At 44.9% G+C, this 60,948-nt stretch overlaps 4 protein-coding genes across 4 annotated transcripts; 3 read left to right on the plus strand and 1 right to left on the minus strand.

Moving 5' to 3' along the window:
- Nucleotides 1-10,325: 10,325 nt before the first annotated feature.
- Nucleotides 10,326-13,777, plus strand: LOC112882270 (sulfite exporter TauE/SafE family protein 3-like). The gene is made up of 12 exons (XM_025947283.1): nucleotides 10,326-10,667; nucleotides 10,781-10,940; nucleotides 11,325-11,525; nucleotides 11,616-11,680; nucleotides 11,804-11,831; nucleotides 11,916-11,992; nucleotides 12,082-12,168; nucleotides 12,350-12,400; nucleotides 12,501-12,725; nucleotides 12,869-12,962; nucleotides 13,069-13,209; nucleotides 13,355-13,777. The coding sequence occupies exons 1-12, from the start codon at nucleotides 10,476-10,478 to the stop codon at nucleotides 13,432-13,434; spliced, it is 1,401 nt and encodes a 466-aa protein (XP_025803068.1). The 5' UTR covers nucleotides 10,326-10,475; the 3' UTR covers nucleotides 13,435-13,777.
- A 17,483-nt stretch (nucleotides 13,778-31,260) lies between these two features.
- LOC112880244 (sulfite exporter TauE/SafE family protein 3-like) lies at nucleotides 31,261-35,377 on the plus strand. The gene is made up of 12 exons (XM_025944754.1): nucleotides 31,261-31,850; nucleotides 32,198-32,357; nucleotides 33,159-33,359; nucleotides 33,449-33,513; nucleotides 33,622-33,652; nucleotides 33,725-33,804; nucleotides 33,885-33,971; nucleotides 34,150-34,200; nucleotides 34,308-34,529; nucleotides 34,616-34,709; nucleotides 34,796-34,936; nucleotides 35,022-35,377. The coding sequence occupies exons 1-12, from the start codon at nucleotides 31,659-31,661 to the stop codon at nucleotides 35,105-35,107; spliced, it is 1,410 nt and encodes a 469-aa protein (XP_025800539.1). The 5' UTR covers nucleotides 31,261-31,658; the 3' UTR covers nucleotides 35,108-35,377.
- Nucleotides 35,378-35,917: 540 nt separating this feature from the next.
- On the plus strand, nucleotides 35,918-37,230 carry LOC112880245 (E3 ubiquitin-protein ligase RDUF1-like). The gene is made up of 3 exons (XM_025944757.1): nucleotides 35,918-36,127; nucleotides 36,270-36,328; nucleotides 36,547-37,230. Exons 1-3 carry the CDS (start codon nucleotides 35,993-35,995, stop codon nucleotides 37,079-37,081), a joined length of 729 nt encoding a protein of 242 aa, XP_025800542.1. The 5' UTR covers nucleotides 35,918-35,992; the 3' UTR covers nucleotides 37,082-37,230.
- Nucleotides 37,231-37,352: 122 nt separating this feature from the next.
- LOC112880246 (ubiquitin domain-containing protein 2-like) lies at nucleotides 37,353-40,190 on the minus strand. The gene is made up of 4 exons (XM_025944758.1): nucleotides 40,004-40,190; nucleotides 38,118-38,240; nucleotides 37,838-37,957; nucleotides 37,353-37,761 (listed from the first exon to the last, which is right to left on the minus strand). The coding sequence occupies exons 1-4, from the start codon at nucleotides 40,053-40,055 to the stop codon at nucleotides 37,697-37,699; spliced, it is 360 nt and encodes a 119-aa protein (XP_025800543.1). The 5' UTR covers nucleotides 40,056-40,190; the 3' UTR covers nucleotides 37,353-37,696.
- Nucleotides 40,191-60,948: the final 20,758 nt, after the last annotated feature.

Genomic DNA, 60,948 nt, shown 5'->3' on the forward strand with positions numbered 1-60,948 from the left:
GGATGTGGACGTGCCCATCAGAGCTTTGATCGCCCTTCATGATCCCGATGCGGCAGTCCTGGAGGGTCCTTCTGCATCGGCTGACGTCCCGACTGCTTCGCCAGGTACGCAGGAGCCAGTCATGATGGCATCCCTTGTTAGCCCCTCTCTGGTAGGACCGTCCACTGCCTCAGCCACTGCCGACCTCCCTGCGCGAGAGACACATCCAGCAGAGCCGACCGCTATCTCATCGGCGATTACTTCTTCTTCTGGAGGCGTGACTCCTCTAGCCTCTACCGTCGTCGTTCAACCTTCGGAAGGGACGCGCCCTCAGGAGCCGATCGTTCATTCATCGGCTATCACCACATCTCTTTCGGGACAGGTATGCCTTATTCTTTTTAATTACTCCGATCTTTTCCCTCTGTGCCTTGCTCACCCTCTTCTCCACCAGAATCTGGATCTTTCAGAGCTCCTCGCGTTCGATCCTGCCTCAATCGGGTCGGCCATACTGGAAGCCGATGACCCTCCCCTGAGCTTGGCCAGCACTGCCAATCAACTTCTTCGTATGAAGGATCTTTTATCGGGACCGATCGACGCCCTGATCCAGGATTCCAGCGCGGTGAAGCAGATCCTTGATGAGGTCAACTCCCAGCTCCCTGTGAGCCTTCAAGTCAAGCTTTTGCCGGCCGGGCACCTCCCCTCTTTCCGAGCAAAAGTGGCAGAGGCTCGCCATCGGATCGAGACTCGGCGTTCCCAATTACTCCTAAGGACTATCATCGCCGAGATGTGCCAATCAGTCAACAAGAAGAAAGCCACACACGACGCCAAGGTTGACACATCTGCCTCTGCCCAGCGGCTTCATCTCCTGGAGAGAGAACTAGAAGACCTTGAGGCTAAAGTCCGGGCCACCAAACAGCGCATTCAAGAGGAGAAGGATCTTATCGCGGGTTCCAAACAGGAGGCAGCAGTCATGACGGCCGAGCTGAAGGCAGACCTGGCCGAGCTGAGCAGCCTGAGCAAGCAAGTGGTGCCGGGGGCGGACGAAGAAGATGAAGCGGTGATTGCTGAAGTTGACCGCATCCGTCTTGACGCCATTGCTGCCATCTTGACGCCATTGCTGCCATCAATGATTTCCTCCAGAAGACCCGCTCAAGATGAACTCTGTATTTTCATATCGTGACCCTGAAGTCGATGGTTGTACATCGGCTATTTGATGACCTGTGGTGATTAACTGCTACAAAAAACTTCTAAAGTTGATGGTTTTACATCGGCTGTTCTGATGTCTTTTGTTAACGTATGGGCTGATCATACTCATCGGCCTCCTTTTTCATTTCTTGTCTTGCCAAAACGCCATCGACTCGGCCCGTGTTACCTTTCTTAGTTTGCTGGCCATATCGGTTTATTGCCTGATGGGTGCCATCGGCTTCACTGTTCGTCAGCCCACATACTTGGGAAGTATTTCTTAAGATGTTGGCCGTTGACTGCCACTGGAAACTTGACGCCATCCAATTCTTCAAGCATGTACGTATTTCCAGGTAGGACCTGGTCAATCATGTACGGCCCGTGCCAGTTTGGGGACCACTTGCCATATGCCGCATCCTTAGTTCCCAATGGTAATACTGCTTCCCAGACCAAGTCTCCTACTTGAAATTCCTTCGGTTTGACCTTTTTATTGTATGCACGGGCTACCTTAGCCTTATTCTCCTTAATCTTCTCTAGCGACCATAGCCTGAGTTCCGTGAGGTCCTCCACATTGTCACTCATCAGAGTAGCATATTCCTCAGCAGATAAGTTATTCTGGAATTCTACGCGCCTTGACCCGGCTGTAACTTCCCATGGTAACACGGCTTCGTGCCCGTAGACCAAGTGATAAGGGGAAGTTTTTGTCGCCCCATGACAGGATATACGGTATGCCCACAGTGCTTCTGACAAGACCTCATGCCAACATCTGGGGTATTCATCAATCTTCCTCTTGATCAGCTTGATAAGGCTCTGATTGGACGCTTCGGCCTGTCCATTTGCCTGAGCATAATATGGAGACGATCTAATCAGCTTGATACCCATATCAGCAGCAAACTTCTTGAATTCTTCTGAAATAAAAATCGAACCACCATCTGTTGTAATGGTCTGTGGGATCCCAAATCTGTGAATGACGTGTTCCTTGACGAACTGAATAGCATCCTTAGATGCCACTGATTTCATTGGGACCGCTTCCACCCATTTGGTGAAATAATCTAAGATAGCTAAAATGAACTGATGACCCTTGCTAGATGGAGGATTGATTTTGCCGATCATATCCATACCCCAGCCTCTGAACGACCATGGTTTAATGATGGGGTTCATCACGGACGCTGGCACCATCTGGATCTTTCCGAACCTCTGACATGCTTGACACCCTTTATAATACTTAAAACAATCTTCAAGCATGATGGGGCAGTAGTACCCTGATCGCCTAATTAGCCACTTCATCTTGTGAGCCGATTGATGAGTCCCACACGTTCCTTCATGAACTTCATGCAGGAGCCGATTGGATTCGACCGGCCCCAAACACTTAAGCAATAACCCTTCCAAGGTCCTGTAAAACATATCATCCCCTATCAGGACATACCTCATGGCTTTGTACCGTATCCTCTTGGGTGCCCCCCAAGCCGAATCCTTCAAGTAATTGAAGATATCGGCTCTCCAATCTCCCTGGTCCAGTAAGTACACCAGATGATTTGACCTATCGGTTTTGTACCCTGAAGCCAGTTGCGCTAGATCATTGGCCTCTGCATTCCGAGCCTTAGGTATCCAATAAAAATTTATATACCTGAACTGGGCCATTAGCTCCTGGCATTGAACCCACAACGGGAATAGCAGCTCACTTTCGCACCTGTATTCTTCTGTAAGTTGGTAAATTACCAATTTTGAATCCCCGAAGACCTCCACTGCTTCAGCTCCGGCCTCCAGAAGCAATTCCATGCCTTTATGCACCGCCTCATATTCTGCAAGGTTGTTGGTATAGGTAACAGGTAATCTGATCGAGAAAGAATACGTTGCCCCCCGAGATGATACCAGTAAGATGCCGATGCCACATCCGTCTCCACAAACTGATCCGTCGAAGTACATAGCCCAGGCTCGTACAGAAAGTGCTGCTATATTGGTATTGACCCTCTCAGCAATGAGATCCGCTAACGCCTGCCCTTTAACTGCTTTTGCGGGTTGATATCGGATATCAAACTCTGATAATGCAAACATCCATTTTCCCAATCGGCCTTTCAATACAGGAGTCGATAGCATGTGTTTTATAACATCCGATTTGTAAATGATGATTACCTCAGCCGATAGCAGGATATGGCGAAGCTTGGTGCACGTAAAAAAATAAACAAAGACAAAGTTTCTCCATATCGGGGTACCTTGTCTCTGCATCCAACATTCTCCTGCTGAGATAAAATACCACCCTCTCCTTGCCATCATATAATTGTACTACCACTGAAGCAATAGAGGTGTCGCCAACTGACAAATATATGTAAAATGGCCTATCCTGTTGTGGTGGCACCAACACAGGCGGTCTCGACAAATATTCTTTAATTTCTTCGAATGCCCGCTGCTGTTCTGCCCCCTAGCGGAACTCGTCATTGGTTTTGGTTTTCACTAACTCCATAAAGGGTTCAATTCGCCCAGATAGATTAGAAATAAACCTCCTGACGAAGTTAATCTTGCCAATAAGTTGCTGGAGCTCCTTCTTGGTGGTGGGTGGCACCATAGTGCGTACGGCTTCGTGACTTTTTAGGCCAATCTCTATTCCTCTTTCGTGAACCAGAAAGCCCAAGAACTGCCCGGCTGACACACCAAAAGCGCACTTCTTTGGATTCATCCTGAGCCCGAACTTTCTAGTTCGTTCCAGAACCTGCCGTAGATCATCCAGATGTCCCTCGACCGATGCTGACTTTACCACAACATCGTCGATGTAAATCTCCACCAGATTGCCGATCAAATCATGGAAAATATGGTTCATGGCATACTGATACGTAGCACCAACATTTTTCAAGCCGAAGGTCATAACCACATACTCGAACAGGCCCACCGCTACGGGCACTCTGAATGCAGTTTTGTGTATATCTTCAGGGGCCATGAAAATCTGATTGTAACCTGCATTACCATCCATGAAACTTAAAATCTTGTGGCCGGCAGCAGCATTGATCAATGTCTCTGCAATAGGCATTGGGTATTCATCCTTCGGAGTGGCTCTATTGAGATCCCTGAAATCCACGCACACCCGCCATCGGCCATCCTTCTTCTGTACGGGCACAACGCTGGAGATCCATTCAGCGTATCTGCAAGTCCTGATAAATCCAGCTTCTAACATCTTTTCTACTTCTTTCTTTACTTCAACCAGGACTTCGGCTTTCATCTGCCGTGCCCGCTGTTGGAAAGGTCAAAATTCGCTCTTAAGAGGGAGCCGATGCTCAACTATACTCCTATCCAGCCCAGGCATCTTTGTATAATCCCAGGCGAAGCAATCGGCATATCCCTTCAGCAAAGTTATCATCGGCTCTCGTAGAGATGGGTGCAACTTCCTACTTATAAACGTTGGTCGTGGCTTATCCCCAGGACCAATATCTATCTCCTCAAGTTCGTCAGCCGACGTGAAACCATATCCTAGCTTCCCCTCCTCCGTTAGATCAATGCTGCAGATGAAAAAGGAAGACAGTAAAAAGAATTCCGGCCGATCGTTATGATCGGCCGTTCCACGCATCCCATTATTTTCCAAGTTTTTACAAAAAGAATAAGGCCGGCTGCCAGCGCTGGCCATCCCATAACAACTATGTAAAACACTTGACCTCACAAATTCAATTTTTTGGGGCCGATTGCAGGAATCGGCCTCTATGGCTTCGCTGCAACGTCCTGCTCCTTGTGGCTCCTTTATTCTGTAAGGTCGGTGCCAATGATCACGGGCATCTTCGTGCTTCCTCAGGCGCTTTCCGGTGCGGCGCTCATATTCCTCTTCCTCAGATTCCCGCTGGAGGCACTGCTGGTACTGGTATTCATATTTCCTGAAAAGATCAGAGGAAGTTGGCCGTTGATTCCTTACATACCTTACTTGTCTTTCTGTGACGTACTCTTTCTTCTCTTTTTGGGGCCGATCGCTGGGATCAGCCTCTCTGTTCTTGCCCTGGCGGCGTGATGTCACCCCCGCCATGTTGATGCCAAGCGCAAAGTCCAGTTGTCGCCTTGCAGACCGGTCGTAATTTTCCACCATGTTGACACCAGGGAACGGCTGAGTGTCGACTTTCATGGCGGTCTGGCCTAGGATCAATCGGCTCTGCTCAATAGCCGATTGGATTTGCCGATGGAGCTCCTTACAATCACTGGTGTTGTGGGTAAAAGAATCATGCCATTTACAATATGATCTTCCTTTTAACTCCTGCGCCGTGGGAGGTTTGTATCCTTCTGGAAACTTGAACTGCTTTTCTTTTAATAACAAGTCAAAAATTTGTTCGACTTTACTCACATCAAAATCAAACCCCTTCGCCGGCCCAGTTTGCTTTACCCACTTGCATGGTACGGGATTTGCACCACGAGCCCATTCTGAAACTGATACTTCCATTTCTTCCCCGGAGTCATCGGCTTCTTCTGTATCAGCTAGCGCTACTTGGCGCTTAAATTTTTCTTGGTACAGCTCAAGGTGACGCTGCTCATGCGTCGTCAACTTTTGGACTAGATGCGCCAAGGAAGTGAACTCCAATTGAAAAGCCAGATCTCTGATCGGCTTCAGTAATCCCAATGACGCCAACTCGACGGCTTCCTTTTCTAAGATCCGTGTTGAATAACACCCGTTCTTCATCTCCCTGAAGCGTTGAACGAACTCTGCCACGGTTTCTCCACGCTTCTGTCGGAGCTGCGCCAGATCAGCAATTCCCGCCTCTGCAGCTTCTGAATGGTACTGAATATGGAATTGTTCTTCCAGCTGCTTCCAGGTTCGGATGGAGTCAGGACCTAATGACGTATACCACCCAAAGGCCGGTCCTGTGAGCGATTGCGAGAAGAACCTTACTCGCAACGGATCTGATACAGAGATCATACCCAACTGTGCCAAATATCGGCTCACATGTTCAATAGAACTAGAACCTTCTGCTCCACTGAACTTGGTAAACTCAGGGAGCCGATACTTGGGCGGCAATGGAATTAGATCGTAGTCACTTGGATACGGCTTAGTATAGCCGATCGCTCTCCTCTTTGGTAATATGCCAAACTGATCCCTCAGAATGACGCTGATTTGCTCCGCTGTTTGTAATCCAGGGGCCGAGTGCATACTGTCATGACTCGGTCCGGTAGCATAAGTTGCTAGCCACGCTTGCTTGTCTGCGTCGGCTCTAGAAACCCCTCCAACTACTTTTTGTGCGGAATGTACCGGGTTATTGTTGTCCGGTATGTATGCACACATGTAGCCATGTAGGATTTCCTTGGGTGGCTCGCTGAAGAACTGGTGATCCATGGGATCACCTCCCATTTTATAAACCACATAAGCTGGAGCGCCATGTGATTCTGCAGCTGTAAGTGCATAAGGCAATGGAGGTCTGGTCTGAAACGGCAATTCTCCCTTATGACTTCCCAAAGTAGGCCCAGTTGGAGAATGCTAATGCTTCATAATTTCTTGGACCACTCGCAAAGCTACACGCTCAAAAGCGTTGACCAAACTTTCAGAATGCCGGTGCAATGAATGAGCCACCGCATAATTTACCTCCTGCCGCAAAGCTCTGGTACGATCTTCAGAAGGGGTAGACAGATCTACTCCATCAAGAGCACCTTCAGGTGAAAACCCTCTCCACCTGACACCGTGGTTGCGAGTCCTTTCAAAAGAGCCGATGAGGTCGGCTTCAAATTGAGCCTTGATTTCGTCGTATCTTTGCTTATGCTCGGCAGAGAGCTCTTCATAAGTGATTAGATCGTCTCTTGCCATTCTGCCATCCGCGGTTGACGAAGTCAACGGTGATGATGAAGTCGATGAAGATGGTGATGACGAAGTCGATGAAGATTGTCCCACTGGGCGTGCTAGAATGTGTTGTCGGCCAAAACCCGCCGGCGGGTAGTGACTGGCAACACGAGGAGCCGGGAGGCTTCCGGGATGGCTGGTGGGCCCCGATCCCTCGGTCAACGGTCCAGCGATCCGGCGCACACTCTGACTTGAAGTCGCTAGGCGTGCCACCTGATCCTGCACCTGATCAGGAAGGTGTGACGTGTCAAACTCCTGCGTGCATAGACATATGTAAAGATTAGTCCGAGCCGTGATCGGCTCATCACCTCCTCCCTGGTATCGGCTATAGAGAGCCGATTGCATCAATACCGGATCGGATCTTTAGAACGGGCAACATACAAACATATATATATTTAAATGAGACTGGCTTCATAAATATCAATCTAATCCAACCCACGATAACTAAGCTCTCACTGCACGATCGGAATATCCTACACGTGATTGAGCCTAACAGATACACGAAAGCATCGGAACAAACAATCTAAACAGAGATTAAAGAAACAACCGAAAAGCCGATTTCTAGAGCAACCTCTATTCAAGCTACAAGCCGATACCAAAGCGTACTGCCGGAACATTCAACTCGTTTGCAAGGCCTAATCATGCACATATCGAACCAAGCCTCTAAATAAACAGAAACTAGCCATAACAGATCGGATCTACTGATAAAGACGAAACAAGGTACAACCATCGCATCCGTGATCGAACACGACGATTAAGCACACGAGAGCAACGAACAAAGCATGATTAAGATACAAAAAGAATAACATCACTCTATGCGTGCTAGGATAACTAATGCTACTCGCCATCTACAAGGTTTCAGAACGAGCAACATATGAACAAACGAGCAAGGGTAATGCTACCCCGATCACGCAGAGCATGATCGGGGCCGCATGGCACTTACCCGATGAAAACCCTAAAACAGGGTAGGCGATGCGCCGAGAGTTGTTGATGAATGATTCTGTCTTTCTTGTTTATTCATGGTACATATTTATAGTCCGTAGACTTATCCTCTTTAACTAATCCTAACCAAACACGACACGAATCTTAACTGCTTATACCTAAATTACACGGCCTTTCTGGCCTCAATCACCTGCACAGGGTCCGATTCGCAAGCTTATCGTGACTGTCTTCTAGGCCCATCTTGCTCCATAGCCCACTTCTGGCCCGATCAGATTATGGCGATAACAGGAACACAAACCAATATCTTCCCTGAGCTCAAGCACACTCCAAATGGCCGGGACATTGGGTATAAATAGCCCCAACCAAAGGAACTGCCATTGCAACTCACAGCTACAATTCTGCTTATGACCGACTGATTCGGTCATGCAGAGGTGCCACCGAATGAATCGGTGAAGCACACGTCGACTGGTCGTTGGGCCGCTGACTTGCGGGGCCCCTCTGCATATCACCGACTGATTCGGTGATTGCTTCTTTGGCCTGAGCAAATGATACTGTCAAACTAGAGCCGTCTGCCTTCATCCCAAACCCACCGACTGATTCGGTGAGGTCTTCATGGCCATGACCGAATGAATGTGATTTGACCGAAGTAATTGGTCAACCCAGTATCTAATGCTTCAACTGCTCTTGGCCACCGATTGATTCGGTGCTACTTTTTAATCTGTCAATTTCGTCGGTAAGGAATCTGTGCTTGTTTTGCTTCGTTTCTTCACAATCTTTTTTACTTGAACATTTGAATGGCTTCCATTACATCCTTGAAACCTAACAAACACATTCAAAGGTATATTTTGATAAATTATTAATCCCAATAACTATATTATTTATTCAATCACCAAAATTACAAAATAGTTAAGGGCCATTTTCCTCACACACGTTATACTCGCTGGTATAAGCCGACACAAGGTCGACGACGCAAACAGCTGCACTACTAAATACGAAATACGAGTACTTCACTCCTCTGTCAACACGAGGAGCATGCATGCGCTGCTAGATCAAAAGGAATCATATGTATACATAGATATATCTCACCCCTGCTAAAGCGGCATATTATTATATGCCCTCAGTCCGTCGTGTCAATTTCGTGCAGACGTGCAGTCAAAACTGTGTGATACACAATCTTTGGCATATACATATATTATTCATCTTAGGAGTACTATATTATCCGCTTATTAAGCGGTACTAGTTTTCTCTCTGATGATATATGGTTAATGTGGAGGGACCAATGCAAAAAAGAATTCGATCAACCAGAGCGGTGCCGCGCTGTGCTCGATGTGCGCCACGTTCTGCTGTCTCCTCTTTTGTCCCGGCTGGTGCTCTGCTGTGGAGTTAATTAAGAGATTTGCCCAGGATTTTATTGATATTCATTCAGCTAACTTGTGTTAGTAACAAGAAGAATAATCAAGCACCAACGAACGGGGTCACCTAGGCACCAATTGTTAATAAGAAGCACAAATTAAAATACATGTAATCATGCATCATATGTATTTAGCGCCAACAAGGACAAAGATAGCCAGAGTCCTTAATTGGAAGGCAGAATAGAAATTGTACCATTACCAAGGGGGTCCATGTCAACTGCAAATCCTGACAGATAAGAATGCATTTCGAGATGGAGAACAATTAAATAAAGTTTAGTGGGGTGGAGAAAAACCCTTGAAGATTATTATTGTGCTCAAGCAAGCCTGCTATATATAGTGCTATGGAATCCAACACGCTGACGCTCCGGGCCCACGAGTACGGTGTGGGGCAACGATACCATGCTGGTAGCCACCAATGAAATTAAACAGGATTCAGAGCACATGCTAGTTGCTACCGTACGTCCATGGGTGGCGATCGACGACCCGGAAGCAACGGCTGCTTCCTGCAGGTTGAGACAACACCTACTTAGGGAGCTGGAAAGAGAGACTGGCTTAGCTGAAGATGTGTAGGTGCAGGAAAGGCACAAACACACAGCTCCTGGCTTCCCGGAGACCACAAGCATCGATAGACTGAACCCGAGATTCCAAAGAGCGAGGGCATTACATGTACCAGCCTCATCCTGAACCACGTACGCCCTCACCAAGAAGGTGCCGGGAGTGCCGAAGCAAAGCTATTCGTAAACAAAAAAAAAGGACCTCCCGAGAACACCTGATCATCGATCGAGATCAACGGACCGTGCGTGCTGCCACGGCTCGAATTACAATTTATATAAGTAGTGTATATATAGTATAGTATAATAATAAAGCTAGTTCCCCGGCTCCACGCTGCACGCGGCTTGAGGGAGACGCCAGGAGAGATGTGTGACCCGGCCGGGTGGAGGCAGGCATCCCGCACTACTATAACTCGGGATCAAGTTTGGCCGGCCTGGTGCTCCACTCCCTACGTCGCGGCCACTTCTCGGGAGCCCTCCTTTGCTTTCCTGCGTCGCCCTTCCTGGCTACGCCTTCTCTCTTGTTCATTCTCCTGGGTTGTTGGTTCGTTCGTGGCAAGGCATTGCATTGCTAGCTAGTTTCCATCTCCGATTCTCGGTGCGGCCGGCAGGGAGATGGGGATCAGACGGCAGCAATGGCACGCCGTCGCCGCGCTCGCCGTCGCGTGGTGCTGCGCGGCGGCCGCCGCCGCCGTGGCAGCGGCCGACGGCCGGAACGCCTCGCTGGCCGGAGCGGCGGCGCCGGAGGAGACGGGCGTGGCGCGCCAGCAGCACGGTGATGGCAAGGCGTACCACCACGTTTGGCCGGTAACCAACGCATACTACACAGCAACTCCATTATTAATTCATTTGGACGTCCTGCTAGTGTATGCCATGGTGACTTTGTTTTCAATTTCGTCTGTATATGTATATACGTGCAGCCCATGGAACTTGGATGGCGAATTGTGCTGGGCTCGCTGATCGGCTTCTTCGGCGCGGCGTGCGGGAGCGTCGGCGGCGTCGGCGGCGGCGGAATCTTCGTGCCCATGCTGGCACTCATCATCGGCTTCGATCCCAAGTCGTCCACTGCGATATCCAAGTGTGAGTATTAATTTGTGCATGCTCTGAACTAGGAAGCACAAGTCTCATTGCTTATGCCCTTCTGCAATACGCCACGTACATCGATCATTTCGCCGTTGTTGCATTAGAGTAGGTATGAGGGGGATTATTCATCTGCAGTAGAGTCCAGACCCAGCAAAATCAGAATCTATAAAAATAAAGAAAAATTTGTTCCCAAAAAGTTAAAATCGAAATAAAAAATTTCAAATCTGAGATATGGGCAAATGGTGCAATAGGATCCAGCAATTTGGTTCTGAATATATGATAATGCAGACCTCCATGCATTTCATTCTTGTATATGTTGTAATTTGAGTCATACAGTACACAATTACCTGATATAATACCATGCTTTGCATTCTGGGGCAGGCATGATTATGGGAGGATCCGTTTCGACTGTCTACTACAACCTCAAGCTGAAGCACCCGACTTTGGACATGCCGCTCATCGACTACGACCTCGCCCTGCTCATGCAGCCCATGCTCATGCTTGGGGTCAGCATTGGTGTCATTTTCAATGTTATTTTCCCCAACTGGCTCATCACGGCGCTCCTCATAATACTTTTCCTAGGTGCTTTTCTCAATCCCCTTACACCGTCGAAAAAGGATTATCTAATCGCCAATTATTGACTTTGGTTGTATCTCCGTTTTCTAATAACAGGCACATCAACTAAGGCCTATCTGAAGGGCATTGAGACGTGGAAGAAAGAGACCATAAAGAAAAGGGTAATGATGTTTGGCACTTTTCAGTGTCATCTTTAATCTTAGTAGAACAGACATGTTTTTATCTTTCCATGTTTCTTTATGTCTCCTGTTGCACTAATGGAACTAGTACTTTGACTCTACCAGGAGGTTGCAAAAAAACAGGAGCAAATATGTAAGTGAGCAATTAAACAGTTAGTTAATCTCTCACAAAATGAAAAGGCTCTTTCTTATCACAATAGTTTCCCCAACATTTCAGGTCAGGAACCAGAGCACACGACAACAATCGTCCCTACGGAGCAAGCAGCTGAGGCAAAAGCCCCATCAGATAAAGCAGTAAGAATAGTCTGATAAACATCAAGCATGTACACATACACCTGCATCCTTTTTCAAGTGACATGGCAACCAACTAACCCACATTTCAGACATCAGTTCTGAAGAACGTCTACTGGAAGGAGTTCGGTCTTCTTGCATTCGTGTGGGTGGCATTCCTTGGGCTCCAAATCACAAAGGTTAGCATAATTCCAGACACAGATAAAATGACACATCGTCAAATGGTACATAACGTCAATATTAGCAAGCTCATTACTCTGGGGTTCATTGCTACAAAAGATTAAAAAAATACTGTAATTCACAAATTGATTAGGTGCATATGGCTCCCAATCTTGGGTTTTTTTTTTGTCACAATTGCAGAACTACGTCGCTTCTTGCTCGGTATGGTATTGGGTCTTGAATTCTCTCCAGGTACTTGCTGAGATTTAAATCGCAATCTCCCTGCACACGTAAAACCCATTGTCTAAGCAGTATGATCGATTCATCCTGGTGGCTGCATCCATGACTGCAGATCCCGGTGGCCATAGGAGTGACCCTGTACGAGGCGCACGGGCTGATGGCCGGGAAAAGGGTGCTCTCCTCAAAGGGAAGCCAGCAGCAGAGCGCGCTACGCGTTCGCCAGCTCCTGGTGTACTGCCTGTTCGGCATCCTGGCGGGGCTCATCGGCGGCCTGCTAGGCATGGGGGGCGGCTTCATCATGGGGCCGCTCTTCCTGGAGCTCGGCATTCCTCCACAGGTACACGCAAATTAACCACCCGTCTCGATCACGATCAGAGTCTGCTTGTTTGGACTTTGGAAGAATATAATGCAGGATTAGTTAGTTTCCGCAGGAGATTTGCGAGCATCTAGTGACAAGATTATTTACGGTGTTTAATTTAGGTTTCAAGTGCTACAGCCACGTTCACGATGATGTTCTCGTCGTCGATGTCGGTCGTCGAGTACTACCTCCTGCACCGGTTCCCGGTGCCCTATGGTCAGATTTCTTCCAACTTTTGGATACTCTCTTGCAAGAACATGATGCACGCGGACAGCATTTTTGTTTAGTTTATATATGGACTCAAGTTTGATAATCTCTTCAGCTGCCTACTTCACCGCGGTGGCGTTCGTGGCGGCCATCGTCGGGCAGCACTGCGTGAGGAAGCTGATCGCGTGGCTGGGGCGGGCGTCGCTCATCATCTTCATCCTGGCCTCCATGATCTTCGTCAGCGCGCTCACTCTCGGTATTGCTATAGTGCTCTTCTTCACTGACTGCGAACTGACCAAAAACTCACAGCGAGCGCCGCGCCGGCTGAACAACTCGGCACTATTTCTTTTTCTCTTTTTACTGAAAATCATGCGCTGTCTTTGCATTGTGATCTGCCGCAGGTGGGGTCGGCATCTCGAACATAGCGCACAGGATGCAGCGGCATCAGTACATGGGGTTCGAAAGCCTTTGCAGGGTGTAGGGAGCAAATGCGAGCAGAGCAGGGATGCATGGAGTACAGGAGAAGCAGCGGCGACGGATGCCTATAATTCACGAAAAGCTTGGCACGCGCATGTGGCTGCTAGGTGACACACGTACGAGTCAATCAACACACGTATACCAGTAGCATCACATGACATTGTCCTAGGCAGCGTGCGTTGCTGAATTTTGAATTTGTGTGACAACTGACGAGCACATACGTGATACATGTACGGGATTAGCTGCGTTCAACCGTTCCTGTCCTTTTTGTGAGGTCTCCGGCCATCCATGCATGGTCGATCTATCTGACAGTGTATTTAAATTGATGAGATGATAGTACTTTTGAATCGCTGGAGTTTTTGAGAAAATTCACAAAATGCTGGACCTCTCTCTCTCTCTCTCTCTGACAGTTCTCTCAAATATGAAAATCGGGACCATTGAGAGTTCGATCAGGTTTCCAGCCCACCACACACAGCCCAATAAACTCTTGAGCCCGGCAGTGGCACACGTGCACGGCCCACGCCGCCGTTCGGTAGCCCATCAGTAGCTGCTGCAGCCAGCAAAGGCGCCCTCTCATCTGTTCCTCTTGGTTCCTAGCCCATGTGTCATTTTCCTGGCCCATGTAGCCTCTGTGCCCGTGCGCACGCCTTGGTTTTTCCAGCCGGATTGTGCTAGCCATGACCTGGGTTCCGTTTCTATTTTCTTTTGTTTCTTTTATTTTTTTCTTTTTCCACTAGGATGAACGGGTGCATACAAGCGACATGCATGCCTTGGATGCTGTGCAAAACAAATTCAAACAAGAAAAAATTACTTTGCAAATTAATTATTTAAATTAAATCCAATCGTACTATTGCGGTTTCTTATGCCCGGGTCTTCAAAACTAATCACACTTAGCCATATGTGTATGCTATTTTTAAAATATTTTTATTTGTTCTTTAGCTATGTTATTGTCCATCTGGAACAATTGTCCATCCGGAACAATTTATCTATCAACGTGGAACAGTTTGACTATGAAGGCAGGACAATTTGTCTCTAAAGGTAGAACAACCTAACTCTGAATGTAGAACAATTTCATTGTGAAGGCTGAAACAACGGTTCTAGCTTCACAAATAAATTGTTCTAGTTTTAAAAGAAGTTATAAAGAAAATTACATTTAAATATAGCTAAGCGTTGTATAATATTGAAGACATCGATGTAAAAACAAAATGGTAAACATATCTTTTTGAATAATATGATAATTTTTTTTGCTTCAACTAAGCAATTTGGGCTGATTTATTGGGCCACGTACGAATGCAAACGGAGAACAAGACATGATCAGCCATGATCTGCTCAATTTGGACTGATTTCTTCAGGAGGCCTCGTACAGGTGCAAGTTGAGAACAGGCCGTGGTCTTCTGCGACGTGACTGCGCTCAGTCACGCGCTACCCCGAGCAGCACCCCCTCCCCCCTCAAAAAAAGAAGCTACTGCAGATTTTGGTTAAGGAACGGCTTGTGCTCTTGCAGCTGTAAAGTAGCACGAGCGCCCATCGAATTGCATGGGCGCACCGACCAATGATGGATTACGTCATCTCAGGTGATGATGGAGCTCCTTGCTTATCTGCAGGCACAAGAGTACAAGATGCTGCTGCTTGCCCAGTTGCCCTCTTTGTTGTCAGAGAAGCGACAAAGATGCAGGCGCTGCCGCGCTGGTGCACTGGTCAGAGAGCCTCTCTGATTGAGGGCATGGCCTGCACGGGCGCTACAGAAACGAGGCCCGCCTAGCCAGCCCTAGGCAGCATATGGGCCAGCCCAGAATCTCTCCACGGTGTCACTGAGCCAACAAGTGTTTGCGAGCCCAGCAGGTCTTCTTCAGGGTACTCGGATGCACTACGGCCCGTCCTTGATTCTAACTGGTCGTCAGTGCATGTAGCAAATATCATTGCATAACACACTGGACTATGCAGTCTCTCCCTATGGCAGCTCTTGTTATTATATGCTGCATGTTAAAGAGATTTCTTTTGTACCAGCAAACCAAGTATTAGACCGATTACTCGTATCTATCCGTAATATTAAAAAATAATTATTTTGGTGAAGAAAGTGCTTCGGCGGATTACCAACTCCACCACCAGTATCAAAAATAAAAAGGAAAATCAGTGATCACCAAAAACAAGCCTCCAATCACCTACTCCGAATATTTTTTGGTGGGACCCGCATCCGCTTGTCCCGCCTCCATGCCGCTGCCGCCCCTACTCCCGCCGCCGCCGCCGCCGCCGCCTACTCCCGCCGCATCCTTTTTTCCCCCCATATCGGCCACAGAAAAAAAAACGTGATTGGTAGTACAAGATTACCTTTCAGCTCTCCTGGCAAGTCTGGATGACGTTCTGGAGACAGAGACATAGAGTTTATTGCATTGCAACTTCTCAAGATCCTGGAATCGTACTGCGCAAGTTGCAACCATCATATCATTGAAGCGGGACCGCGCATGAAATGTTGTCTTGTGCAGCGACTGCAAACGGGACGATAGCTCTGACGGTTCTGTTGCTACGTTCAGGGTCTGCTCCCGGCCACAAGCCGCTCCTTTTCCTTTGTGGTGCGAGAGGGTGTGTTCTTCATGTCAACCTCTCTCCAGGGCACACCGCCATCCAGTTGCAGCCAACCATGGTGTGGTGGAGGTGGTTCTTGGCTCCTTGCGCCTTGCCCGGCCGGCCACCAGGAACCTGATAACCTGATAGACATCTATCAGTGATAGGCAGCTAGCCATCCATGGACCATGGTGATTGTCTAACAACAACCAAATGAAAAGACAGTGGTGCAGAAGTTCGGCACGCATGTGTGTTGGAGTTTCTTCCTTCCTTGTAGTGTTGCTGTTGCTTGTGCCTCCAGGTTTTGACCACCGATTCTATTCTCCCTACTAGCTACTGACAAAACACTCGGGCACTGCCGTGCGATAGCAGCATGACGCTGACGCCGGCGATAAACTAACAACGGCTCCCTGAATGTGATTCTGCATCCTGAGAATACTTTTTCTTTAAAGAAGAAAGAAAAAAGATGTGATGATTGAATATTATGTCTGTGTAAAGTTTAACCTAATGGGATTGGTTTAATAAGGGCATGTACAGCCTTGAGACTCCTTGTACAGTTTTCAAGACACAAGAGACACTAAGAGACACTTAAGTACAGCGTAAGGTCTCTACAAGCTATCTCTTAATAAATGATTAAGAGTAGAGACTCCCAAAGAGACAAGCATTTATAGGGTTGTACATACTAGAAACTGGGTATTGTCTCTTACTCTTAAAAAGATGTGCAAGAGACCGTCTCTTAACGAAGAGCCTGTCTCTTGAAATTTTATTCATTTACCCTCTTAAAATCCCTCAAGAGACGACTATAACAATAGATAGACTGTACATGCCACATGCTGTAATGTTGCTAAAGGAGAATGCTGGGAGATTGGATCTCGCTAGCACACCTGCCTGTCTGGTCATGCTCATCATTAACTCATGCCGGCCGGGCCGGAGTCAGCAGATCGATCTGGGTCCTCTCGTGCCAGGTCAGGTGATGCCCATGTGTGAATTGTAAATGCATATGCTAGCTACTACGTACCGTCTAGTGGACGCATGGGATGTCTCGTGTATGTAATCATATAGGTCTGCATGATGGATCGGAAGCTCAGATCCGCAGCCAGTGCCCGGTCTTTCAGTTATTTTTTTTTGTTGTGTGTGTGGCATCGTACCAGTTTATATATGCCTTCTTTTTCTTCTTAGAACAAAAAAAAATGTAAGTGTCACTTTCATAAAAGAAAAACAGAGATAGGAATCAACAAAGGGGTGCTGGTGGACAGAAAGAAAATGTCATCCTCACGTACGTCTCTTCAAATTCAGTAACTCGGATGAGACAGAGCTGAGATCTGATATCTGATGCGCATTTTCTTTTTCTTTTGTTTGTCTGATGATCTGTCGAATCTCATCTGGTTTGCACTGTTATACAGTGCTTTGCAGTATGGTCCTCGCTCACTCTCCTGTCCTGCTAGGCATGGGCATATGATCTTTCTCTCTTCTTGATAGCAGTTGTATACTTTTTCCCAACGTGTCTCCAAAAGACTGAGCTAACAGATCTTCTTCGAGATTGATGAAGTCATCATGTATGCATTGTTGTCGACGTCGCATACCGCTGAAAAAATAGTGCCGGTTAAATTATAAAATTAATCTAGGCGAGCATATGTACCGAGTCAAGAATTCCAACCTGCCATTAATGCCATTATCTTTCCTTTTTTTCAGCATATGTACCGAGTCAAGAACTCCCCTCCATTATCTTTCTATCCTGCCATTAATGCATACCATACAGTACAATAGTGTACAAATAGTACTATTTGCACGCTGCATGCTGATCTCTGGTAGCGATTTGTCCAAACCCATGTGGAAAGACAACAACCTAAAAGGAGGAAGACGTACGTAATTCGTTAGGCCCGTATTCCTAGCAGAAAAATTAAAGGAAACCTCTTTGTCGATAAAAAAAATGTAAAACGATTGGTCAAAATGTGTATGAACCATCGCATCGTAATCATGAATGGATGGACCCCGGGCGGGGTTGAATAGGCCGGTGTGGAGCAGCTGTCAGTATAGTTACAATGTGAGAGCAGCTCCAGCGTTGGTATTTTGAGGGTGCTAAGAAGAAGATTCCCTCTTGCTATACGCTGCAGATATGAGTGCTCCGAAGCACCATCTTATCTGTGGTGCTTGATTTTGCACCCGGTGCTCCAAATAGAATAATTGGAAGGGGAAGGAGAAGAGCCATGGTACCCCGCGGGAAGGAAACGTAGTGGCGAGGAAAGTTAGCCAGAAGGAATATAGTTTTTTTCGAGGTAGGGCTTGATCTGCTTTAGCTACACGCTGGAGAGTTTTGTTCTAGCTAGCATCCGGATGACGCGTCCAACCTTAGCACTATCTTATGATTTATACGCTGGTGCTGCTCTGATGGGTGCAGAGCGAACGAGATACCTACTACTGTCGATATCCATAGCTGCAATACCTTGATTTAGAGTGGCTTCTGCCTTTGTCTTCTCCCATGACGTTACTGTCAGAGACTTATAACATTATTTTTTCTATACAAGATTATCATCTCAGTATTACTGATTGGAAACTTCTTTTGAGGCCTTCACGTGAAGCCACCTAGAATCCTAGATGGACAGTTAAAAAATAAAAAATTCTAGAAATTCTCATAAAAAATAGAAACATCCAGCAATCAATCCGACAACTGTAACCATAATAACCATTGTATCTGTTATTTTTTCTAATAAATTACTCACCTCTGTCATTATTAAAAAGATGGTTCAATCAGGTACATATCAGATACATATGGAGGTGTTACATAAAGTGAAAAATATTGTACTAACTAAATATATTACAACTAGATAATAATGAGAGTATTGTACATTGGAATATTTAATAGATAAAAGAGAGCATGGGATAGGTAATTATAATTACTATCTATAAGTCTTACTAGCCACTGTTGTGTGCATGTATAATTTTATATATAAATATTACACCTGCTGCTACTGCTAGTGGTTACAGGTGGGGCTGCAAATCGGTTAACCCACCTCTAACCTAACCCAACCTACATAAAATTAGTTTATTTCTAAACCAACCACACCCCATAATTATATATCTAGACTCAATCACATCTAACTAAAAAATTGGTAGAACCGGTGGATTGCTGCAAGAACCCATAGATTTAATAAATATCATGTAAAATCTCGTAATAAAAGTTAGATACTGTATTTGCACATACAATAAAACAAAATATCATAACCCATTTTGAACTCACTCCAACCCGTCCTACCCCGCATTTGGAGCAAACCTAACCCACGCAAAAGGGCAGGTTTCAAGCCATTAGCAGGACTATTAGCTAGATACAGGAGTATTTCAGTCACCGTCTTGTTAGAAAATAAATTATCTAAGCATTGTGCCAAGTAGAGGAAAAAAGAATTTTATTTCTTTCATTTTATTCAGAATATAAACAAACACTACCTGCATCCCGCCACTTTTGCTGCAAAAGATTACTAGCATCCCATATTTAGTCGTCTCTACATAGTAAACTCTATGATATACCATTAAAAATTTAACTCATCCCTTCTATGTCATCGAAATTTAAATCATCCCTTCAGTACCATTGAAAATTTAACCCCGTCCCTTTTGTGCTGTTGCTATTACAACACAATTATATGGCTGTTAAGTGAAGGTGAAAAGAACAATGTTACCCTGTAAAGAAGAGATAAAATATTTTTCTTATTATCCCTTCGCAATCAACAATAATACTTTATATATACACAGAACAAACAACACGCACCACATATGCATAGATCATACATGTTCATTGGTTCAGTGATGCACAGACCAAATGAGAACACATATTCGCAACACATATGCATGGAACAAGCATCCGTGCACAGGACAAACACATAGAGCTGAATTTTTCTCATCAGTTAATTTCTTTTTTCCTACCAAAATTCTCTACCCATGTACAGGTTTCTCTTCCTTCCCGAGAACCAATTTCTTCTCTCCTCTATCAACTTCCACCCAACCAAGAGATGCGAGTCGGAAAAAAAGAAGAAAAAAATAGAGGAATTCCCCTGATTGGCTGTTCCATCCGTCCACGCACACCCATGCATCATCGGCTTCGTATGGTCACCGGTTAGAACGGCATGATGTGGCTGGTCATGGAGTCATACCCGTCGACGAGCAGCTCTTAACGTACACCTCGAAGATCTTGAGTAGTTCAACGCCATCTGTCGTGCCGCCGCCAAGCAGCCGCCCTGCATCAGCAGCCGCGTTGCGCCAGCCCGCCCTCGCACCCCGCCGCCGCCCTCTGCATCAGTTGGGGATGAAAGCAGTCAATTTTGAGATAAGGATGAGATGTGGTTGGAGATAGTGGACAAGGGGATGGGTAAAATCGCTAAACATATTGATTGGAGAGGTGAAATTGTTGTTTTGGAATCTCACTTAATTGAATCTCCTACTTCAGGTATAATTTCTACGACGTTCTCTATACGATCCCCTTTAAACAGAGCTTATTGCTATCGATTCAATGATCCTCATAGGGCGCGGCCAGTGAGAGTTAATTACCGGGATAGACGGACCAGCAAAACAACAGTAGCAACAGACAGACTGGCGAAAGAAGACGGACCGATTTTAACGTCATCTGGTACCTTTTTGACAAAAAGTAACAGCAATGGCAAGATGAAAAATTACAGCTGATAGCGCTAAAAGGATGGTCTAGATTTTAATGGTAGAAGGAATGAGTTAAATTTCTAATGACAAACAAGGATTTTTCTCTTAATTATTCCTCATATTGCTGTCTTGATGTACTCATTTACTACTAGTAGCAGCAGTAGCAAACCAGCTTTCCAGCACCATCTCGCTGCAGGTGCAGGGCTGTAGCAGTATACACATGTTCACATAAGTGATGTTGTCTGCATGCGTGAGCGAGATGATGCGCATGGAGATGGGAGTGGAGGCTGGCCACACTGCTCTTGGCACCAGACATGTCCCCGGCAACTAATAATGTTTTGCTGAATTCTCTTCTCTGGCCTGCATATGAGCAAGACACTGATGAACGACGATGCCCCATTGGGTCCTCCAATTTTTCTGCACTTTGTTATCTGATCCGGTGGAACAGCGGCACCGGTGGCGCCCTGAAGGCGGTACGCGTTCAAGTATCTGTCTACCATTGTATGACAAGTGGGGCTTGCATGCCAGTGTGTGCTAGATGTTATAAGCAAACTCTGTAACCCGATGGGGGAATAACATTTATCATTCTAAAGAAACATTCCTGAACAACGGATCGCTACTAGAAAATTGAGCTTTTGCAGTGAGTAATATAATTGTGGCAATAGGGGCTAAATTATAGCAATATTTTCAATTGCCACGATATGATGGTTGCTGGCAGCCGTGGCAAGTACTTGCATGGTTTAAACTTTGGTCCACGTTTTTTTCAGTAGCTATGGTATTTACCACGTAACGAAGCATTGCATTAAATAGTAGTTGCAATGACCGATATCGTAGCAATAGTATGTTAATATTGCAACAACAAGTGGTAATAATTACAGAAAATATGATCGTGGTAATAAAAGTGCTATAACCACTATATATATTTATAAATGGTGGCAATAAAGTATTCTTACAATGATATATTTTTCTAGAAAAAATTAATTAGAAGTAAAAAAATCTAAAAGTTACAACTAGTTGGCTTTGAACTTTGGACCTAAAGGATTACAAACCTTTACCACTACAGCAACTTTTGTTGTATAGTTTGCTAATAGCCTAATCTTATCCTCTCTATTCACCATGAGAATGAATAAAAAAAATATTTCAATAGTTAGAAAATATGGCAATAATATTCATTATTGCAATGCTACTTCACTCGTGGCAATAATAACTTTTTTGGTGCAACTATTTTTTGAAATATTACCACACTAGTTTAGTGTGGTAAAATAATCACCTTAATTTAACAACATAAGCTAATGTTGCAATAGATGTTAACCTATTGTAACGAAAGTTGAACATATGATAATGCAATAAAATTCATGGCAATACAATTGCCACCAAATTTTAAATTGTGGCAATATCACCTTTCATGATACTCCATTGGGAGGGCATTCTGGTATTCAGGGTACCTATGCTAAAGTGAAGAAGCTGTTCGCTTGGAGGGGTCTTAAGAGCCAAGTCACAGATTATGTGAAGCAATGTGCTGTTTGTCAACAAGCTAAGCATAAGTTGGTCAAACCTGCAGGGCTATTGCAACCATTACCAATACAAGCAGGGGCATGGCAGGACATCACTATGGATTTTATTGAGGGCCTCCCAAAATATGACGGGTTCAACTACATTTTGGTTATCGTGGACAGGTTCACCAAATATGCACATTTCCTCCCCTTGAAGCATCCATTCATAGCACCTCAAGTGGCTCGAGTGACTTTTGATGGAGTCGTCAAGTTACATGGTATGTCACGCACCATATTATCTGACCGAGACAAAATATTCACTAGCCATTTTTGGACACAACTATTCACTCTGGCTGGAACAAAGTTGCTCCATAGCACAACTTATCACCCTTAGACAGATGGGCAATCTGAGCAAGTGAACCAGTGCTTAGAAATGTACCTAAGACGCTCAGTTTATGAACGAAGCACCGCAGAAATGGAAGTCCTTGTTGGCAATGGCTGAATTCTGGTACAATTCGTATCACCACTCATCTCTGGGTTGCTGTCATTTCAAAGCACTCTATGGTTATGAGCCATCCATGCATATTCTCCCCAACCCAGCAGACATTGCTCAGCCATCAGTTGCTGAGTTGCTCAGCCACCAGGCTGATCGCCATCGCACTGACAGGCAGTTCCAGGTGGGGGAAAAAGTCTTACTGAAGCTGCAGCCCTATGTGCAGAGCTCGGTTGTCAACCGTCCATTTCCAAAGCTATCATTCAAGTACTTCGGCCCCTATACAATTCTTGAGAAGGTGGGAGCAAACAACATACAAATTGGAGCTGCCGTCCAACTCTCAGGTACATCCGGTCTTCGATGTTTCACAGCTCAAGCTTTTTACCCCTAACTACACTCCTATGTACCATGAGCTTCCACGGGTGATCGACCTCTCCAAAGATCACGTGGAGCCGGTGGAGATCCTGCAACGTCGTCTGGTGAAGAAAGGTGGTGCAGCTGTTCTGCAGGTGCTGGTTCGCTTGTCCAATCTGCTGCCACCCTGATGCGACCACCTGGGAAGACTACAGTGTGCTGCGCAAGGCGTTTCCGGCATCACTTGCTTGGGGACAAGCAAGTTTATTAGGAGGTGTAGATGTAACAGCTGCACCGGCGGCGCCCTGAAGGCGGGAAGTCTCATTACGCGTTCAAGTATCTGTCTATCATTTGTATGACAAGTGGAGCCTGCGTGCCAGTGTGTGCTAGATGTTATAAGCAAACTCTGTAACCTGATGGGGGATAACATTTATCATTCTGAAGAAACATTCCTGAAGAACGGAGCTGACCTCCTTCTTCCACCACATCGAGACGATCCCTCTCGTTCTCGTAGTCTGCTCACGTTCCGGCTTGATGTGTCGCCGGCGCCACGGGCGATTACATCTGGTGTCGTGGAATCATAATCTGAAGCATGACCCCTTGTTGTTCCTGTGCTCAAGGGCTAAATCGGTTAATTTCTCTGGGCTGCCACTGGCCGGTGGCCCCCCTTACTATGTGTCATCGTGCAATAGTGGACCGGGCGGGTCCTCAAGGAACAGGCCGGTGTGGAGGAGCTTTCGCAGTAATAACGATGGCTTGAAAGGGATTCCGTGGCCATTATTCGTAGAAAGAACGTGTCGGGTTTGCTTGCCGTTGCCGGTGACCAATGGAGTGGCCCTTCGGCCTGACGGCCTTGCTAGAGCACAAAGATGACCGGGCTTTTTTGCCTGTTCTATAGATAACCATCATTGACCGCTGATGGGTCAGCAGAAAAACCCTCTTCTTTGCGGGTAAACAGAAATCTCTGCCCGCTTTTGTTCTTCGTATTGCTTGGCGTTTCATCAGAATGCATGTGTGGGAACTCACATGGTTTGATTTGTCTGATATCTGGATGCAGCTTGTTTTTCTTTTCTCTGATATGGACCTCCTGATTTTCAGTAGCTCTTTTATTGTACCGCATGTTTTAGTAGTACTATCATATCAGCTTTCCAGCATGGTGCTGAACTCCTTCCTTGTCCTCCTGCTGTATGTGAGCTTCTCTGGCGCATGATCTGCTCCGGCGCATGCACCGTGGCTTGTTCAGTTCTTTGTATGTGAGCTTCTCTGCACGAGGCACTACGTTGGTTACATCTTACTACATTGCTCCCTGCTGTTTTCGAAATTAACGAGCACTGCAAGAACATATCCTGTCGCCTGAAAGATGCTCCGCTGTGGTTGATGCCAAATCTAGATTACCCATGTGTGTTCTTGTGCTTTCTTACACTAGCAAATGATGGCATTACATGCATTCCAAAATCTATTTGCTTCATACCGGCGATCAGTGAGTTTGCTTCGGTTCATTTTGAACAAGTATCGGAATTGCATTTAAATCTTTTGTCATTGTGAATCATCCTTTTTTTTTTGCTTTGCTACATGTATCCCTGCCGGCTCACGCTACTGGGCAGGGATACAGTGCTATCCGTACCTAATTCTAACATATGTTACAGAGAGTAGTGATTCATCGGTTATCCAAACCGCCTCTTATTTACAACCTATTTAGGACGTGTTTGGGAGAGCTCCACTCCAACTTTTCTTACTCCGCTCCACGAATTTCCTGCCAAACACGTCTAGCTCCAAAAACTCCAGATTCGGAAACTTCAGAAAAAACCTAGAGTTGGGGGCCAACTCTATATTTTTATGGAGCTCCTCAAGGAGCACTCCAAAAACACCGGTTTCACACCTCCTCGTGGAGTTGGGGGTTGTTTACCCACCATTGCCACTGGGTACACAACTTACCCATTCATTTCTATTTTTCCTAGTCCCCCACCCCAACCCCCTCTTCTTCCTCGTGTCGCCCCTGCCTCCCGTGCGTCATGCCCACGCCAGCACGCCGCCCCTGCCCCCTCAGGTTTGCGCGCGCCCGGCCCCCTACAGCGCTGCGTCGCTACAGGCCCTTGTGATGGCGCTAGTCCGCGCCCGCCCCTACCCCCTCGGGGCCGCGCCACGGCATGGTAGGGCGGCTGGAGGTGGCGAGGGAGCAGGGCCCGCGGCCGTCCGTGGTGGAAGTTCAGAGCGGAGCATGCGAGCTGGGGCGGTGCATGGTGGCGACCGTAGCGCTTGCTGGCCGGTCCGGGAGAGCTGCAGGCGAAGAAGGGGAGGATGGGAAGGTGCGACTTGTGCCGCGGCGGTGGGGACTGGGTGGCTGTGCAGCGCCGGCGAGAGGTGGGGTCCGGGCGCCCTGGTGGCCGAGCGGTGCCGGTGGGCAGTGGGGCCGAGTGCCCAGGTGGTCATGCGGCGCCGATGGGGGTGGAGGCCGGGCAAGCGGCTATGCGGCGTCGCCGCGGGCCCGTGCGGCGCTATCGGGGGCACGGTCGTACGGGCAGGCGGCACTGTCGGGAGCGAGTGGCTGTGTGGCTTGCGGCCCGTGCGGCTCTCGGGGGAGTTGGGGGTGGCGGCGCTAGAGTAGAGAGAAAGGAAGAGGAGAGGAGAAAAGAAAGTGACATGTGGGTCCATTTACAAATGCTAAAATAGACTATTTATAATAAGTCATCATCTTTCTGAAGTTGGAGTACTGCAATCAACTAAATATGTACGACAACTCCATATTTTTTGTGGAGGTGTTGGAGTGGAGCTGGAAAAAATGAAGTAAGTGGAGTGGATCTGTTTTTTAAGTTGGAGTGCTCCTAAACAGACCTTTAGATAACTCTATTTTCTTCCGGTTACCCTACTGGCCGGGATACCCACCCCTACCCATGTTATTTTGTTTCATACCCGTTAGAAAATGGGCACGGGTGGTAAAATGTTTGTCTAATAGTCATATGCTATCCTTGTAAAATTTACGGGTTCTAAATATGTTCTTAGACTATAGATATATGCCAGACTTGTTTTTTATTTTTATTTTTTTGATAAGAACTCTTATTGATTAGTGATGGCTGGAAATAAAGGAGATCTCAGTTGTCATGATAATTTAGATTGGTTATTTTGCTCAGGCTTTCGTTCTTTCATTGTCACACACGTGGTGCCGTACCTCCCTAATTAAACTACGAGATCGACATCGAAAGGTCTGTTGGCACCACTCCAGCTAGCTAAACATTCATAAACAGAGGGCCCGGTTTTGCTGTGCTTTGTTAAGACGATGAAAGGGCCGGGGTTGCTGACCAATGCAATAAGTAAAAAAGAATTATATTTGATCTGGATCCTAGCTAACCAGAGGAAAACAAGAACTCGATCTGGATCCTAGTCAGAAAATCATCATCTGACGATATATATGATACTCCAACCAAATAAATATAAAATTAAAACCCCGTGCATTAGTTGGTTGTGGTCATCCGTCCTCCGGTGGGTCAGCGAATGCATGCGCTCGATTTGGACCGTGTCTATCCAGCACATTATCCGGGTGCGCGATTAGCAGGAGACTACAATGGCATGGACCGGCAGCGGTCTGGGCTGGCCTCCGTGGCCCTCCTTCCTGCCCTGGCACTTATCAGCACCCTGCTTGTAATGGTGCTGCTGCGTATGATCATAGGGATCCTTCCTGGGTGCCTTTCAGACAGCAGGTGTGCGCTGCCGGAGCTGAACCTGAACCTGAACCATAACTGTTCTTTTCAGAAACCAAACTCTAGAGGAGGAGAAAAAGAAAACCTGAGCCATGGATAACTTTTGCGACCTACTACTTAAAGGAATGAGGACTTCTCGAGAGAAACACAAAACAAATCTCAATACCTTTTGTTTTGTTTTTTTTTTGAAACGAGCATGCTTTTTAAGTATATTATTCGTGGCAAAAAGTTAATGGAATTTGACCGTGAGTGAGTGCATCAAGTGTTGACGACAAGTGCAGTTTTTTAAGAGGTCCACGGCATTTATCTGAAAAGTTTCTCAAAGTGTGACGAGACGTACTGATTGTTCTCCCTCCCCCGTGCTGTGCATATCACCCTCCAAGAAAGCAAAGACGGTGGAGCTTTTGCTCCTTCCGGTTCCGGAGATAAGCATCGAAGGATGCCAGGACAGCAGGAAGAAAAAACACGAGTTCCTTTCTCATGCTTATCTGAAAATCGCAGAGTTCAAATTAGGTGGGCCTCTGATTGCTTATCTGATCTGCGCGCTCGTTTTTCTGGATCTGACCTCGGGAACTTCAGATTGCCCTTTCAAGTTTTAATAGGCTTGCAGCGTACTGAAGCTTTTCTTCTTCTTTTGGTGGAGGACCAAGTGCACAGCAGCAGCAGCTGGGAGTAGCACTAGCACAGCAGCATGGTCCTGACTCGTTCTCTGTGTTCCTTGTGCTGCAGGGGCACCACGAGAGGCGTGGCCTTTCTTCCTCGGCGTGATGCTCGTGGACTCCGTCCATGGTGGCATTCCTGCTAGTTGGCAGATTTATCTATCTGCTGTGCTCTTCTCCTTGCTCTGCTTGAATTTCTGAATCATCCCCTCTCACAGACAGACTCGTCACTTGAGCACCAGAACCCACCAAAGTTTAAGTAGCCAAACAATAATTGGCGCGGAGTGGCTGTCAATTCTCAAGACCAAATCAGCGAAGTCAGACTTATCCTTCCCTTTGCTGCTTGTCATCCTCACTTCTCATTGTCAGTCAGAAGAAGAAAAAGCCTGTGACGCCGCGTGGTACACGACTGCTATTCCGCCGATCCATTCACGATCCTTGGCGCTATCGAGTGTGTTGTTACGCCTCCCCTCCTCCTCTCCTAGCACGTTGCGTGAGTGTACGAAAAATTGATAGGCAAACACGCTGCAGTGGCTGCTGCAGTGGCTGCTACAGTGCTAAGTTTAAGAAGGAGCACTCGCTGCCAACTTTTGCAGCTCAGAGGCTGTTTGCTGTTTGGATCCACACTAATTTTTAATTTTTAGTTCCTGATTACATCGAAAGTTTGGATGCTAACTAAATATTAAATATAAGCTAACTATAAAACTAATTATATAAATCAAGACTAATTTACAGGATGAATCTATTACGTCTAATTAATCCATCATTAGTACATGTTTACTATATAACAACATTGTCAAATCATGGACTCATCAGGTTTAATAGATTCATCTCGCGAATTAATCTCCATTTATGCAATTTATTTTATAATTAATCTATATTTAACACTTTTATTTGGTGTTCAAATATCTGAGGTGATGGAACTAAAAATTAGTCCGGGAAGCCCCTTGATTTGCTTGAATGTACCAAATGGCAGAGGAATGGTGGGTCCAGAGAGTAACAGAGAGCTTTTTGTTAAAAGAAAAAGGAAAATCAGAGATCTTTTTGCATGTGTGTCTTTTCCCTGCTCCGACATCATCCCTGCTAGTGCTAGCCTAGGACGAGCTAGGCTGCTGCCATGCCAAAGGAGCTGGCACTTGGCGATGATGGCCGGAAAAAGGAGCTTCGGGTTACCATCATCACGGCATGCGTCCCCTGGCTGTCGTGCACGTTGCGCCGCATGTGAAAACCGGAGGTAGTGCGGGGATCCTACCTAACCCAATCACCAGGAGCAGCAGCATTACCTACCCGGTCGTGAGTCCTGATGCTTCTCGGTGCTCCTGATGCAAGGTTATTTTCCTTCCCAATTTGCCTGTCACTTCTTGCCCTCAAAAAGAGGCGGCGGGGAAAATGCTTGTCACTTTCTACATCCAAACGGGGACAAATTGGGATCAAACAAAAAAAAAAGAATTTGGACCACCGCCCCTCTCAACCTTCCTGTGCCGTCGGCACCCAACCATTCATCCATCCTACATTGTCACCCTGTCTCCGACGATCCCTCTACGTAGAGAACTTGCATCGGGCCGCCGGTGAGGTCGGGTGATCGGGACCGTCCAGGCACCGGATCGGACGGCTCACGCGCCGGCCAGTCTTTCCCGTCCCGTGCCGTGCAGTGGTGTGTGGGCGTGATGGCGCGCAAGAGGAAGCTCAGTAGCTCACATGGGGCTAGCGATCTTGTCTCGCGCGCGTGCCATTCGACAGCCGTCACCTACGGCTTTGCTCTTCCAGGTCTTGCCTCACATTTCTTTAAAAGAACAAAAAGAAAAACAGATCTTGTCCTCTGTCAGATGCTAGCAGTATCTTCTTGCTTAGCTTCCCGGAGATGGTGATAGGATCAGAACACATCGTACAAATTTTAATCCTACAGAGTTACCGTCGTTGTTCTTTCTTTTTCTTGCACTACTTTTTCCTCGAACCCTAGGAGATCTCAGTTGCTGCGCTTACTTAAGACTTGGATAAAATACCTCTCCAGGCCTCAAAAAATTACTACCTCGCTGTCAATGTCAATTGAACTACTCTCTCCGTTCCAAATTATATATCATTTTAAATTTTTTAAATACATAATTTTAATTACATATCTAGATATAGTGTATACCTAAAAAGCTGCACATGCTAAGAGAGAAGATACTAATAATTTAAAAAATTATATTTTGAAATGGAGGAAGTAGATCCGATTGTAAGTTTCCCCAACCCAAAAATGAAACCTTGGTGTGTCTAAACCAACTTAGTTGATCTTTCAAAAAAAAATCAACTTTGGCTGAAAAAGGTTTGGCCACACACATACGTGAAAAAAGGGGAAAAATGAGAAAAAAAAAGAGAGAAGGAAGAGACTGAGCTTGCCACCAAATGATGCTTATCCAGTATTTTTGCGTGACATGAACTGCCTGCCTACCGTGAGGTACTAGGGACGAGCATGTCAATGCGGTAAACTGGCTGTAGGATAAAAGCTTTCCCTGTCCTCATGAAGAATACCTGCCAAAATAAGCTCTTGTTTTTTTCCTTCTCGTCTAAATGAAAAGCATTGGTTTCTTTTACGGAACGCCCCAAAAGTAGCACCACTGCTAGATTCTCTACTACATGTGTAGCTGAAAGGATGTCTCGGAAAAAGGAAAGCTTTTGTTCCTTTACAAACCAAAAAACGACATTTTCCCTTCAAAGTGACATTTTTGTTTTAAAATGACATGTTTTTCATCTTTAAATGGCAATATTCACAATGTTAATTTCATTATTTCTGTATAATTCTTCTGAGAATGCGCTACATAATCTTCCCATGCATATCTAAGAAGGCAGCTGGCCAAATAGTGCAGGATTTTCGTTAACATTCTACGTTGCACCTCCTGTACTTTGGTTCAGCTACATGGACGTGCAGGAGACAAGCTTTTTTAACTGAATAATCGAATGCAAATCGCAACACAGCATGCCAGTGTTGTTCGTGGAAATTTGAGTGGGACGATTTTATTAAACTACTGTGATCTGAAAGTTTGGACCCCTGAAATATTAATGCTGCTTGAAGTTTGAGTACAATAGCTGTGATCTGAATGTTGGTTAAAAGAGTACATACATACACATTTGTGAGGGCTTGACATGGTCGAATTTTTCAAATCAAAGCCATACCATTCTTTGATCTGGAAAGTCATCCATTTGGACATTTTTGGCCCCCGACATATGTACGTGCACCAAGTTGCAACATTCAATCCAGTTCAATCTATGCCGCCCGAAAGGGAGTAATAGCTAATAACCTACACACTGTGGGTGCATTAACTTCAGTGTTGCATTAGGGGCCTTCCACACGTCGCACAACTGCACAAGTTATTGAGAGCTTCTACGAGGGGTTAGATATAAGTGTCACTCAAAAGGTTAGGTGGAGTACTCTTCTATCAAGTGTTGCCGTCTCTGCATGGGAAAAACACCCGAACAAGAAAAAGAAAACCTCACCCCACGTAATAAACTGAAACAAAAAAACAAAGCCACGAGCTGGTCGTTAACACAAAGAGCAAGAGCAACCAGCCCATCTGCTCCCATGAGGAAGGAATACCTTATAGGGCAAGTCAGAGGTATCATAATATGCTCGAGGTCCAATGCCGGCAGATTTAGAACTCTAGCATGGGATCACTAGGCCAGATGTTGTCTTCCCTTTTATGTGTAAAACAACACAGAGACACAAGCCAATTCCGTAATGAGATTCTCCTGGTGTGCAGTTTTCCAACAGAAATGTGGTTCAGAATTTTTGTAGGAAAAAAAAGAATTATGGACCATGCATCGGGAGCATTTATAGTTTTAGCAATAATTTCTCTTGCAATTTCAGCGTCCAGTTCTGAAAAAGTGAGATTGTACCGTGGCCAAAATGGAAAAGGCCCCCGCCTCTAAATTTGGCACCGAGTTCGTCGGCTTCCCGTCTCCTCAGTACACACGTTCCCTGCCGCTCGCTCTCTCTATCATCCTCCCTCCCTCTCTACACCGCCGCACACATCTTAATTTCTCCCCCATTGCCATTGCGTTCGTCCCACTTGCTGCGGGTTCTTCCTCCCTGAACAACCGCCGCCGCCATTCCTGCAGTTTTCCTCGCCCTGCCCACTCAATCTTCCAAGAAAACCAACCCGGGATCCCAGAAAAGCTGCGACCTTTTGCACGGTTCCCAGCCCGGAACCCGCAACCGCAAGAGCGCCTTTAATCCCGTGATTTCCGAGGCTCCTGTACCAAAGAGAAAAGCCTAGCCTCGAATCTTTCCTTGGATTCAATTCGGTTCTTGGGAACAGCACGCAGCTGCCTTCAGTTGGTGGTGCCGGGAAGCAATGGGGAGGAAGTGGCACGCCGTGGCCGCGCTCGGCGTCGCGTTCGCGGCGACGGCCGCCGCCGTGGCCGCCGATCGGGGCCTGTCCCTGGTCGGCGCCGCGGTGGCGCCGGAGGAGGAGATGGGCCTCCTGAAGAAGGTCGCCAATCTGTTGTGGAAGAGCGGTGCCAACACGTACCAACACGTTTGGCCGGTAAAGCATTGATTACAGACTGCTTTATATTTTCCAGCATTTGTTCGTTTTCATTTGACAGAAATTCAGAGGTTACTTGCTAGTTTAGCAATTTGCTTTTGGATAAAGTTTGCTAATTTAGAAGATTGGATATGTTTGGTAGGCTCACAGTGTCAGAGCTCTTCTGCTCTGCATGTAGCATGGAATTCAGTCTGGGTCGTGCAGATAGAACTGAGCTATCTTATTTAATTTGCCATGACTTATTGCACTGCTGCGACCCCAGTTGTACTTTTCAGTAGTTCTTTTTCACCACTGTTTTTAAGGCATGAGGTTTTGATTTGGTGAATCTTGTTGGTTGCTTTCTACAGCCTATGCAATTCAGTTGGCAAATTGTGCTGGGAACACTGATCGGATTCTTCGGTGCGGCATTTGGGAGTGTTGGCGGCGTTGGTGGCGGTGGGATCTTTGTGCCGATGCTGACACTCATCATTGGATTTGATCCTAAGTCATCGACTGCGATATCAAAGTGTGAGGATCTACCTGCTTCCTCGTGATGCTTCCTCTCGTGTGCATACTCTGAAAGCAACAGCTTACCGTCCACAATTGCTTTATCAAGCTTATTTAGTATTCTGTGCTTTCGTGAATGATCATGTGTGCGTGGTATGCATCTTCGTCTGGTATCTTTTCTGTCCCGTTGCTGTTGTAGTACTTCTGGAAAGCGTGCCTTTGGCTAATTAACGTCCTTTTATATCCTAAAAGCTGTAGTTGCTCCTATTCTTTTCAGTAGTTCTCTATGCAAAGCAGGTTCTTGTGGTGACTGATAATTATAAATTCATGTGTAGACAGATTACATCTTTTTACCTTTGTTGGAAGTAGTACTTATTTTTTGAGAAACGTTGATATCCTCCTGTGTAGAGAAATGGAAGCTATAAAGAGCAAAAGCTGTACACAAGTAATAGAGAATCTAAAATATGAATGAAAGGTTTGGATCTTGTGTTAGGTTCTAAAGTACTTCATCATACATGTAGTGTGTTGCCCATATCCGTAGTAGTGCAGTTTTCTTGTTGGATGTCTTTAACATGCAAACTAACTAATGTTCTGATATCCTTCTCTATTTGTCAGGCATGGTTTTACATTTTTTTCTAGTATCTGTTAAAATCTAGTTATCTATCTTTTCTGTGTAGGGATGATTTACATTATTTTCAGCACAATTCAAAGAAAAGTATTCTTTGGATCCATACAAGATATAAATAAATTACATAATAAAAACTTTATTGTAGGATATCTTTTTTTTATTACGTTTATTGAGATATTGTACTCTTTGCACAGGTATGATTATGGGAGCGTCTGTTTCAACTGTTTACTATAATCTCAAACTGAAACATCCAACTTTGGACATGCCGGTGATCGATTATGATCTAGCTGTCCTCATCCAGCCTATGCTAATGCTTGGCATCAGCATTGGTGTTATTTTCAATGTTATATTCCCTGACTGGCTGGTCACAGTTCTCCTGATAATCCTTTTCCTAGGTAATCCTGTACCAATTTACAAAACTGAGAAAAATAACTCATCTATTGCTCATGGGTGGCCTTACTTACACCTTGAAACTGAATAACAGGCACATCTACTAAAGCCTTCCTGAAGGGCATTGAAACATGGAAGAAAGAGACAATAATCCAAAGGGTATTCTCTTGTAATTTCTTTGCCTTATTTATGAACAATGAGGCCTTTTTTTCCTTATTTTCATGGATCTCATGTTTAGTCTAATGAGGTTATTTTCTTTTCTTTCAGGAGGCTGCAAAACGATTGGAGCAAACTGCAGGTAAGAGCACAAGAAAAAAAACTGCTCATCTGTCATAAATATAAAAGCTCATCACCTTTTTCAACCTTTCAGGTGAGGAAGTAGAGTATGCACCACTTCCTACTGGACCAAGTGCAGCAGGTGGAACAAAAGCCCCCCCATCAGATGAGGCGGTAAATCATATACATACAATGCTGCATTCTTTTGTAACCACTCATAAGGATTTTAAGCTAAAAAATTGGCAATATTTCAGGCATCAATCATGCAGAACATCCAGTGGAAGGAGTTCGGTCTTCTTTCATTTGTGTGGGTGGCATTCCTTGTTCTTCAGGTCACAAAGGTGAGAATTTCAGCTCAAAGTTACGATTTAAAATTGTGGACTATCAACATCAGCCTTATCTAAGACTCAGTGGATCTTGTGTAAATTCGTGTGATTTATTCCCAACTTTTTCCAGTTTCTTGGGCCTTTTCAACAGTAATATTTTAACATATATGTTGGTTTCCTTTTATGTTTTCAGAATTACACTGCTACTTGCTCCCCATGGTACTGGGTCTTGAACCTTCTCCAGGTACTACATTATAGAATATAAAAGATGGATGGTGTATGGTTACAATATTGGCCACACACCATATAGCAAGCACAACATGATTAAATCTTTCTGCTGATTGGACATAGGTCCCAGTGTCAGTAGGAGTGACAATGTATGAAGGGCTTGGGCTGATGAGTGGGAAGAGGGTCCTATCATCAAAGGGAAGTGAACAAAGTACCCTGAAACTTCATCAGATATTCATATACGGTTTCTTCGGTATCGCTGCTGGACTTGTTGGTGGTCTGCTAGGTCTTGGAGGTGGCTTCATTATGGGGCCACTGTTCTTGGAGCTCGGCATCCCTCCCCAGGTACACTCTTCCACAATCCTTCCTTTCATGCCCTGCTCATGTTATGGATTGACACTGAAACGCCTCTGTAACTGAATCTCTGCTAGGTTTCAAGTGCTACAGCCACCTTTGCGATGATGTTCTCATCTTCCATGTCAGTTGTTGAATACTATCTCTTGAACCGGTTTCCGGTGCCTTATGGTATGAGTTGTTTCTTTCACATATTCCTTTTCCCTTCTTAAAATAATGGACATATACTGACTTGACTTCTTTGCCTCTCTCTTCAGCTGTTTATTTCGTTATTGTGGCATTCATTGCTGCCATCATCGGCCAGCATGTGGTGAGGAGGTTGATTAACTGGTTAGGGCGGGCATCGCTTATCATCTTCATATTGGCTTTCATGATCTTCGTCAGCGCAATCTCTCTTGGTACAGTCTTCTAGACCTGATTGTAGCTGACCGAATCCCACTCTTTGAACTATGTTACCTATACAATCCTCTTCTCGACCTGCAGGTGGGGTCGGCATCTCAAACATGGTTTACAAGATTGCGCAACATGAGTACATGGGCTTCCAGGACCTTTGCAAGTACGATGCATAGGAAGCGAAAATGGATTTGATTCAAGAACCAAAGGGTTGGATGATTCGATTTTCAGGGCAGGTGACTGAAGAGATTCTAGTTGTGCCACAGCTCCAAAGGGTGGCAAGCTCAATAGATTGTAATCAGATGAATTTTGGAGCATGTTTGTAGTGGTTTCTGATTTCCAGTTTATGTCAACTCAGTGTGTATCATTCTTACTTTGTAAGAATTTTCCTATCTACTGTGGAGCTGCCTTTCTGCCAGCATATAATGTCGTCAGTTCATCACTCATGGCAGCTCTTCACATAACATACCATAGTATCCTGCAAGATCATTCAGAAAGCTGTATCGTTATGTTCTCTCTGCGTGCAAGAAAATTCCTAATTTGATTCCAACTGATGAGCCAAAATAATCGTAAATCTGAAGATCCAGTTCCTCATTGTTTTAATTGAAAAAAAAACAGATGCGCTCTTTTAGTATTCAGATTCATTGCCTTTAATATCGAGTTCAAACGAGCTGTATGAAGCTCTATTGCATTAGCAGAGCTGGTTTTTTTCCTTTATATACAAGTGGTCTGAAACTTCCAACATAGCATGATAACATTGCCCCCATTTCTCTAAGCTGCAAAATATCATCCAGCCAAGTTCTGTCTCTGTTATTTTTCTCGCGCCTTTGTGATGAAAAAAATCATGCGAGAACAATGCCTGATCCGATGAGATTTGGAGGAGAATCCAATGCTCACTTTCTGTAAGCAGCACTAGCAAAAGCACAAGATTCTTATTCCACCTGGTGAGCCAACAAGGATTGTTGGTTATCTATATCAGCACGCCCAAAGAACCATCAGTCATCAGCCTGCAAATCCACACCACTGAAAACCCGGGCGGCTCTCCGGTGGTCGGCAGCGAGATGACGGACCGCCGGCGGCCAGATGGGAGCTACGGGCCGGAGTACGGCCCTTTGCCCCCTGAGCATGAATACGCCATGTACCGTCACTTGTCGTCCAGGAGGAGGGCCCCTTGGCCTCTGCAGCATGGGGATGAGGTAGCGACCCTGCAGCTCTCTTCTTTGCAAATTTCAGAGAGATAGGGATTACGTTTCTTATGATGAAATACTTTGGTCCAATTTATGGGCACATTGTTTTCATATTTGAATGCATGCTTTTGAATTTGAATTTTCGGTCCAGGATTACCCTGGGAGGATATTGGAGCAGAGATTGAGAAGGGAACCTTTTGGACTTTCCAGGTACAGTTCACATGACTCTTCTTTCCACTTCTCCGTTTCAACTTCAATTCGTTTGGCTATATACACTCACGCACGAGTGCGAAGGACGGAATGTTTTTCCTTTATCTAAAAAAAAAAGCTTCAATTCCTTCAAATTTTGGAAGAAGGAAACACATGAACCCATGGTGATTGGCATTCTTACCACCAGTAGCATACGAATAACTTAATACTGTGCTCAGGCACCCTCTGCAACCATATGCACCATTCCGAATCCACCATGCCAATGGCGGTGGCAGCAGCGGTGTGACCGCAAACCCAAGACACAGGCGAGAGGACCCTGGACTAACTGATGAGGAGTTCAGGGAGGCCATGGATCAGCTCAGGAAGCAGGAATACAGGCCCTCAAACCCTCAGAAGAAGAGACATTATCGAACCAGGAGTGCAAGAGCTGAGGCGCCACCAGCAGTCACAGAAGAGGAGAAGGCCTGCACCATATGCCTGGAGACATTCCTGGCTGGAGAGCAGGTTGTGGTCACGCCCTGCAACCACATGTTCCACCAGGGGTGCATCACCCCCTGGGTGAAGGGGCACGGCACCTGCCCCGTGTGCCGGTCTGCACTCTGCGAGAGGAGGAATGCCGTCGCAGGGAACATCAACAGCAGCAACGACGGCGAAGATGGTGCGCTGGATCTGGACCTGCTGGCGATGATGAGGGCCATGGAGGAGGCCTTCAGCCGGGTCAGGCTCTCTGATTTCATGTCATACAACCACTAGGCGAATCGGCATCAGGACATGAACATGTAACATTCCAGATCTACCAGCACCAGCACATTATAATCCGGTTTCGTGAGATTCCGGCGCCATCAGACATCTGGCAATAATGTAATCTGGCATAAGATACTTCCATCGTGATTTGCTGCTTATCATGCACTGACTTTGCAATGTCAGACAAGCTCATGACTGCTAACACTGCAAGACCAACTTAAATCTGTCATTTGCAATATAATTCACTGAAAGAGATATAACATGCTGCTGCTCAAATGTATAGCTTACTCCAACTTGTATCATGATAACCAATGAGAATGATTTAGAGCAGCATTCTAACTCGTTGCAAATATTTCTAAGCAGACTCATGTTTACAGTAGGACCAACACCGACAGAGCGGAGGGAGGGGAGGGTACGGAAAACTTTATCTGAACGCCAGAAGAAGTGGCAGAGGACACTGTATGCTACTAACAATAGAAATGCCTTTTTCTGAAAGTTACCAAAGCAAGCTTGAAATCTGCATCAAGCGAGCTCCAGTTACCAGGACACTCAAACAGGGAATTGATTTAGCATCTGAAGTCATTTACAGTTTTTTACATCAGTAGGTCTTCCTACGGCTGCCCTTCAGCTGTCTCGGATAAGGTTGGTTGGTTCACTCAAAACATACTTGGGCAGTTCATACTTGGCACCTGACATGTCAAAGAGGCCTGTTAACAAATGAATTGTGGAGTAAAAGAAGGCAGATAAATAAGGATAAAGTCGCACCCCTTTCATCATAGCAGAGAGTCAGATCAGCATTAGAAACGATTATGCCTGCACTTTCCACAATAGCCTGGGCATGGGATACCTCAGATTCTGATGCTACTCGAAGGGCATCCCAAATTTCTGTTCAAGACTCGAAATGTTTAGTGCAAGGACGATAGACAAGGGCAACTAGAAATCTAAACAATAATGCATCCAAGAAGGAAAAAATGATGAATTAGCTCAAGTACGATGCAGACAAGATGGGAAGACACATGAAGAAAGCAAAAATATGAAAAATTACCTTTTTGACCACCATAGTGAGGAGCTGTGTCCCAAAACTCGTCGCGCATCTGCCTGAGCTGGGCCACCGTTATCGGTTGGGAATGCTTCCAGAGCTTGGGCTTCCTGACTTTCTTAGTACCATCTGCATATTATAGTATAAACCTCAACAAATAAGATGACCAGTGAAGCATGCAAAATCTCCAAAGGTGATCGCTATCGCATTAAAATTTGTATATTTGAATAGCTGAAACAGTAAAATGCAAAAAAAAAATGAACACACAACAAAATCGTGAAATGTACATACAATGAAGTAAACAATTCAGTTCTGTCCTTGCATATGGTTTGATAAAATACTATCTTTAGACTTATTCTTCCTAGTTCCTACCATTAATCTTTGTGTTAGTTAGCTACTTTGTTGCTTGCTATGTAGTTAACACACATATATATCCTTCCTGCAATTGTGTTTTTGGTATCAATTAGCTACTTTAGTGATTGTGCAATGTAATCAGCTACTTATCCAGGAACCAGGAGTGTAACTGGTATATGACAGAGAATAAGCTGTAAATGCAATACTTGAACAGTATTCATCAATAAAACCAGAAAATAAGCTACTGCACTTAGCTGAATCCATAACAGTGCAACTCTATGCAATGTACATAAATAAGAAATGCAATGTACATAAATAAGAAAAATTGCATGCATGTGCTATCTTCCGTGTAATATAGAAATATACCATCCACATAATAACACACACTTAAAAGTTATTTTGCAATATGCTACATAAGGCATAAAAAATCAGAACTATGAGCCACCATTAAGATTTGAGTAGCTGTGCACATGCCTCAGATAAAGGAACAGGCAGATCAAGCACAAAAGACTATACACATGGATTACACTTGAAGATAAACATATTTGTTATCCATGCTTAATATGAACTAGTTGTTCTTACAATGCAATGGCACACCTATAGTGTTTTCACTTAACAATATATTAGGAACCCAGATATAAATACAATGCCAAGTTGCCCACATATCTCACAGAGCAGGAGGCCCTTCAAGCCTTCACCTCAGATAACAGTAATCACAACAAACCCAACTAATCAGGACATTCTAATGGCTCTTCATGGACACCTGCATGGATCATGGTCTTCCTATCTTTGATAAGAGCATGCATTAGACAAGCAGAAAATGGCAACCACCACCATCCACGCACTAATAAGAAAAGATAGGTGCAAAAACAAACAGCTGCCAAGTCCACTCTTTTGTCGCCACTCCATAGCATTGTGCAAGTGTATAGTTCATCAAGAACAAACTGGCAGTGGCACTGCAATTACAGAAGCTGCCCAACCTCATCCTCGCCCCATCTCAAGAAACCCATCATCGGAAACTCACCATTCTAGAGAGAAATCCCACAACACCAGGAATTCCATTCATGCCCCAGTTTCAAGAAGGGCCATTCCTTCGGCTACCAATCAAGAAACCAAGACATCAATTGAATGGGATAATTCAGCAGCCCACTTGATCCTTACCAATCTAATTCCATTAATAACGAGGTCCCCTAAGACAGCAACACTCGTATCCCTCACAAGACTTCACAAAAAAGGAAAAAAAAACTAGGACCTTAAATTGATAATCTAGTCCAACTGGGACCAAGAAGCTCAACTCTCGCCGAGCACAGCACGACCCGGCGCAAATCCCTTCAGACCACACGATCGGGCGCAGCTCACTGCATCCCAACCAGTACCGCATTGCGCCGCCCAAACCCCTCCCAAGATCGTGCCTCGCCGAGGGACCGATAAATCTCGAGGCCCAAGAACCCAAAATTTCCCCAAGAAAACCCCGATTCTGCCCGCACGGATCGCTCGGCAAAGCGAAGAACTTGGGGATCGGGATCGTGGGCTCTTACCGCTACTTCCTCCGGTTTCCTTGGTGGCCGGTGTGGATCCTGCGCAGCCCATGGGACGGGAGAAAGTCCGCCGCGTCTCGGCGGCGGCGAGGCAGTGGGGGGCTGTGGGGGCGGCGGCGCTGGCTCTGGCTCGGCTTGCCTTCCAACGAAAGAAACGAACGGAAAGCGACAGTGTTTGTTTCTTTAGCCTTTCTTTTTTTTCCCTTCACGGGACGCTACTTGTGCGGTTAAGCCTAACTCCTAGTACCAGTGATTGGCTGACATGGCAGGATAATGACAGGATGCTAGAATTACTAATCAGCGTGATGTGTGAGGTGAGTTGGCATCCAGGGTTGATAATCGCTGAGGTGATGCAGCTCAATTTCAGAAAATAAACTTCAATGTTTGTTTGAAATACAAATGGGTATTTAAGAAAAAGTTGCGTAATCTATATTCATTTTTTTGAAACAGGAGAAGTATTCCCCTGTATACTTAAAATACACCTAGTTCAGATTTAAATAAGCAACACTTCTCTCGTCCTTTTAATAGGAAGAGGAAGATGATATAGGCTTAGATGCAAAGCTTAGTCACATGTGTGATCTAGTAGAGGATTTCCGATGAAGAAGGCCTGGATCACTTAGGGCCTGTTTGGATTCAAGGGCAAATGGTAAAAGGGTAAATAGTAAAATTTTTGCTCTTGTCACATCAGATGTTTGGACGCTAATTAGAAGTATTAAATATAGTTTAATTAAAAAACTAATTACATAGATGAGGACTAAATGACGAGACGAATCTATTAAGCCTAATTAATCCATAATTAGCAAAATTACGGTAGCATTTGCCCTTTTGCACTTTGGGGTGTTTGGATCCAAAAGTGCAAAAAAGTGCAAAAGAGCAAAAGTTTTGCACTTTCTCTTTCTCTTTCCATTGGATCCAAACAGGCCCTTATGTTACGACCTAAATGCAGTTTGGATCCAAACAGGCCCTTATGTTACGACCTAAATGCAGTTCCACGAAAGAAAAAAAAAACTCTCCTAAAAAGAAGGGCACAGTTACTCGCCTGCCAAAGAAACTTAATGCACCATCCAAAGTGCATTCACAATGAAAGGCATTTTTTTAGAATAGCAGAGGTCTAGGAGACTTGGCTAAACACAACTTCCTTCCAGACATAGTTAAAGAACAACACCTTGATTTTCTTGCCATCATGGAAACAGATAGAAGTGATTTTCCTGCTTCAACTCTTAGGCATTTATGCAGCGGTGTGGGGCAGGTCGGGTGGTATGATCTTAGGGGTCAATGCAGCAGTTTTTGATATTGGCTCTATCATAGAAGGGGATTTTACTGTAAATTCTTAGTAAAGAACAAGGAGGATGGGTTCACTTGGGCATTTTACTGTAAATTCTTAGTACAGAACAAGGAGGATGAGTTCAAACAAGTTCTTTTAACTGAAATGGCTCATGTTTGTAGCATGGAAGCCAGCCATGGTAATCGGGGGAGATTTTAATATCATGAGACGTCCGGAGGAAAAGAATACCGATAACTCTTAACTTACGTGAAATAGAAATGATTGGTCGCCGGCATACATGGCAAATGATCTAGACTCTCCAACATATGAAAAACTAGATCGGGTTCTCATGAGCACAGAATGGGAGGCGAAATTTCCAAAAGTGACGGTCGAGGCACTTGATAGGGGCCGATCAGACCACACCCCACTCTTGCTAAATACAGGAGCCGCCTTTAAATATGGGAAACAACCTTTGTTCAGATTTGAATTAGGTTGGTTGATCCGGGATGGTTTTGTGGACATGGTCACTGATATTTGGCAAAAGGAACAGGGAGGGAATAATTCCATGGAAAAGTGGCAGCATAAGATAAGGGCCATACGTCAATATCTAAGAGGATGGGCTAAACATACCTCTGGCATAGTTAAAAAAGAAAAGAAGTAAAATTCATGAGCTTGATAAAAAAGCTGAAATTAACCCTTTGACGCCTAATGTGGTGGCAATGAAGCACTACCTTAATGAGAGGCTAGCTCATTTGCTTCGGGAGGAAGAGCTCAAGTGGTACCAAAAAGCAAAAGTCAAAGACCTGTTAGAAGAAGATAATAATACAAAATATTTCCAACTAGTAGCTAACGGTAAATATAGAAAACAACGGATCCACAAGCTACAAAATGAGAGCGGCACCTTGATACGGGAGACCAAGCTCAAGAGATACATAACTAAATACTACAAAGGCTTATTCGGCAAACCCGAGCAAAATAATTTTGCAATGGATAAGTCCATAAGCCATGATATACCTAAAGTCAGCGAAAAAGAGAATGAGATATCTATTGCTCCCTTTGAAGAAGAGGAGGTAAGGAAAGCAATATTCCAAATGGAGCATAATAAAGCTCCAAGCCCAAATAGTTTCCCAGCAGAATTTTATCAGGTATTCTGGGAAGTATTCAAAGGCGATCTCATAGCTTTTTTTAATGATTTTCATCAAGGTCAATTATCGATATACAACCTAAACTTTGGAGTCATTACCCTTGTTCCTAAGAAAGGTAATGCTATGAAAATATAAGAGTATCGTCCAATATGCTTATTGAATGTCAGCTTTAAAATTTTTACTAGAATTGCAACTAATAGGATCAGCAATGTAGCTAAGAAGGTGATTAGACCAACTCAGACAGCTTCATGCCTGGCCACAATATAATGGAAGGAGTAATAATTCTCCATGAGACCATTCATGAAATACATAGAAAGAAGTTGAATGGGGTAATACTAAAGATTGATTTTGAAAAAGCGTACAACAAAGTAAAATGGTCATTTCTCCAACAAGCATTGCGAATGAAAGGATTCTCATCACAATGGTGTGATTGGATCCCTAGCTTTGTATCTGGGGGGCATGTTGGAATTAAGGTTAACGATGGCCTTATTTTCAAACAAATAAAGGACTTAGACAAGATGATCACCTTTCACCCATTCTGTTCAATATGGTAGCAGATATGTTGGCAATATTAATATGGAGGGCTAACAATAATGGGCAGATTAGTGGAGTTGTACCGCATTGGTGGATGATAGCTTGTCAATTTTACGATATGCAGATGACACTATTATCTTTATGGACCACAGTATAGAGCAAGCAACAAATATGAAGCTCCTGCTATGTATGTTCCAGCAACTCTCTAGGCTACAAAAGTGAACTCTTCTGTTATGAGGATGCTACCGAATATGGGGACCAATATGTACAATTATTTGGTTGCAACATTGGTGCTACGCCGTTCAAATACCTCGGTATCCCCAGGATGCATAGAAGGCTCAGAAATAGTGATTGGAAGGGGGTGGAAGACAGATTTGAGAAGAAATTGAGTACTTGTTGGAAGGGAACACTAATGTCTGCTGGGTCGACTAGTGCTCATTAATCTTTTCACCTTTAGAGCCGGTGCATTCCGACACTCATTGATACACGTAGATAATTTTCTATCAGCCGTCAGACTAGTATCTAACTTTCCATTAGCCGTTAGATCCTATGCTAGCGGATGCCTGCGTACTAGCAGAGAAACCAAGAAAGAATCTAGAATGCTCCAGCAGATAAAAAAAACTTAGCCTAGACATCAGTAAGTATTTTTTTTTTCAATTAGCGGTCAGATCCTATGTGTTAGCAAATAACTGCGGACCAGTATAGAGAGAATCTAGAATATTCTAGCATAGGGAAAAAAATCTCATACTAGATCACATTAACAAAAATACTTAAAAGTACAAAAAAGGAGAGAGCGAGTCAAAGAAATATTTTAAAATGCAGTTAAGCCTTGCATTTAATCTTCAAGCAACCAATCTACTTTTACAGTACATGCACCGACGGATAAAGTATTGTTGCTTCAAACAAATCTATTAATTTGATAATTAAATTTCAGTGGATATTGGGCTATGTCCAGTTTAGAATAACAGTAAAGTGTCAAACACAGCACCATGCCATCCACAGAGGCAGCAAGAAGTGCTCTAAACTCTGTCATGCTAGCAAGTAGTCCCCTTGGCTCGCAGAACCACCTGGCCAGCCCCAGGTCACAGCAGAACAGCAGCGCTCATCTGCACATCACACAAAACGCGGCCTCGCTGCTGTATCTTGCCCACACGGCATCCGCCCTCCCAGCTTGCCTTGCCTAATTGCCTGGCAGCTCACAGCAGGGGCGTCTATTCATCGCAGCAGCACCCCCGCCCCGCTCTCCAGCCACCATCCTAGCGGTGTTGCTGGCTCCAGTCCACCTCCGCCACCCACCCCCGTGCTAACCCGATGGTGTCGAGCTCCCCCGCCCTAAATCCGGCCCACCGGTTACCCTCCGACCGCCGGTGGCATCCCCGCCCCCTCGCTGCACCGCGCCACCCTCGCAACCCGCCTCGGCCACCAGGCTTCTCTACCTTCCCCCCTCTTGTAAGGTCGGCGGTGGCACCGGACCCCAGCAACCCTCAACACCGAACTCCATCTGCTGCTGCCCTCAACAAGGAAGATGAATAAGAGCTGTGGCGACCATTTGCGACATCGTGCATCCCACCCGCGCGCGCGATGAAGAGTCTCCACCCTCACAGCCACTGGCTTGTGCCTCCGCCTACAACTGTACAACCGTTACTAGCCCCCGGCGCCCAGATCAGGCCGCTACTATGGACTATGGTTAGCCGTGGGGCACCCGCGCATGCCGCTCCACTCCATGCAAATACGTCTCCGCTTTAATCGGCTGGAGTTTTCAACGGTTTGATCTTGCGTAGCTTGCTGGTTAGCGGATCCCCAGCTGCCATCATATTTTTCCCTTCTAATTCAATCAGCTCACGGGCCCTATGGGCGCGCCAAAGGTGCGCCAAATTTCTAGTTCAGTCTTAAGTTTCCTCCCAATTTTTACGATGTCCTTCTTTGAGATACCGCAAGGTGTTCTTAAAAAATTAGATCATTTTCGCTAGGTTTTTTTTTTGGCAAGGGGACAATCATGTGAAGAAGTATAGACTCACCAAATGGAATATAGTCTGCCAACCAAAGGATCAAGGCGGACTAGGTATTACCAATCTTGCAGTTAAGAATATATGTCTTCTTAGCAAATGGTTTTATAGGCTACTTAATGAGGATGGGGTTTGGCAACAACTTCAAAACAAATATTTTGGTGGTAAATCATTGACACAAGTACAAGGCAAACCAGGAGATTCTCACTTCAGGTCTGATCTTATTAAAGTCAAGAATGATCTTTTTAAATGGGGGTCATTTCGGTTAAAGGATGGCTGTCAAATTAGATTTTGGAAAGACACTTGGCTTAATAATATACCATTATGTGAATAATATTGTGACAGTTCAAGTACTTGTAGAATAGGCAAATTATTTGTTAGTATGAAGCATGTGCTTGTTAGTGTAAAGCTTGTGTGTGTTTATGTGATGCTTTTAAAAATTTAACTGCAAGTAAAAAGGGTATTTTTATAATTATGGAAAAACTAGGGTTGTTTTTGCAAATGTAATTGGATAGGAGGTAAATTCAAAATAAGTGAAGGGTGGTTTTTCAAACACGTTTTTCTTACTTTATCCCCTGTAATATATATATATATATGTATTTATCCAAAAAGTTTCATTTGAAATGTATGTGTTGAATCGTGTGAAATTTGAGTAAAGTTGTGAAAATAAGGGTATTTATGTAATTTTACAAAAGTACAAGTCCTTTTATGCAAGTAGTTGAATTATAAAAGTAACTTTCAAAGTTACTAAGGGTTAAAGTGTAAAAAGGTGCAACTCATCATGACATGTCATAAATACTTGAGTCATCATGACATATCATAAATACTTGAGTCATCCTGTCATAAACGCTTGAGTCATCGTGTCATAAATGCTTGAGTCAGCATGACATATCATAAATGCTTGCAATTAGATCAATTCATCATGACATGTCATAAATACTTACAATTAGGTCCTAAGTTATAAGAAATTTACCTTAGTAAGGACAAAATCTATTCAAATACCACTTTTGTTCAAAATTTAAAATGTAAAGCTGTATACTTTGGGTTTTTGAAATTAAACTCTAAAGCAATGTTGTAGGATTTGAAAAACTCTCCAACTTCTATTTTGGGAATTTCCTCATTAGGATTTTAGATTAATAAGAAATTTGCTTTACCGAGAGGTCCCTGTATTTTCTGAATTTGTGCACAGGTCCTTGGGCAAATTCCCTTTCTTCTTCCTCTCTGTTTTCTCTCTGCTTTGTCGCAGCCGCCGCCTGCCGTACTGTGCCCTTGCTTCCTCATCCTTCTATTTAAGCCAGTGGGCAAGTTGTCAACGTATTCTCCTTTCTCTTCCACACTCGGCTTCTCTTCTCCTTTCTACTTCAAACAGGGCTGTCAGCCGCCGGAGTGCCCTTTGCCGTGATGCTCGGACCTCCTTGTCGAGCCCTAATCTCCGGCCATCCTCCGCCGTCCCGCTGTGATTCTTTGCGTTCCAGGCTGCCTCGCCTCGCCCCGCACCTGCTCCGCTTTTCCTTGAGCCAGGCCGAGCTCTTGCCCGCGCGCCAAAGGCGCCACCGCATGCCATGGCCGCCGCCGGCCCCTGCTCACCGTGGAGCACCTCTCCCCGACCTTCCTCGGCTCTCCTCGACCCCCTGCCGAGCTTCTCCACTCCCTACCAGTTCTCCCCGACCCCACCCTGGCGCAAACCCCTCACCAGACCGTCCCACGGACGCTCACCGTCGACTTTCCTCCGCCGCCGCTTCGGCCTCCCCGTCGACCCGGCCGTCCAGCGGCTCCCACCCCTTGCCGATCACTCTAGCAGGACCACATCACCTCAAGGAAGCCCCTGGACCACCTCACCGAGCCTCTTCGATCCCCAGCATGCCAGAACATCACCGTCGTGACCAAGCCCGACCGCTGCCGGCCCTCCTACGGCCACCCCGGCTTCAACCGAGCCCATCCAAAGGTAGCTCTCGTGTCCCTCATGCTCCCCCACCTCTCCCTCACCGCCGGAAAGCACCCCATCGCTGGAATCGAGCTCCCTGAGCTTTCTCTGTTCCAAAAATCGCGACCAGGGACTCCACACAACAATAGGAAGAATTTCAAGGGCCTATCTGCACAACCCATGACTCATATGAATAGTGTCGCGCTGGACCTTCTTGAAATTTCTGGCTGAAAATTTGGAAAATCATAGTAAATCATAGCAAAATCAGAAAAATACCAAACCAGTTTTGTTAGAATCCTTAAGTTATAATCGACTACTTTTATATAGCAAGTTTAAGCTGTATGTGTGTAGTTTTTGATGTAAAATAAATATTAGGAAATGAGTGTTTTAATTGTATCTCATGTTATATGCTTGTGTTGTGGCTGAATTTTGGAACCTAGGTTGTATGTTCTATGGTAGCTTTGTGTAAAAATTTGGAGTTCTTTACTGCTCATTTAATTAGAAATTCGAGGACCTTTGTTGTATGTTGATAGAAATCTCATAATTTAATTCTAGATGCATTCCTTCAGGTTTAAAGCTGAAAATTTTACCTTAGTTTTGCTTCAACATGTTTAGTTCATGATACAATTTTGAGTGTCAGAAACCTAGTGTAACTGAAGTTATGAATATAGGCTTAAATTCAAAGGAAATTCATGAACAATAGTTCTGGTTCATGAATAATTATGATAATATGCAGGAATATTACTCTTGTACAGTAGAACATGTCCATAAATTTTGAACTCCAGATCTAGTATAGAACTATAGTTATAAATGTATCCTAATCATTTAATGTGTATTTTTGTTTAATTTTTTGGCATAGTTCCTGTTTAAATAAAATCCTGATAAATTTACAGTAAATGTAATTAGACTAAAGCAATGTTTAATAATTTTTATAGCCTTATTTGTAAAGTGCATTGCTCTATAAAATTCATTTAATTTTACACGTTGTTTATTTAAATCATTTATTTTGATTAATATGTTGCATAAAGATGTTAAGTGTAATTAGTTTGTTTGCTTAAGATAACCACGTATACTACCTAATGTATTTAGTTTAGATGTTTAGGGTAATCAACCCTATTACCTAATGTAACTAAACAATTTAGATAATACCCGATAAATGAATGCCCAATAAAAGAGTGAATAACATATTTGATAAATAGAATGTCTCTTGTGTTGCATTGTTGATAAGTTTGGTAGTGCTAGCTCATAGTTTTGTGATAGAGATGTGTGATGTTTAGTCAATCCTTTCACACGAGTGCTCATGTCTCTGCCATCAAGACATTGTCCTTGTCTTGATTGCAGTCTCCTTAAGGTCCTTTTCGTATAAGCATCCTTGTTAGTTCATGTGTATTTGCTGCTTAGCTAATACATCTCTGTAGCTATGCTTCAGCATCAGCTATTAACTCAGCCGCTAAGCATCCGTTTCAATTGAATCTATGATGTTTCATTGTAACGGTTGTCAGCCGATGCAATTCATTTGATATGCTTCTACCATCGGCTGGTTAGCCGATACGGTTGTTATCTTTCTAATATCGGCTACTGCCGATATAATTCTTTTGTTCTATTCTACATCGGCTACACATAGTCGATATATCGGAGATGCACACACGATCTTAGGGTTCTTGCTATCAGCTGATCCAAGCCAATTCTGGTCATTTTCTATAACGGCCAGATATAACCAATCCATTTTAGTTATCCTTCTCTGTCAGCACACTTATACCAGCTGATTTATCGACTGAGATATAGGCCACACACCCCTTTAGCTATATACCCATAGAACACACACCTATCGACCATATGCCTTTTGGCTACGCATCTGTACGACACCCATCAGCTGTATGCCCATCAACCTCACGCCCTCTTTAGCTACCCATCTATCGACACCAGCCCATCAGCCACATTCTCTTTAGTCTAGTTCCATGTTTGTAGTCTCATCAGCTTAAGTCCGATGTTAATGTCCTGTTCCATCTGGTTCTTGTAACGGATCCAGTTTAAATGGCCCCATCGGCTAGATGTCAATCGATTGTTTTACCGACGTAATCAAGCCGATACAACCACACTTAGTTACCTAAAATAACACTTAAGCACATCTTAGTTAGGCACAATTATTACAGAGTAGGACAATCAGCTACACGGCTGATATGACCCAGTAAATATAGGAGAACATTAAGGGTGAAAACCAGCTACACAGCCGACTTACCAATTGGCTAAATACGCTAAGACACAGACCATACGGATGCATAGTTTGACTAGTCTACCAATACACCATCGGCTAGTTACTCGCACTAATCGACTAGCATGCCGATTCATAGATCGACTAGAACACATACACAAATCGGCTCAACCGATGTTCACACTCTCGACTAGTTTACCAATGCGCAATTGAATAGTTACATACCCTGATCGGCTAACGTGCTGATGTTCACAGATCGACTAGTTTGCTAAAAACACAAATCGGCTATGCCGATACACGCAGTGATCAGCTAGACATCCGATTTAGATGGCATATCGGCTGCACCTGCCGAGCCACACCACCACAGATCGGCAAGTTAGCATAGTAAGAGTCTCTGTTAGGCATGGCCGATACAGTTTTGGCCAATCGGCTAGCACCAGTAGACATCCAATCAGCTAGACCTGATGCACATGAATCGGCTAAGGCCAAGGCCAATGCACCAACCAATCGCATAGACCAAAAACATTTCTGATAATCCAATCGGCAAGATCCTTTCTTTTTCTATCCTTGGAGTACTGTACCTTCAACGTTCCTCTCTATATCAGCCGATTTGACCTCAGGTGAACCCAAATCGGCTAATCCCCTCTGATCATACACAAAGACCGCTCCTGCCGATTTCTTTTCCAAACAGCAATCAGCAGATTTTCTAAAACTGTGTAGATAGCTCCCTCCTTTACCGATTCTATCAGCTGAACCCCTGTTGTTTCCAATCGGCTCTGTTGTAATCTTCAACACATAGCCGACTTTAATTAATTGTCCACCTAAAGCTCTATCCAAGTTTAGTTTCAGGTCTTTTTGGTTGTTATATAAGTAATATATTAAATGAGTGTTGGATTGCAACTTTATCATGAAGTAAAATAGGTTTATGTGCACACTTTGAATGTAATGTTGCATCGCATGTAGATATGACTACTTCCGTAGACGGTACCTACGAGATCTCCCAGGAGTCTGCAGAGGATGCTTCTAAAGACCAAGTGAACATCACCAAGGGATTATCTGAAGCCCCAAATTCAAGTTCGGAAGATAATAATACTAACATCCCTGACTCCAGCCTCACCAGTAAAGGCAAGCCCCGGTGCACAACCTAGTATTTCAATTTGCTACAATTTTATAATTATATATTATATCTTGCATTAAGTCTAGGAGTTGAAATGGAACCCTAGATGCATTGATACTAGAAATCTATGTATTGTGCCTGAGTCCTTATCGAATAGATGCTTTGCTAATAGGACCGGTAGAAGTCGAGTGATTTCCTGTCACTCGCGCGATATAGGAGTTGAATGTTTACTATTCTGTAGTCACTATAAGGATCATGGACAGGTCATGCGTAGTAACATGACTTGGAAGTTTACCCCGTCTGTGTTGATAAAAGTTGATAAGGTCGCAGTGTGTGGTAGTGGTGGCTAAGCGTTTGAAAGTACTAACCACATGCCGTGAAATATGGTAAAGCGGTAAGCCTAGTAACCAATCGGCCCGGCAAGTGGACATACCTCCCACCACTCGTAATTTGGTTTTTCTCACGCACCGACGTGCGGGAATACGTTCTGCGCAGCGGACAGGAGTACGGTCATGTAGGCGCGCTACAGACGTATGTCCTGCACAATTGGTGTGCGTACGGTCCTACAGTCGCTTGTGGTGGCCCTGTTCCACAACCCGGAATGAAAGGGAAACGGTTGCTTCGGAACGACCTTTTGGTGTTCCAAGCGTGTGAGTTAGGTTTATCCTTGCAAGGTTGGAAATTCGATTCAGAATCATCCGTTTCTCGCGGAGATTGAGACTGCTTGATCCCTTTGTCACACAGAGTAACAAGAGCAACTATATGATGAGTAATGCTGATGTTTGTTATAATAAATTCTACCATGCTTGAATAGCTATAGTTGCTTACCTAGAATGAATAATCAACTAGAACCTGAAAGCTAAAAGTTGAAATTAAGGAGCTACTCTTTGTCGCTTTTCAGCTGAAACTAAATCCAGAACCATTATAAGCCTTCATAAGTCTAGTTACATGGCTAAGTATACCGTGAGACGGGTAAGCCTTGCTGAGTATTAGTATACTCAGCCTTGCTAGCTATATGTTTTTCAGGTAATATCTTTGAAGACCCTACTCTTCCCCTGCCTTGGCCCTGTGCTCTTCCAGATGGTTGGTCCGTGGAATGGGATCCGTCCCCGGCCAACACTGATGATACCGAGTGATGTCGTGCCTGGGCTTAGCATGACATCTGTCTTGACAACGTGTTGTAAATCGTCGCGTTTGTTTTCTGCTGCCAAGAACCTTAACTTTAACGGTTTGTAATAATTTTACTAAATGTGGAACATAGAACTACTTTTGGAAACTCTTGTAATGTAATTCCCTGTAATGTAAAATATGATGGTGACTGTATCTCTGGACTCATCTTCGTGCGAGGTAACCTTATTCGATCCCGGAAGTTAGGTGGTTTCATCGGGACTCTACCCGACAGGCCAAGGGGTTACACCGTTTGAAGTACGTTGGAGCCCTTGAGAAAGGACTTGCGTATTTGAGCCGGTGTAATTCAGGTTGGTTCTGCCATAAATATTCTTTATTATATAATATTGTTAGAAGGAAACGAGATATAATAGCTGAAGTCATAAGATCAATACCACTTAATTTGTCTTTCTGTAGGCCAATTGTTGGGGATAAACTAAATGCCTAGCAACATATGATAACTCATTTGCTTAATGTTCAAATTTGTGAGAAAAGAGATGTTTTCATATGGGTCATACAGAGGGATGGACAATTCTCAATCCAGTCTATGTACAAACAATAATGATTGTACCTATCCCGTTCCTAGAAAATTGGCTATGGAAATTAAAACTTCCTCTTAAGATAAATATATTTCTTTGGTATCTTGGAAGAGGTGTTACTTTAACTAAAGACAATTTAATCAAAAGAAACTGGAATGATAGTCCAAAATGTGCCTTTTGCAATCATAATGAAACACTACAACACCTTTTCTTTGACTGTCACTTTGCTAGATCAGTTTGGTAAATTATAAATATTGCTCTACAGATCAAAATACCTAATAGCATTGCTCATATTATGCAGCAATGGCAAAGTGACAAAGATGCTAACACTAAGCGCAAAATCTTAGTGGGAGTAGCAGCCATATTTTGGTCTATGTGGCTATGTTACAATGATATTATTTTTAACAAGAAACCTATAACATTTTTTATGCAGGCAATATTCCGTAGAACGTATTGATTCAGATTCTGGAAGCTATTGCAAAAGGTGGTGGGCTTAGTTTAGTTTTGCTAACTTGGAAATAAGTGTTTCTTGATCATACTTTTATTCTAATAATCACAATAAATATAATATTTTCTTATGCATGCATGCGTCTTAATCTGATGGATCCCAAATTAAGGATATGTCTAGTCTTTATGATCATTCCTCGTTAACCTTGATTTTATCTTTTTGTTGGGTAGCTATGCTAGTTGCTTATACTTTTGGGATATGGTTGGTTAACCCTAAACAATGATATACCTGCTTTACTTCATGTTCTCAGTTGCTCTGCGTTGTTAATTTAAGATCATCCGTTTAATTGGAATGGAGAACCATCCAGAAAAATAGTGCAACCACAATACTATATGGCTGTCATCTTGGCTAATTAATTAGAAACTCTAGCTTGTGATGATCTTACTGAAAGGGCAAGAGGCGAGTGCGTTGATGGGGTATAGCTCGGTCCTATTGGCGGCTTTGTTTATGGTCCCTGGTTAAGGTACTGCCTCATTAGGGAGGGTTATGACCACTACGGTCTAAAATAGATCATTGCAAGTTACATTGGAAGTGTTTAAGAGGCTAGCTATCTCGGGCAAATTGGGAGACACGAATTGTGGGTAAAGTGTACAACCTCTGCAGAGTGAAAACTGATATATCAGCCATGCTCCCGGTTAAGAGCGGTATGGACCCTCACATGATTAATGAACCTGAAGATAAATTAAATTGTGGATCATGTTTATGGTTATGGTTATGTTTGTGTTATATCGTTTCTGTTTCTTTTGATGTGAATTTTGGTATGAACTTATACCTTAGTAATCAGGTGCTAATAAAATATGACCAACTAAAATTGCTTACCGTAGTAAGCTGGTCAACCTTTCCTTACTTTTGGCATTTATATCATATAATTCCCAACACTTGCTGAGTATCAACCATAAGTGTACCAACGCTTGTTATAATTGCTACTCAGAAGAGGATGTTGATGTAAAGTCTCTCGAAGATGATGCTGAGTTCTAGGCCTACGCAACCCCGGTCGATTGCCTATGAAGTTTGGAGTCTTTATTTTTAGGATAAGCTATATAACTCTGATATTCTTTATAGTCTTTTAGTTCTCTTTTCATAATACTGTTACTGATTATTTACTAATGAAGTCACTATATGTATGAAATTTGATAGTAGCATACATATAGTTATGCATTAGGTTTTATGCTTAAAACCGGATGTGACAGCAGATGCTAGGTTTGATCGAGCAAATATTGTTTTAGATAGGCCTGATCCAACAAGAAGCGCCTTCAATGGTTGAGCAGCACCAGCAATTCCAAATGATCAATTATGCTAGGACTAGGATTAGTCTCCAGAAAAGAAAATGAGATTAAGGAAAAGAAATATACCCACAAAGGAAACAGCAAGAGATTGGGATTAGGGATGATTCATGCTACAATTGTAGGATGTAAAACTGCTTTTAGTCCTTTTGCTGGAAAAAAAGAGAGGAAAAACGGGAAGAGATTGAGGGAGTAGAATGGAAGTTTGTGCTATTGTGAGGTTTCCCCGAGAAGCTGTATACAAACTTGAGTGACCACGTCCATTTTGCTGCAACACTACTACAATAAAGCTCTACGCAAGCGGTCCGGTTAGCCTCTACACAAGCGCTTTCAGGAACCGCTTGAGACGCTCCGCTTGTGATGTAAAACAACATCTCAGGCGGTCGATCAAAAACCGCTTGAGATAGACACACATCACAGGCGGTTTTGTCCAAACAAACCGCTTGTGATAGACCAACATCACAGGCTGTTTATAAGCCAATCCGCTTGTGATAGGAACATATCACAAGCGGTTTTAAGCCGAGCCGCTTGTGATAAATTCATATCACAGGCTGTTTGTAAGCCAATCCGCTTGTGATAGGAACATATCACAAGCGGTTTTAAGCCCAGCCGCTTGTGATAAATACATATCACAAGCGGGTTGCAAGCCCAGACGCTTGTGATCTAACACATCACAAGCGGTTTAATATGTCCAGATTCATATCCAAATTCAATTTGCATTCATAAATCATATCCAGATTCATACAGCAAATAGATATACAGATTCATACAAATCACAGATCACATTCACAGAACGACAACAATAGTATTAGCACCAAACCATAATTTACAGCAGCTCAAGTTCAAGTCCATACATCAACATTGAAGAACAGCCCACACATGACATAAGCTAAACAAATTCAAGGTCTAAACACTATGAGCTAGATTGTACAATTCTGGGAGATCAGACAACTTTCCCTTTTCATTGAAGAGTAGTCCATTTGGGGGAAGAACTTCACGGTGCAAAAAGGAAAGCAAGTCTCTTACAACCTTAGCCACGCCGACAGTAGCCATATCTCTTCCTTGCGATTCATCCTTGATGTTGGATTTAGAAACCTGGAATGAAAGCAAAAGGTGCTTTGTAATAGTAATGTTATGGGCTGCAATAAAAAAAATTGAAACATAGACAATGATAGGGAACTTACATCCTCACGGTTGACACGACTCTATTCACATACATAATAACCGCACAGGACAGTACCAGGAGGTTGTTTCTGACTGGTTGAACATAATGATATTGACAAATTAGGCTTGTCCTCTGGATGCTCGCCGCCAAGATCTTTGCAATAAAAACGGTATGCGCTGCATATAAGAATACCATTGTGAGATTAAGAGAATACATTTGCTAAGTTGTAAGTACAAGTGTAAAATAGTCATACTTCTCTAAAATCCTCAAGAAGTCATTATATGCATCCTTTCCCATTCTCAGCGAGTCGAAGACCATGGCTGTACCACTCTTTGGAAAGATCTTGATACAAATGTAGTGGTCACTACATATACATATACGAAAACACATGTTAAGATCACGATTGCCATAATTTGTAGTTCAAAACCATGTGGAGAACTTACTTAAAGTGGTGCGGAGCTATTATTAACTCCTTGCCATGTTGTACATGATTGTACATGGCTCGCCCGATGTATGCTGCCATTAGCCTCATTTTTTTCTTTGATTCTTTTTGACTGCTCTCTCAAATTCATCATCATCAAGGTCTTTGTATTCTTCTCCATGTCTCCGAACAACTTCTTTGTAGTGAGCTTGGGATATCATCAATGGATCAAGAAACCCTGTCTGAAGTTGTTTCTTCTTACCATCTATGTACTGCATCCTACATGTAAGAAGCAATAATTGTTAGAATCTATGCTGTACAAAACTAACAGACATTAAAGTTTAGAGGTACTTACAAGCAAAAGAGGGTTAAGTAGTTGGTTTCCATCCTTTTTCGATGGTACAACGACCACAGATCGTCAAAGAATAAATGCCGCACAGCATCTACATTATCTTTGCTCCAAAATGCATCATCTGGCACAACATATGAGAAGCCCTCAAGTTTGTGTTTGTTGCTAGCCACCATGTACCACTCATGCATTGTAATCTCTGCAGCCGATAACTTAGAAAGTTGCACCGTTGTCAAGAACGGCCTCCCATTCACAAATTTAGGAGGAACATCCTCCTTCTTGTATATCGGGATATCGACTTTAAGACGTAATGAATCTCGAGTATGAATCATTCCATCTTCTTCCCATACCTCGAGCTTGTCTTTTAATTGGGACCGTGTGCGTACTCCACAAGATGCTGATTCTGCTTTTGACTGATCTGTCATAACTCTCTTCAACTTTTCCAAGTAGCGTGTCACAACTTCTGCCGGTTTCTTGACATTATCAGTGGCTATTTGTTGATGAATTTTCTTTGAAGTACTTGGCCCTGCAACATTGGTGTCAACCTTTGCTTCCTTTCTAATGTCAGCATCAACATTCTGAGGAATAATTCTATCCACATCCCCCTCCTCAACTGCCTTCTTCAGAGGTGATATGACTGTTTCACTAGTTTTGTGGGAGGCTGGTGCTATACTTTCCTGCACCATGGGGATTGAACTATCTTTCTGTTGCATGGGTGTTGAAGTTGGTGTTGGTGACTTATGACGCGATAGGGGGCTTGAGATCAGCTCATCACCCAACTTAATGTCGCGTCGATGCCAAAGGACCAACTTATTCACTGCTTGCTGCAAAGTCATGATCCCCTCAACTGGATAGTCTATCTCCCAATCTTCACAACCACTATCTGTGATCTCTAGAACTTGGACCACAGCATAGAATGGCGGAACAGGACTATCATTGCAGCAAAGCAGTCCTGGTTTTACCACACCAATAGCAGCCTATTTTGTTTTTGTCCCAGATCGATTGATTGGAATATGAAGACGGCAAGGCGTGTCCTCAACAATGAAGTCTACAGGGAACTTGGTGCCCGATCCCAAGCTTTGCACAGATCCTACACTGCTAGGGACTAGAGGTGGACTCATGGGGCCTGGATGCTGTTCACTCAGTACACATCCTGTTTCCTTCATTCTCTTCATTGCTTCATTAATAGCCTTCTGTACCCTTTCATCAATAGCCTCTTCAAGGGTCCTTTTCGCCTTCTCATGTTTCCTGTATGACGCTGCATACTCTGGAAATGCCTCTCTCCAGGAAATCTTAGAAGAGATTCCCCGAGCCCGTCCAGTGTGTTCAGGAGTGCCAAGTGCTGCAGTTAGTATGTCATTCTCCCTCCGAGTCTTAAACTCGCCCTTCTTTCTCTTTTCTGCATATTCTTGAACTTTTTCTGCAACTTCACCAACCAATTCTGGATTCAACAGTTTTCCCTCATTAGTCAAACCTGCACGAGCTAAGATCCAACGAAGAGCTCGCTCATCGATATCTTTTAATAATGGGTCCAAAGTGCCATTGGCCATAGCTTCCTCAATTATCCTGTTCCACTCCATTGCTTTAGGGAGATATCCGGTTGACCCGAGGCGATGGGGGTGTTTGTTCTTCTTTGCTCTCTAAGAATTAGTTTTGCTCAGCTCTTTGGCCTTCGGTTCGGTCTTCTGACGAACAAATTCCTTCCACTGAGCTTGTGTGATTTTCCCCATTTTCTTCGGCGGAGGATGTCAGACCCGGGGCCACGGGGCTGTGTACATCAAGGAGTCCGTATTGGACTAGGGGATAGGACGTGTCCTGTACCTCATTTATGTTGTATTCTACCCGCATGCGGAGTAGAACTAGTCGATACAGAAGGAAACTACTCGAGTTGTACTTGAGTACGATTTCTATGTTAGTATTAGACTAGGATTCATGTAACCCTGTCCCCCCGGATATATAAGGGCAGACAAGGACCCCCTCAAAACATAAGATCACCAGATTAACACCAAGGCAATACAAACCATCATACAGGATGTAGGGCATTACGCATATTGCGGCCTGAACCTGTCTAAATCTTGTGTTGTCTGCACCTTCGAGTTCCTGATCTCGGCGCATCCCAACCTAAAACCTACCACCTTGGGTATACCCCTTGGTGGGCAGCCGGATAAAACCCAACAGCTGGCGCGCCAGGTAGGGGTGCGCATCAGAGATCCGCTGGAGAACTCGATGGCGATTTTCAAGTTCCCCAGTCCCGTGCTCCCTGGGGGCACGACTTTTGTTTTTGGCTCGTGGGTCTGCGTTGCCAACGGCGCAGGCGGTTTCCGTCGGCACACCATCGACGACACCTTCAAGCTAAAGACACTCGCCGCAAGGCTCGACAACTTTGTCGATAATCTCGACGAGTTGCCGTTTTCTGACTCTGCCAGGGAGACCGAGGCAGCGTCGGTTTCTACTGTTCCTTTTTCCACGTTGGAAAAGGACTTGGACTCTTTGCTCCAGGCTGGAGATTCCGGGGCCACCGCATGCCGGGAGGCCGAGGATCACCTGGCCGCTTGCGGGCTGATGATTACCACCACCTCCGAAGGACGAATTGTTCATTGGAGGGGGATGAACTTGTCCGACTCACTCGGACATGAAGACCGATTGGTAGCCCATCTTGAGCCTTTGCCTTTTCAGGAGGGCAGGGCGTTGGCTGCCATATCCGAGGGCTCGACTGAGCTAGTCGAAGCCCCTTCCGAAGAACTCGCAACTCGCCAAGTCCTGATGGAGGAAGAAGGGGACGACGACGCCCTCATCCCCATTGGCGCAGAAGCCGAGAACGAGAACGACGCCGAGCGCGACGCGCGACGTGCAAGGAACAGAGCTCGTGCGGTTCGCAGAAGGCGCGCCAACGAGCGCATACGTTCTGCACAGCGCGAACTCGACGCCAAATTCGCCGCGGCAGATGAACGTGGCTTCAGGACTCCTGTGGCCAACATCGCTCGGGTAACAGCATTACTCGAGCGAAGCAACGACCCCAACGTCCGACAAGCACTCATCTACGCCCAACGGGCGTGGGTCCAGTTGGACCGGCAGGCTCCGGCATCGCTCGTCAGGGACGAGCACGTCGGAGACAGCCGAAGCCAGGCCCCAAGTCGAACAACGGGTCATCGCCCACGACCCCAACGCAGCAACAACAATGATGGCGTGGGTGGAAGCCAGATCACCGGTGCGAGGCGACAGCCACCTCCGGCAAACAACCCGAGGCAGCCCAACCTTCCACGTCACCAACCTGATCTTCGCCAGAAGATCAATGAGGGGCGCGATGCCCGGTCAGTCCTCGACTCGAGGCGATGGGAGCGCGAGGTAGTCGAGCGAGACGATGCTGACTGCAGCGATCGTTTCCCCGCGTTCACTGCACGATTCAACAACTACAAGTACCCGGAGGGTTTCAAGCCAATTGGCATTACCAAGTATGACGGCAAGCAGGCCCCCCAACAATGGCTCCGCTGTTATTCTACTGCCATTGAGGTGGCTGGCGGCTCCAATACTACCAAGGTCGTCTACTTTCCGATGGTTTTGGAGCCTGCACCGTTGACTTGGCTGGAAAGTCTCCCCAACGATTCCATCGACTCCTGGGAAGGCCTCAAGAAGGTCTTCATCGACAACTTCCAGGGGGCCATATCTCGAGCCGGAACCCGGCACGACCTCGCCCAGTGCAAGCAAGAGCGCAATGAACTCCTCCGATCTTACACCCGCCGTTTCTTCGATGTGCGGGCCACCATCGCCAACATCTCAGAAGAGGACATTATTGACTGCTTCTACAACGGCCTCACTGACCCAGGTATATATCGTGATTTTGGGCGTAACAGGCCAAAGACGGTTGCAGGTTTACGCGACATGATGCTCGACTGGTCTGAACAAGAAGAAAAGATGCGCGAGAGGTTTCCAAGATGTACCGACCTCAACCAGAAGCGCAACAACGACAACCGGGCTGACAAAGGCCAGCGGGATTTTTCGGGTTCTTCCCGAAAACGCAAGCCAGACGATCTCGTCGCGGCTGTGGACCATCCTTCACGGGGCAAGAAGTCGACCACGCAGGAGCAGTTTGAAAAACTCCTGCAGAAGAAGTGCCCGTGGTGTGTCAACTCCAAACACGCAGCGATCGACTGTTTTCAGCTCAAGCGCGCCTTCGGCTCTCCTGGGAACGGCAAGAAGAACAAGTCGATGGGCAAAGAGCCCGAAGACGAGGAACAGGAAGACAAATCTGAGACGCCTAAGTTCCAGGATGCCTCCAAGACCGTCAATGTTATCTTTGGCGGTGACGAAGATTTTTGCTCCAAGCGGGAACAGAAGTTGCTGCTACGAGAGATCCTATCAGTTGAACCAGCGGTACCACGACCACTCCGATGGTCGGAGGTCCCCATATCGTTTTCCCGTGATGATCAATGGACTAGCTTTTCCGAGCCTGGGAAGTTCCCACTGGTGCTGGATCCCGTGGTCGCAGAAGTCAAGCTTACTCGGGTTCTTATCGATGGCGGGAGCGGACTCAATCTTATCTTCGCCAGTACACTAAAGAAGATGGGTCTGGACCTCACCAACAAGCTTACTCCGAGCAAAGCTCCTTTTTATGGTATTGTTCCTGGTAATGTCACGCATCCGCTTGGGACAGTTGTTCTTCCAGTCACTTTCGGGACGAGGGAGAACTATCGTACCGAGTTCATCAAGTTCGAGGTGGCCAGCTTCGAATCTTCCTACCACGCCATACTGGGGAGGCCGGCGCTCGCCAAGTTCATGGCGGTGCCACATTATGTCTACTTGCTTCTCAAGATGCCAAGACGTAACGGTGTGCTCACGCTCCGAGGCGACTTGAAGAAGTCCTATGACTGTAACCAAGAGGCCATCCAGTATGCATCGACTTCCCGCGTGCCAGATGCTTCCGCTGAAGTACTCGCGGCCGCACAGCAACTCTCTCAAGCTGAGCTAGACATCCCGACGAAGAAGGCGAGTCAATCAGGCGTCAAGTCGACGGGCGAGGTGGCTCTCAAGACGATCCAGATCCAAGAAGGCGATTCATCTAAGACAGCCATCATCGGCGCGGGCTTGGGTGACAAATAGGAACTCGCGCTCGTCAGTTTCCTGCGGGCTAACCGAGACATATTCGCATGGAAGCCATCGGATATGCCAGGGGTGCCCAAGGAGCTGATCGAGCATAGTCTTAATGTGTACCCACAGGCTGTACCAAAGAAGCAATGACTTCGTCGTTTTGCCCCCGATAAATGGGAGGCTATCAAACGGGAAATAGCTAAACTCCTCGCGGCTGGATTCATTA

The sequence above is a fragment of the Panicum hallii genome, chromosome 2 (assembly GCF_002211085.1).
Source record: "Panicum hallii strain FIL2 chromosome 2, PHallii_v3.1, whole genome shotgun sequence".
Lineage (NCBI taxonomy): Eukaryota > Viridiplantae > Streptophyta > Magnoliopsida > Poales > Poaceae > Panicum > Panicum hallii.

Bases quoted from the DNA above. Each gene is read 5' to 3' on its own strand.
- LOC112880246 (XM_025944758.1), bottom strand. From the start codon at position 40,055: ATGGGCTGCGCAGGATCCACACCGGCCACCAAGGAAACCGGAGGAAGT. The intron at 37,958-38,117 runs GTAATTTTTCAT...AGTCTTGAACAG, and splicing joins TCACTATGGTGGTCAAAAAG to AAATTTGGGATGCCCTTCGA. The intron at 37,762-37,837 runs GTGCGACTTTAT...TTGACATGTCAG, and splicing joins TCTCTGCTATGATGAAAGGG to GTGCCAAGTATGAACTGCCC.
- LOC112880245 (XM_025944757.1), top strand. From the start codon at position 35,993: ATGACGGACCGCCGGCGGCCAGATGGGAGCTACGGGCCGGAGTACGGC. The intron at 36,128-36,269 runs GTAGCGACCCTG...TTTTCGGTCCAG, and splicing joins CTCTGCAGCATGGGGATGAG to GATTACCCTGGGAGGATATT. The intron at 36,329-36,546 runs GTACAGTTCACA...TACTGTGCTCAG, and splicing joins GAACCTTTTGGACTTTCCAG to GCACCCTCTGCAACCATATG.
- LOC112880244 (XM_025944754.1), top strand. From the start codon at position 31,659: ATGGGGAGGAAGTGGCACGCCGTGGCCGCGCTCGGCGTCGCGTTCGCG. The intron at 33,805-33,884 runs GTAAATCATATA...GCAATATTTCAG, and splicing joins CCCCCCCATCAGATGAGGCG to GCATCAATCATGCAGAACAT. The intron at 34,530-34,615 runs GTACACTCTTCC...AATCTCTGCTAG, and splicing joins AGCTCGGCATCCCTCCCCAG to GTTTCAAGTGCTACAGCCAC.
- LOC112882270 (XM_025947283.1), top strand. From the start codon at position 10,476: ATGGGGATCAGACGGCAGCAATGGCACGCCGTCGCCGCGCTCGCCGTC. The intron at 12,401-12,500 runs GTACTTGCTGAG...CCATGACTGCAG, and splicing joins GGGTCTTGAATTCTCTCCAG to ATCCCGGTGGCCATAGGAGT. The intron at 13,210-13,354 runs GTATTGCTATAG...GATCTGCCGCAG, and splicing joins CGTCAGCGCGCTCACTCTCG to GTGGGGTCGGCATCTCGAAC.